The following is a 72,089-nucleotide window of genomic DNA, read 5'->3' as shown; positions in this document are numbered from 1 at the left end:
CTGAGCCGAAGGCAGAGGCTTTAACCCACTGAGCCACCCAGGCGCCCCAGGAGAGAGAATTTAAATAAAATTACTAACAAAAAGGAGGAAATAATAACCAATACCACAGAAAAACAAACAATTGTAACAGAATATTATGAAAACCTATATGCCAACCAATTGAACAGCCTAGAAGAAATGGATAAATTCCTAGAAACTATAACCTCCCAAAACTAAAGCAGGATGAAATAGAAAATTTGAACAAATTGTCAGCAATGTAATTGAGTCAGTAATCAAAAATCTCTCCAAAAACAAAAGTTCAGGACCAGATGGCTGCACAGGTGAGTTCTACCAAACATTAAAGGAAGAGTTAATGCTTATTCTTCTCAAACTGTTCCAAAAACTACAAGAGGAAGGAAAACTTCCAAATATATTCTATGAGGCCAATAGCACCCAGATACCAAAACCAGACAGACACCACAGAAAAAGAGAACTACAGGCCAGTATCTCTCATGAATACAGAGGCAAAAATCCTCAACAAAATACTAGCAAACCAAATTCAACAATAAATTTAAAAAACCACTCACTCTTATCAAATGGGATTTATTTCCAGGTTGCAAAAGTGGTTCAGCAGTCACGAAACCATCAACATGACACATCACACCAATAAGAGACAGGACAAAAACCATATGTTCATTCCAAAAGATGCAGAAAAAGCGTTTGACAAAGTACAAGATTCATGCATGATAAAAATCCTCAACAAGCAGGGATAGAGGGAATTTACCTCCACGTTTTTTTTTTAAAGATTTTATTTATTTATTTGACAGAGAGAGATCACAAGTAGACAGAGAGGCAGGCAGAGAGAGAGAGAGAGAAGCAGGCTCCCTGCTGAGCAGAGAGCCCGATGCGGGACTCGATCCCAGGACCCTGAGATCATGACCTGAGCCAAAGGCAGCGGCTTAACCCACTGAGCCACCCAGGCGCCCTTACCTCCGCATTTTAAAGGCCATCTATGAAAAACCCACAGGCAACGTCATAGTCAGTGGTGGAAAACCGAGAGCTTTCCCCCTAAGGTCAGGAACAAGACAAGGATGTCAACTCACCACTGCTATTCAACATAGTCCCGGAAGTCCTAGCCCCAGCAGTCAGACAACACGAAGAAGCGGAAGGCATCGAGACTGTCAGGAAGGAGTACGACCTTCCCTGTCTGCGGATGACATGACACTACATGCAGAAAACACTGAAGACTCCACCAAAACCTCCTAGAGCTGATAAACAAACGCCACAAAATGCAGGATACAAAATCAGCGCACAGAAATCTGCTGCATTTCTATACACCAATCATGAAACGGCAGAAAGTGAAATGAGGAAAACAATCCCGTTCATAACTGCACTGCAAATAATAACAAAATACCCAGGAATAAACTTAACCGAAGAGGTGGATGAACTGTACTCCGAAAACTATAAAATTCTGATGAAAGAAATTCAGGACAATGCAAAGAAACGGAAAGCCATTCCATGCTCGCTGACTGGAAAACAAATACTGTTAAAATGTCTGCACTACTCAAAGCAAGCTGCAGATTAATACGATCCCTCTCAAAATATCAACAGTGCTTGGGGCTCCTGGGTGGCTCAGTGGGTTAAGCCTCTGCCTTCGACTCAGGTCATGATCTCAGGGTCCTGGGATCGAGCCCCGCATCGGGATTTCTGCTCAGCAGGGAGCCTGCTTCCTTGTCTCTCTCTGCCTGCCTCTCTGCCTACTTGTGACCTCTCTCTGTGAAATGAATAGATAAAATCTTTTTAAAAAATATATCAACAGTGCTATTCACAGAGCTACAGCAAACAATCCTAAAATTTTATGGAGCCACAAAGGACCCCAGGTAGCCAAAGCAGTCTTGAAAAAGAAAAGCAAAACAGGAGGCACCACAACTGCAGATTTCAAGTTATATTACAAAGTGGAAGTAATTGAAACAGTATGGCACTGACATAAGAACGGACACATAGATCAATGGAACAGAATAGAAACCCTGAGATAAACTCACAATGACACATAGGTCTATTTATGACAATGGAGGCAAGAATACGCAATGGGAGAAAGGCAGGCTCTTCCACAAAAGGCACTGGGAGAGCTGGACAGCGATGTGCATAAGAATGAGACTGGACCAGTTTCTTCCCCGTACACACAAAACTGCCTCAAAGTGTAAGACCTAAATGTGAGACCTGAAACCATAAAAATCCTTGAAGAGAGCACAGACACTAACTTCTCTGATGTTGGCTGTAGCAACATTTTTCTAGACATGTCTCCTGAGGCAAAGCAAATAAAAGCAAAAATAAACTATTGGGACAACATCAAAATAAAAATCTTCTGCACAATGAGGGAAACAATCAAAACTAAAAGACAACCACTGAATGGGAGAAGGAATCAGCAAATGACAGTTCCAAAGGAGGGTGCGTATCCAAAATATATAAGAACTGAACAACTCAACACCCAAAACCCAAATAATCCAGTTAAATAATGGGCAGGAGCCATGAAGAGACATTTCTCCAGAGAAGACATCCAGATGGCAACAGACACATGAAAAGACACTCGTCGTCACTCATCGTCAGGGAGACGCCAATCAAAACTACCATGAGATACACCTCACACCTGTCGGAATGGCTAAACTAAAACCCACAAGAAAGAACAGGTGTTGGCAAGGTTGCGGAGAAAGGGGAGCCTCCTGCACCGTTGGTGGGAATGCAACTGCTCTGGAGAACAGCAGGGAAGATCCTCTAGAGGAAGGACCATAACGTAGCATCTGACTATAGTGAGGCCCATATGGGCTGAGACCTCCGCTGTACCTAGTACACGTGCAGCTCCTCCACCCCATGACAAGTTAGCTCCTGGCTGAGGCAGAGCTTACAGGACTGAATTTTAAGGCTCCCTTTACATCCCTTTTTGGACATTCTGACTTGTGTAGATTAGACACGGAGATTAATCTCGTCATGTGACAGCTCCCAGATGGAGTAAATCAATATTCCTAAGTGTAAACTCTTGTATTACTTAAGTGGAAAATAAAAAAGCAGCACTCAAAATGACCCAAACATAGAACATACTATCATGACGGATAAGGCTCTGGAAAGGCTTGCATGTGGACTAAAATGGAACATAATATTAATGGGACTCTTGACCGGTAAAATGTATGAATATATATTAAAAAAATGAACTGCTAATTACTTTCAGATTAAGATCACATTAAGCCTGTAAGAGAATGACACATATTTTCCACCCTAGAAAATATTACTAATTATCAAAATTCAGGAAATAGCAGAGGACTGTGTACATGATTTCAGCAAACAGAAGATTATTTCCTTAAGGTAAACATAAATTCTGATCAGTGGCCTCATTTCACGTTATTCCCAGAAAACCTGCCCAAGCCAAGACGGCCCCTCACTTATGACAAAACCCAAAGTGACTCAAGAGCTCAAGCTAATGATCAACAAGACAGAATTTACAGTGATTTAAAATTCTTAGTCTTCTGAGGGAAATAGAACTAACCTTATAAAATATCAGAAATCATAATTATTCAGGGGAGTTCCCGTGTGGGTCTTTACCAATCACCCAGATTGCAATAAACCCTCTGGAAGGAAAGGCCTTTCCATCTGAGGACCACTGACCCACTCACCTGTCTACACAAATCGAACAAACTAATGTGTTGGTTGCAGGGATTTTAGTTTAGGTCGAGAGAATCCGCTTTTTTTTTTTTTTTTAATAAGATTTTGGGACACAACATTTTATTCAACACACTTATAAATATACTTTTATTCAACTTTGTTCCAAAGAAGGGAGGAATCCAGGTAGGGAAAGAGAGGGATACGGATCGGGGAACTAACTGTAAGAGAAGCCTACTTTGAAGAACGCATTTAAGGAAAACTGTTCAACTTGAAAAGACCGACTGGAAAGAGTAAGGAGCAGAAATGGGGAAGCACAAGGGGAGGGAGGGGTGGATGAGAGAGTACTATATACCTCCCACAGGTGCACTAGTAATTAAGGAGGAGATCACGAAGCCGAAGTGGGGGAAAGTAAGTAAGCAGAAGCTACGTGAACACTTGGAGGAGATACGCGTTACCCACAAATAAATACGGAGGAGTGCACTAAACTCTAGTTGTATCAACGGATCTACCTTCTTCCTATAACAGGCTTATTCCGTCTTTAGACAAAGGAACTATTTCCATTGATTTAGGATATACCTGATAAAGCAAAAAAAGAAAATGTAATTTGGATGTTGGCCAAGTAAGACGGGTCCAATGTCGGATAACCACAGCCAAGGAAGTGACTAAGCAGCTCTCCACTAAGCAATCTGTTCACTCTCTGGTGACAGACTCTCACGAAGCAAACACTATCTACCAGCCACGACACGACCTGAGGGCCCCTATGGGGACCAAGCTCACAGTCTATATGGGAGACGCACTACTATCAGAAATAACTAGAAGACTAATCAAGAGTAGCGGGAAACCTTTAAGGACAAGACGCTCACAGGCCATATTTTCTTGGATATTTTTATCAGTAATGTAGTAACAACAGAAAGGACTTGTTTATCATTTTTGCTGATATCATAAGACCTCTAGAGATAGCTACTCATTGGTAGGTAAAAAGAAGAGGTCAAAAACACTGCAGGGACTGACATGACAGGCAAAAACCACGATGAATTAAGTCAACTATAAATAAGCACAGTGCTCTACATTTCGGTTAAAAACCACCACAACCTCACGATCACAGGCCCGGGAAGACAGAGCAGGATGGTAGCTAGGACCTGACCCCTCACAACACACAATCTGAACCTAGCTTGGCTCCTAGCTTGGCTCCTGCTGTCACAGATGTAAATTCGGGGGCAGCCCAAGGCTGCCTTATCCCAGCAGGTGCACCCAGGCCCAGGGCCGCCATGACACTGATCGTGTGCTGGGATGGCAGAGCGACCCCGCAGCGTGGGGGCCAGTCCTGGGCACACGTCTCGGAAACATCTGATGTACCAGAGAGGATCCAGCAGGGTCCTTGTCCAGGAGGCAGCCAGGACGAGTTTTTACATGAAAACCATCACTTTCATATTTTTAAAGGTACGTAAGGAAGCAGAGCTCTTTAGTGTAAAGAAAACGAGATGTAATGAGGCGCACCCCTGTTTTCTTTAACGATGAGTAGAATTGTTCTGTGAAGTCCAGGAGTGGAGGAGGAACAACCAACCTTTCTGTTTGGATTTATTCCTAGTAAAGGAAGAATAAATCACCGCTGAGTGATTTTGGTTCTCGTAATGCCCCTGTGGGTTAGGTAATGCAGACGTCTTCACACCTATTACCAATTACGGAAGATCTACAGGTGAGGAGGCAGGTTCAGCGAGGTTGGGACATGCCTCGTGTGAAAACATTGGAGGCCAGATTCCTATGTTCTGACCCCAGGCCTAAGCTTTCCCCACAACTCCATGCCATCCTTCCACCTGGAAGCAGATTTTATCTCAGTATAAGGAGAGCCTTTCTCCCATCCAAGTACTAACCAGGCCCGACCCCGCTTAGCTTCCGAGATCAGACGAGATCCGGCGCATTCAGGGTGGTATGGCTGTAGACAAGGAGAGCCTTTCTAATAGTAAACGCCACACAGGAATGAAACAGACCACCTCACCAATTAACGAACGACCCAGCTTCCCCAGAAGACCAATAGCGGCTGGCCAACTTTGTGACAAAGATAGTTTGGAGGTGACTTCTAGTCACAGAGGAACTTGAGTCAGGGGATCCCCAAATCCACTTGAATCAAAGTTCGCCATGGGAAGAGAGGGAAAGCAAGCGAGCGAGAATTCTGAGACAGATTCAAGACAATACTCATGAGTCGTTCACAGAATTCCCTCGTTCATTAGGCAATTTTGTATGACTATTTCATATGTGACACTAGATCCCGCAACAACGATGAGCATAGCAGACTTGAAAAGAGAAATTACCAAATCAGTTACCAACCATGCACCTCTTTGAGGATGGAATTTTCCACATGGTCACTGTGAATGGTAAAATCCACCTCGAGAATTGTTAGGATTGGATGAAAGAACATCTTTAAAGGACTAAGCACATGGCAGGAACTCAACACACATGAGGTCACTTCTCCTCTTCGATTACGGGAGGTGCCAGGAAGTTCCGGGGGGAAGTTCGTACGGATTGACTGTGATGAGCCAGGATCTGGCTGTGGGGAAAAGGGGAGTGCAACAGAACGTCTCTTGGCATTCACATCATTCGGCAGGTCTCAGACTGAACTTCGTAAGAACAGGACAGCATGTTAATTCACAAGCCTGGGGTAGAACATGCTCTAAAATGTTATTTGGACTTGAATTCTCAATCTAAGATCTTTTCCTTGATTCTTGCCCCCTGTTGAGCAAATTATATGAGTTTTCTCCTCGGAACTGGAGAAAAGAAGGTATTTGTCTGTTGGCTGCTCTTACAGATGAAATGCACCCCGGGAGCTTACCTAACAGTGATTTCAAAGCTGAAGCCATATCCATCTAAATATATTTTTGGTCAGAGAAAAAGAAATCATTTGCCTGCAAATAAGGAATGTTCCCCTCTGTAGATCTGCCAGCTGCATAGCTCCACGTTGACAACCGAGCTTTTGGCTGTATCTAGAGTGGCTGAGCACGTAATATTTTAGATAGTTTCGCCAACTGCATGATCTAGCCAGATAGAAGAAAACAGTGGGGACAATGGCTCAACTGGTCGGTACACAAGCCCCATCCAGCTGTGGAAACCAAGCCTGTAAACCAAACTTGGCTCAGCCCTGCTGAGCTGTTCTTCCAGAAATAAGACTGGGCAAAGAGTCATTTGATTTACTTTTTCCTATTTGTCTTCAACATAAAAATTAAATATTTGCTTGGTTCTGACTTAAATTGTTCATGGAAACTGTGAACTCTTACTGAATACAGAACTGGTTTACCCACATTCATCTCTACTATGTGCACAGAAGGGTATCTGTTAGACACCACAGAAATGTAGGTCTGAAGATGTAAGTCTACACTGAGGTGTTTTCCCATGTTGAGAATATATAGATAATACACAGGAAATGATTAAACAGTGATACAAAATGTATCTGATATTTAGAACAAGAAATACATACTCTGTGTCTAACCTCTCAAGTGCCATGCACCCATCCTTGAGTGATGTACAGTCTGAAGGTGGAGGATGTGAGATACAGAAACACCTGTAGTAATGGGATAATGTGAGGAGGGTTTTGTTAGCGTTTAGGACTATGGGACCATCAGGAGGCTGACAGGATAAAGTTGTGTGTCTGTGTACACACATAGAGAGAGAGAGAGAGAGAGAGAGAGAGAGAGAAGGCCCCGCTCTCAGAAATCACTGTCTTACTGAACCAAGCATCATCCTAACTAACTTGAAATTACAGAATGGAAATTTTAAAGGAGCGCAAAACAGGATTTCATTTTCTAGCATATTAAGGGTCAAAACAATAATTCTCACCTCCTAAATATCTAAGAATTACCTGAGAGCACACTAAATGCAGACTCTCAGGTTTACCCCAAGACCTTCAGTTTGGTAGTTCTGGGGTGGGCCCCTGGATACCTCAGTTTAAAAACACCAGGCGGTTGTGATATAGATACTAGGCAGATCTTGTTTTGAATTATTCTACCAAGGGGATAAAAGTTAGGAAGAATGGAATACAGCTTTTTCAAATCACAAATTCCAAAGACTTAAAACGCCTTAAACAAACAAACAAACAAACAAAATATCAATTCCTTAAAAAAAGAACTCTAGGAAAGAAAGAGCTGTTTTTAAAAATCAAAATAATTAACCATAATCATAACCACATTTCCTCCTTTCATTTCATCCAGATGGTAACATCCACCGAAACAGGGTGAATTAGGATCTTCTCCAAGAGAAATCTTCTGACAAAAAGAGTATAATTTGGATGGCAAAAGGAATGATAAAGAAGAGGAGAGAATCTTTTTTCCCTCGTATAACTAGGTAATGACTCCATGACATCAAGCCATTGAGGAACCTAAACTATTGCTTAAAAGAAGATAGACAAGCGCCTGAAGCACACACATACAATACAGTAGGCGTGCGGTTCGGGCAGGAAGCACTGGATTAGTTAGTTCACGTGGTCTGGATTGATCTAGGAAGAAAGCACGGGCAGCCTGGTGGAGAGAGAGCACTGCCGCTGTACCAAACAAGAGGAAAGAGTGCTGCGAAGCACAGCACCCTCCTTCACGCCCCCGGCTGCTAAACACGTGGCAAGGTCGAACTGACCAGTCGTTGTGAGGTCACCGAACCACACCTTTAGCTTTTCAACAATAAAAACCAGTAATAACATGAGGTGACAAGGGTGAGAAGCATGAGACAGACACAAATAAAGGGGAAAAAATTGCAAAGTAGAAAGTGTCATTTCTGCTGGTGGGCAGACGACACGTTTCCTCAGGGAATACTCTTGGGTTGATTTACAAGAACAGTCTGAAGAAGTAGCTAATATTTATGCACACTGATCTGCATCAGACACCGTTCATTTCAAGCACTGACATGATCAATTCCTTTAATATTCCGACAAGCACCGTGAGGCGGGAACTCTTTCCACGGTATCATCGGGGTTCCTAACAGCCCAGGAATCCCAAGGGGGATCTCTAAAACAAGGAGCTTTCAATCCGAGATTAATGTCATTTGGTCATTTTCAATCCTTCCTGTTTTTATGCATCAGAGAAGTTTGCATTAGGAAAATATCCTTTATTTTCCATGAATAGGACATTCAATCCATTGACACATGAGTTTTAAAAGTTGTAATCATAAACGATGAATCTTGGAACACTGAAAAAATAAAATTTTAAAAAATTTAATATAAATATAAGAAAATGAAATAAAAGCTATAATCAGGAAATTCCTATTGATTGTTTTAACATAAACTTTACTTGTGTGTCTTCTGTATACAATGTTTAATTATTTGTGTTGAAGAGAAACAAAGTTATAAACTGATGCATCAGTCTTAGAGCATGGGCGGTCCCTGTGGGACCGAAGAAGCAGAGGACAGTATCCGAAGAAAGCCGTGTTAGGATTTAAGAAGTGAGGCCAAGCAGAGTAACCCCACGGCCTAACTGGAGAACGTATCTTCTGTAATCTTACATTTATGCTCAGAGACCAGTTCTATCTGTAACAAGTCATGGGGGTTTGAGAATTACAGCTTCTACTACTTGAACTTCCCAGCAGTCCAGAAAAATCAATTTTTTATTTTTGCAACGGGGTTTTAGGGTGACTCTTTTGGATAATATTCACAATTCCAAACTTCTCTGATCTTTTCCCAAATTCAATGAGCAAAAATTAATGACTTAAATGCAGATTTCCCCTTGCTTAATGATTGCCGAGTGTCCTTCTGATGTTAACAATCAATTTCCCCACGTATACCAAGCAAGTTGTCTCTTCATTTCTTTTTAAGATTTTGTTTATTTGAGAGAGAGAGAGAGAGAGAGAGAGAGAGACAGAGCACAAGCAGGGGGGATTGGCAGAAAGAGAGGGAGAAGCAGACTCCCAACTGAGCAGGGAGCCCAAAGTGGGACTCGATCCCAGGACCCTGAGATCACGACCTGAGCTGAAGGCAGATATTTAACCAACTGAGCCACCCAGATGCCCTGGTCTCTTTTATTGACTGAATAGGTTCAAACCACTAAGTGTCTTTCAAACTTGGTGAAATGGTCAGTGATGTGTTAATCGTAGTTTTAGTGACATGTTTATTAGTTTCCTAATCATGGACTTCTGTCACAGTTACATGCACTTCACACTGTTAACTGTTGCATACTGACTTATTTATACCATCTGAACTCGCTGAACGGCGCTTTAGAGCCTATAAAGTGCTCTGCCAGGCCTTATCTTATTAGAACCTTATGACGAACCCTGGAAAGGATCCCGGCAAATGGTCTGGCTTCTAATCCAGAGCTCTGTTGACTGGTAATAACTAAGGGTACGAAAGTACAAAGAGAATGGTGAACTCCCAGCTGTTAATGGTCAGATTTTCTAGTTTTCTCCAGCTTAACTTTTAAAAGGATCAGACCAACCCCACAAAGAGGATGTGCAAATTCCCTTGACATATTTATAACACGACAGACCATTCTCCCCTGAAGCACACAGAACTTTATATTTAAAAGAAGTAGTTGCTGATTTAAATAATTGATTTCTTTTTTTTTTTAAGATTTTTATTTAATTATGAGAGAAACAGCAAGAGAGAGAGTGAGCCAGCATGAGGAGGAACAGAGGGAGAAGCACACTCCCCGCTGAGCAAGGAGCCCAATGCAGGGCTCCATCCCAGGATCCTGGGATCGTGACCTGGGCTAAAGGCAGACACTCAGCTGAGTCACCCAAAAGCCCAGAAAATAAGTGATTTCTGCTGATCCCTTTTTACTTTTAGATATTACTGGGATTTTTCTCAATCACTTCTATTTTTTAAGTACTTAAGTAATCTTTTAAATTCACATGTTAAGTAGTTGGAATCTCTGGCAAGGCGAGAATCTGGTTCATGTGATTTTCTTTTCCCCACTTGTCATTCTTTCCACTTAGTTACCCTCTGGAAATTGGATTGTGTCATAAAGTGATATAATACGGATCTGTTTATACTTCTGAAGTACCTCCTTCCTAAAACTGTTTAGTTTTTCTCCTATTCCAATTACATAGATGTATCAGAAGTCCAAACAATTTACTTGTCTTCCACTAGCCCCACTGGTTTCTTTCATGTTTTTCCGATCAAAGCAACAGGACGGACAACTCATGGAACCCACAGCGATAGTTGGTGTCGTTTCCTTTGCTGTTTCCCATCCCTGCCGCACACGCACTGTGCTCTGTGCTCCCACTTCCCTGTGTTATGATCCACCACCACCTGCCTTCACAGAGAAGATGTGGAAAGCCTCCGCATGTTAATACTGGAAGGGAATAAGGAGTTCAGGGCAGACAGCACATTAATGTATATTGGGAACCACATTAAATCACAGCTCTTGTTTCTAAGAAAGCTTGTATCACTTTAACACATAACAGAGGGTTGCTAATCATCACTTTTTTAAGTCTCACATTAACTTTTTTTTTTTTTTAAAAAGATTGATTTATATACTTATTTGACAGAGAGAGAGAGAGAAAGCAAGAGCACAAGCAGGGGGAGTGGGAGAGGGAGAAGCAGACTTCCCGCAGAGCAGGGAGCCCGATGCGGGACTCGACCCCAGGACCCCAGGATCATGATCTGAGCCGAAGGCAGGCAGGCGCTTAACCCACTGAGCCCCCCAGGCGCCTCTGGTTATTGATTTTTTCGTGTTAAAGAAAGGTGTTCATGAGTTTAGCAGGAACTTGAGAAGGAAGTCAGAGAACGGCGGTGCAGCTCATCGCAGCGGAAGGCAGCAGAAAGCACGGGGGTGCAGGACAGAGGCCAGGGCGTCTCAAGAGCTAAGAGCGACCTCACGAGGCGAACGGAGAACGCGGGGGGCGTGGGCGGTTGTGGGCTCCCTCGGCTACACTCAGGGCAGAACAGCAGAGAAAGGCACCAGGGCCAGAGGAAGGACCACGCAGGTGCTCGCCCGAGTTTCCCTCTTCTCCTAGTAATGTGAATGTGAATCTGAAATTAAGTGAAACACAGAGCTGCCCTATGATCCCTCAGTCGCTGCTGGCTATGTACCCAACACAAAACACCCACTCGAAGGGGCACGTGTGCCCCGACGTTTACAGCAGCAACCAAGACAGGGAAGCAGCCCGAGTGTGGACTGATGACTGGGTAAATAGGGTGTGGTCCACACAGACAACCGACTATGACGCGGCCATCAAAAAGAATGAGATCTTGCCATTTGCAGTGACGTGAACAGAGCCAGAGGGCATGATTAAAGTGAAACCAGTCAGAGAAAGACAAACACCACACGATTTCCCTCATGGGTGGAATTTAAGAAACAAAACAAATGAGCAAAGGGGAAAAAAAGAGGTGACTAAGCAGGCCCCTGCACCTATACTGGAGGTGTCACCTCTGGAGTCTTATGGTTCTAGGTTTAATATATAAAGAGGATTCAAAGGATCATGAGACAAGTGTGTATTTGTCTGTTCACCGTGAACTCATTTATTCTTCAATGAACATTTCTTGAGCGCCCACTGTTTACCAGAACCCATAGTACATGCTAGAAAATCATTCATTCATTCATTCATTTGCTTGTGCATGCCCACCATGTCCTGGGCCTTGGGAACAGGTCAGTGAAGGTCCCCTGACACATAGGTATGTAAAAAACTTAAGGTACAACATAAAATTCACTGTAGCAAAGGTTGTGTAAAACATAGTAAAGCAAGAGAGAAGCAGAGAGGATAGAGGACACGATGTGGCTGGATGAAGAAAGGCTCTAGTTGGGTCTTAAAGGACGAGGTTGAATGTATGAAGGGAGAGAGAAAGATGGATCAGGCAGAAGAATGGCATCTTCAGAGTCAAGCAGGTGTGGAGGTATGAATGGGCTGCTCCAGGAATGAAGAACCAGTGGGTCACAGGAGAAGCTGTTAAAGAAACTAGAACTTTCCAACCTGGAGAAGGTGAGACTCATGGCTGGGGTACTACTATTATTTTCAAATTCCTCAAAGTCTGTCACGTGGACAAAGGAGTCCACTCCACAGGACAAAGCAGAAACAACCCCGGAAGCTTCTAAGAAATGCGTAAAGGGTCAGCATCAGGGACGACCTGCAGTGAGTGGGATAAGATCCAACTACAGAAAACATTCACACACAGCCTGAACAAGTGTGAGGGCTGCAGGGGCAAGCCCTCCTCTGGTTTGAGCACTGACGTTCAAAGGCAAGTGCACTGAATTAATTCTTCAGGTCCTCTGAGAGCGAATGTTGGGTCACAGTACTCCAGGAGAGCACACCAGCCTGCAGGAGAATCCTGGAGAAGGAAGGGGCCTTGGCCACCGAACCTAGTGCTCTCATGTTACACTGAGTAGCAGAAGGCTTGGAAAGATGCACGGCCAGCCGAATGTCCCCCAGCAAACCCATGGCTGCACGAGGACTGGAATCACCTCTTCCATGCCCTGGGAGGTGATCATCACACGAGATCAGCAGCTGCTCTAAAGCAAATCCGAATCTGGAGCCTGAGTCTCCGGGGAACACACACACGTGACACCCAAAGCATGGTCTGTGATGTGTCGGGAGCTTGGAACGAGAAGCTGCAGTGCTAGACGACAGGGGAGCGGTACACATTTTCCATGATCGTCCACAGCTACAGAGGGCGGCTTCTCCAAAATGTAGCCCTGTGAGATGGTTCTCTCAACCCAGGAGAAATACACAGCACACCCCTGACCAGTAATGAAGAAGAGGCCGTGATAATAAATCACAAGGAACCGTGCAAACAATTCACTCCAAATTAACCTTTGTCTACCTTCTAACACGGTAAGCAAATAGACGTGTTCATCCTGTCCACCATTTCCTCATCCGATCAACAAGGAGACAGGTGTGTGCAGACCTGCTAGCGGGTCTTACATGGAACTGAGGGCGTCCGGAGAATACAAGGTCACAGCAGCGGTTTTGAGGAGCTCTGAGCAAGACAACACCAAGTGACAAATGCTAGAGGAGCGAGAGGATGCTGGGGAGTGGGTGTGGGTGAGCAGAGCCTTCCCGGAAGACGCAGGATCTTCACTGGTTGAGGGATTTGGAAGGAAGAGAAAGTGCCCGGGTCAGGGCTATGCTGCGGAAGGTAGCGCACAAGGAACGTGTCCGTAGTAAGTTGCCGTAGCGCCATGCCTGGCTGTAAGGACAGTGTCTGGATTTCAGCAAAATCTACTTAATCATCTTTTTGCAGAGTACAGATACACTCAACAGATAGGTTACTGACTGGCTGAACGGCGCCTCTCCACAAGCAAGAAGTTAATACGGAAGGGAGAAAGGTTTTCATTGGCTTTGTCCAGTTGTATTGATGAGTTAAATACAAAGCAAAACTAGCATTTGAGGGACAAATAACTTAGTCATGGCTAATATAGAAATCTCCTAGACACGAAGCTTGAGTTCACTACAAATCCTGTGAGACCAAGGGAAGCCAGTTCAGGCCTCTGAAGATATGAGACAAGAGACACAAGCATCGGGTCCAAGATGTCCTCTTACTTTGCGGGTCCGCCATGGCGCAGATGGGCCTTTTACAAGACAGGAAGCCCAGCTGACCAGAGAGAGGGAGCATTTCCCAGGTCCTGCCTACATGTGCTGTTTATGGTCTATTCAATCTTGGGCCAATCTCTTTGGGATCCATTTCTGACTCCAAAGAGAGAGAGTTTTCCTAAATCATCTTCATTCAGCTCCCGGTAAGTCCGCATTCTGATGGAGGCTGCCAGGCCTACCATGAAGGCCGTGTCATGATGCATCAGGTGCCCAGACACTCTGATGTGTGCCTGGAACCATGTCAATCACACCTCAATGAAAACAAAACCCCCAAACACCGTGAGCCTTCAAGATTTGGACACTTCTTATACCCCAAGTCCTGAGGTCACCGTAGGACGTCAACAACTACTTCCTGAATGAGCGAGTGAGTGAACGAGTGTTACTTCCGGGAGGCCTCCAGAGTGTCCTGTGAGGCCCTGGGCACCAGGTGAGACAGGCGGGGAGCCTGGACCGTTGCTCTGGGTCCAGGTGAACACTGTTTTCAGCTTGTTCCCTCCTCCACTGGGAGGGCGCGTGTCATCAGCAAAGGGGGAAGCACGCTTCTTTATCTCACCTTTATTTATTTTAAATTACACAATTGAAACATACTCATGGTTAGTAGAGAAAATGCAGAGGATGAAGTAAGCATGAAGCTCCGGGAGGTCGCCATTTTCCAGTTCTGGAATGCAGACTTTCAGGCTCTTCCCTGTCTGCTCACACACATGCCGGAGCAGCTGGTGGTGTGTGCCGTTTCCAAACCTGTTCCTCCCACTCCCACGACACAGTGTGGGTTTTTCTCAGCAGAGTACTCCAAAGGAGGATTGTAATTTACATAACCAGTGTTTGTATGGTTAAACATTGAGATGATTTCCTTCCCCTCCCAGCTATAAACTAGGTTATGATAAAAAATCTTTTGCAAATTTCTTATTTATCCTTTAGGATAAATTCGCAGGCACAGAATTGGTGGGTGAAAGGAGATAAGCATTATCAAAGCCTTTGATTATATCTCCCCCTAAATGCTTTCCAGAAAAGGTCCTGCCAGTTCATATTCCCTTCAGCAAATAATATAAAATGTATTTCAGCAAAATTCAAAAATCCTTGTTTCCCTGTACCTTTATCAGCCAGGGGTGTGACTAGTTTTAAAAATCTGTGCCAGTTCCGGAGGCAAAAATGTCCTGTTTTAATGTGCATTCCTCACTTGGATTTACACCTGATGATAACTCTCAAAGGTCCACATTAAAAACAGGGCTGTAATGGAATGCCTACCATACAGTAAGAAAAATACACAGAAGATAATTAAACATCTTACAGAAGCAAAATCGTTTATTTATCTGTTCATCTTCGTTTGCTCCCTGATTGCTTTCCCTGGACTGTGTAGCTGTGAACAGCGGACAAACGAAGGCAAGTACCCCGTCCTGCTCTCAAGGAGATCACAGTCTAGTTAAGAAAACAAACTTGTAAATCCTACGTTACAATACAGTGCTGTCAACACTCGAAAACCAGTACCTACGAAGTGGACAGTGGCTCAAGACGGGCGGGAAGGAAGGGAGGTTTCTCGGGATGAGGGGAAGGAACCCCAGCGGCTGCAGGAGGCAATAGAGAGAGAGAGTGGCTTGTGCGCCGGAGGGACAAGTGACAACAAACCCGATCTTGCGTCACAAAGACCAGGCTTCCTATTACCAAGTCATACATTCCGAGGCAATACTTTCCCTTCTCGGCATGGCCTGCCACCCGTTACGTGTCCACTGTTGGGCAACAGGAGTCCAGTCGGTGTAACCACCTGACGGCCAAAATGTGAGGCAAGTTACCAGCGGAGGAACAAAGATGACAGAGGCCTTAGTAAGCCCAGAGGCGAGCAGTTAGAGCCAACGGAGCATCCACCCCCAGGGGGGTTTTTGTGAAGCTCTTCTGCAGGGTTTCCTCTGGGGTCCGCCTCTCTCAGCGAGGCGCCATCCTTAGGAATCAGGTCGGCATGAAGAGCTCGCGACTGACTCACCCCCACATAACACGGCCGAGTCTCAGCGCGGCTTCCAGCGATCCCCGAAGCCCTTCCTCGGATCGTGAGATCTGGTGGCTTCGCATGTTCACTTTCCTTCCCGCCCGGGGACAGCCTCACTGGCAGATGCCGGAGCCGACGCTCCCGAGCGCCCTCCTTCCCGTCGGCCGGATCACTGGCGTCTGGAGGCCAACGTGTCACGGGAGCTTTCACGACGCGTCTCACCAGCACCTCGGGGCACGGCGTCAGCCTGAGCACGGTCTTCCCTCTGCTTCCGCGACAGGGCCAGGGGAACTACGCTACTCTCGAGGCCATGGGGCTGGGAAGCAGCAGAGCCGGGGGCCCCCCAGATCCTGCCGCTCGGAGCCAGGGCGCTGCCCGCCGCGCCTCCCTGCTCCAGCTGTCTGCGTCACGGTTCCAAACACCCAAGTCGCCGCCTCTCGAAACACACCTCCCTCTAGTCTCACTGGCTCTGAGAACCCCTCTTGAGCACGTTGGTCCATACTACTGTCCCTCCTCTGAGCCCCAGTGGCGTGTCGCTCAGCATGCAAATGGTGCAGGCTCAGACAATGCTTCGTGGGGTACCGCTCTTGGGTCAGAAAATGCGCCGGGGCCGGCTCGTACGGGACGACTCTGGCTCCGCTCAAAGTGAAGCTCGTTCAGGTCTACGAGCACAGCTGACAGCCTCTGGGAGTCAGGCCACCTGTGCCCGAGCGAAGGCACGGTTTTCCCTCGAGCATCTTACTCAAACCGGAATGCACACACGCAAGCGTTCAGGTCCACAGGCACACATTTGCTTGTTTATTCATCCCCTGATGAATTCTGCAGGTAAACTCTTTAAGTTACTGGCCACGTGCTCCCACTGGGCACAAAACGACCAGTGCAACAGGCTCGTCTTCCCAGTGACGTGCAGTTTAGGTGAGAAGACAGACGTAAATGTGTCCGCTCATCTGACACACATCTCTTGAGCCCTTATCACTGAGTGGACATGGGGGTGGGGGGAACGACACATGTGACTTACAGGGTCTCTGCTCTCAGAGCTGCTTCACCACCAAGGGACTGGGGTCCAACAAGGCAGAGACTGGGAACGACGGTCTTGCTTATCCTACGTGGTACGGGGCCATACTGAAGCCTCAGCCCACAGACACTCACTCACTCCTGTTTCTCCTCCAAACCTCTCGTGGCGGCTCTTACAGATCTCGCCTTTCTAGACCAACTCTAGGTCGTGAAACTAAGACAGAACAGTCACAAGACTTATCGCTCTAGTATGAACATTTCCAGTGCTGCTCGAACTCCCTCTCCTCCCATTCTGTGCTAAAACAATGCAGCCACTTCCTGGCTTCTATACAGAGAATGAAACTGAAGTTTCTAAACAGAGTCACATGTTCTGCTCACATGTGACAGGGCAAGGCGCAAACGTGGAAGGAGTGATTTTCACAATACGTTTGTCCAAAAGCAAGGAGGTCCTCTGAGCCTTCTCAGAAGCGGTCTGGTCTTCCACTCCAACCGGAGCATGACATCTTCGTTTTAAATACTGTGCTTCTAAATAAAATTCCGTTTGCAATGCAGTTCTGCTACTTAAAAAAATTTTAAACAACTGGTTTAAGAGAATCAAACAGTCTAATAAGAAATCCCAGTGTTTTGGCTTTATAATTTTTATATTTAAAAAAAGTCCCCGCTATGAGGTCAAATCGATCCACTTTCAAGACAGCCACGGCCGCCTCGTTTCCAGCACTAGCACTGGCTAATGACTACACTCTGCACTGATCATCTCGTTTAGGGCTATTTATCGTCCCTTTGAAAACCCATTTCACTACACAGCCCCACAGTAACAGAATAAAAGTAATTAGTTTATATCATTGACATTAAAGACTAATTTCCTGAGAGATTTGCATTTTTAATCTATCTGATTTAGTGGATCTTTTCCCCCATTTATTTGATTCTATTTTAACACTCACTCAATGACCACAAACCCATCCTACACAGTCCAACTGATGTTTTCCCAGATGGCAATAAAGTGAACACTCGCTGCACCCCGTTTCAGGTCGTCCTTAAAACAATGCTATGAGGTCACTGGAAGATCCTCATTTTACACGTACTGGAGTGAGGAACTAGCACGTACAACTAGTGGCCCTAAGAGAACTGAGGGAGAAGGTCACGTGTGTACAAACTTAGTGGGTGAGGAGTGGGAAAAAGAGAACTGGACCCTTATCCCTGCAAGCTCCTTTCACCTCATACTTCTCCAACAGCCACAAGCCAGACGGGAAGATGTGTCCGTCTTCCGCACTGATCCTTCTCCACTCAGAAGCGATAAAAAGCCCAGCCCTCCTCCGTGGAGAGCAACGGTCACCTCCCCTAGCCGCGCCAGCTCATGGAGGGCGCTGGGCAGTTGGGAAGAGGAGCAGGCGCCCAGCGGGAGTCGGAGTCACCTCTGCCACCACGCCAGCTCCTAACAGGTGAGCCTTCCTGCAGGGGACATTTTTTTGCAAAGGAACCAGTCCCCTCACTGTTCCCCCCTGCCCCTTAGTTCTGTGTCTTTTCATACACTACGAATTCGCCTAAGTGCAGGCCCCGTGCAGGTGCCAGCGATAAGCGAGCCCGGATCTCTAGCACTGTGGGCAACAAGACAGCGGAACCGGGCACGAGACGGTACGTGCTGCGAGGGCTGCGGCACAGCTGCTTTAGGCAGGGGCTCTCGCACTCAGCTCTGCAGCCCCACTTCTCACAGCACAAAGCTGATGGCTCACGACGTTCCCTGAGTAAATCCAATCCAGAACTCCTCCGACCGGCTTCCAACTGTCTGATGGACCGGTGGGGCTGGGGGCTCGGGGCCAGATCCTGCCTGAGTAAAATACACCCATCTCCTGGAACTTCACGTGCAAGTATGTATCAGCCCGCGTCCTGGATGCTCTGCAACCAACCATCAGCCTTATTGGAAGCTTTCCCAGCAACAGAAAACACACAGCATCTACTGAACTTGACCCTCTCCAAGTCCTGGCGTCATGGAGCAGGCCTGAGTCCAGGTGTGGCTCGGCTCAGTGAGGCCCAAAGGCGGCTCTGCAGAAACGAGAAGCAAGCCTGCCCCCTCGTGCCGAAACGCAGGAACTGAAGCAGAAGCGCAACTCCCCGTCCGCAGGAGGAGCGCGGCGGACCCGCCTCAAGGGCAGGGCTGTGCCGCTCCGGGAATTCCACGGAGTTCATCCTCTGAATTTAAGTGCCACGTGCATACATGTGCTTTCAATCCTGACTGTAAGGTCTCAGTGCTTCCATTCCATGCTTCCTGTGCGTAGAAAACAGGAACACTACACGTTTCTTCCTGAAACATCACAAGTCAGCCCTAAACGTCACTCACCAGTGTCTTCACTGAGGCTTTCCTCTCTGCTGCACTCTCTCGGCGAGCTCATCGCGTTCGGACCTAAAAGAGGGCTATCCACCGGTGACTTCCAGGTACGGTCAACCCTCCCAACAACGTGGCCACGAGGGGCAGCACCCCCGTGCCATCAACCACCTGTGGGACATCTGACTCCCCCAAACCTTACCTCTAAGAGCCCGAAAACCGGAACCCCAGTGAGAACACAAATAGCCCATTCACGCACATTCTGTACACACTACCTATTATGGGATGCATCCTTGTGACTTCTGATGTAAATCGTAAGGAAAATGCATTTACCGTAACTTATCAACAAAAAAATCCACATATGGAGTGGACCTGCACAGTTCAAACATGTGCTGTTCCCGGGTCAACCGTGTGTGTGCGTATCCAGCTAAGCCCCCTCCAACCCCAGACTGAAGTACCCCCACTCCCTGGCCTGTCCTACACGCCCCTGGGAACACCTACTAGGTCTGTCTACCAGAACATGTCCCACAGCAACCTCCCCATCCTGCCCCTGGGAGTCTTCCCTCTAGTAGCAAATGGCTGCTTCATTCCTCACAGGTTTCAAGCCAAAAATCCGAGCCTCTCCTGACTCTTCCTTCTCGTACCCCTCATCCAACTCCTCTGCAGAGACTCTCTGCTCTACTCTCAAAATATATTCCAAATCTATTATTGTCATTGCTCTTGGCCTCCTCCGAATGATGCCATTTTTTGTCTGGATTATCGCATTACCCTCCCACCTAAAGCGTCACCTTCCCTCCTTGCTTTGATCAGAACCCCATCTGCTTCTCACCTCCCTCTGTGAAAGCCTGTCCTTAGAAAGGCCACAAGGCCCTCTATGATGACCTGCCATGAGGCATGATGACCACCCCCGATCTCTCTAACCTCAGCTTCCTAGTGCTGGCCACTCTTCTGTTCCTGCTCTGTACCGTCAGAGTGATCTCCTTGCTGTTTTTGTTTTTTTTTTTTTTTAAGATTTTTTTATTTATTTATTTGACAGACAGAGATCACAAGTAGGCAGAGAGGCAGGCAGAGAGAGAGGGGGAAGCAGGCTCCCCGTTGAGCAGGGAGCCTGATGTGGGGCTCGATCCCAGGATCCTGAGATCATGACCTGAGCCGAAGGCAGAGGCTTAACCAACTGAGCCACCCATGTGCCCCACCTTACTGGTTCTTGAAGACACTACACACACTTAGCAGCTCAGGGCCTTAACGTGTACTATTCCTTCTGCCTGGCAAGCTCAATCCCAGATATGCAACCATCAGAATGGTTCACGGCTTCAGATCTCTGCTCAGTGCCACTGTCAGTGCACAGTTTAAATAGCGACCCTATACTCACACACTCCCCAGACTCCTTCCTCAACTTGCTTTCCCTTAATTACCTTGTCATCATATGATAAACTGCGTGCGTGCACACACACACATACACACACACACTCGGGCCTAGATCACTCGCTGGCACATAGCAGATATTTTGGATTTACTGAAATATTTAGTCCCAGAGGAATATGAATAAGCCTAATCTTAAAAACAAATGGGAGACTAAAACAAGAAATCCTGACAGTTTCAGTTTATACAGGACAGAAAACTTTGTTTAGAACAACTACTAAAACGAATCATTCTTTGCTCAAATATCAAGGTGTATTATTCATCTAATGCTTACTGACCAATGCTAGGACAAGGCCCTGCTGGACCCAACAATTCTACAGATGGTGAAGCTGAGGAGAACACAGGTCAAGTGACTGATGTAACAAGTCAGGGCCAAGAGAAAACCCACCCAGGTTTCTCTGGTATTACTTCCACAAACTCTCAATACCCTGTCTTTCAAGGAATGATGTGAATCCGAAGCAAGTTGGGTTTCTGCACTCATCTGCATGACAGTGTAATATAGCTGAAATACTCGAGGCACGCTAACAACACCCACAGAAACTAGTTTTGCTAAGCTTGATGAATTAATGATACTAAGTCCCACACAGCAAGCTGTTCCAGTATTAAAGTCCTTCGTGTTTTGTGGTTCCAATACAACTGGTGGCAACCACACATGAAAGCAAAATCCTCCTTTTACCTTCAGACTTGGAAAGAGCTGCTATGTACAACCTTGTTTCCTACACAGAAAAATAAATTACAGGTAATAGTTCACACACATTAAGTCTGTCTCTGTCTCTCTCTGTCTCACACACATACACATACATACACTGAATTTCGGGTAAATCTGGCTTTCTACATATCCACGTTGCTTCCTGCTGTTAGCTTCTAATATGGTATTTGGTTATTTCACAGTAACCACAATTTTAACTTAATACTTGAAACAATCCATGGAAGGATTTTCATTAATACTTTAAAGCTGAGAAAGCCAAAACTTCTTCAAAATGGCAGAATTTGGGAGGAACGAAGACATTTCTAATGAAACTGTTTTACTCTAACTCTTCCATTTACGGACCACAGACCCATAACATAAATACAAAAAAAGGTCTAATAAAATTGGCACTGCAAGATAAGATTTTATACTCATATTAACATCTAACTTTACTATATATTTTAAAGAGTACTTAAGACATGGTAAACTAGAACTCACGCAAAAATGAGCCATATTACAAAAGGCCCTAACAAATTACAGACAAAGCACACAAAATAAAGACAAAATGGTCAAAACAGTAACAAGTGGTCTAGGGAAGGAGCAAGGGAACCACTACAGGATCCAAAGGATCGTAAGGTGGATATAGCAAACTGAAGATGTTTTATTAAGACTGGTGTTTGGGAAAAGATAAATCATTTGTGCTCATTAAAAGCTCTAAAGATGTGCGCCAAAGAAATAGAATTTCACTAGAAAAACCGCTAGAATTAGTGAATTAGTGACAATTCGCCTAAGCTGTGGGACTGAAGCTCCTCGTCCCACAATCTTTTTTTCTTTTTAAAGATTTTATTTATTTGACAGACAGAGATCACAAGTAGGCAGAGAGGCAGGCAGAAAGAGGGAGAGAAGCAGGCTCCCCGCTGAGCAGAGAGCCCGATGTGTGCTTGATCCCAGGACCCTGAGATCATCACCTGAGCCAAAGGCAGAGGCTTACCCCACTGAGCCACCCAGGCGCCCCCGTCCCACAATCTTTAATCTACATAAATGTATCATACAAGGGAGACAGCTTTTGGGGTTTCCACAGTTCCACTCATAGGTAACTGTGACTGTCAACAAGATAGACTAACCCTTACGCAATCTCTTTTTCTGGTTGTTAGGAAGCATTTACGAAACTAGTAAAACTACATTCATTAAAAAATTACATGATTCAGAAAATTCAGATTAGCATTCCCTATTGAGGAAATCAATGAGATTTTGCTGTTTTTCTTTTCTGAAAGGAAAATGAACTCTTCTGTGAATGTTTCCTTGTAACGATTTCCAGTGTGACTCAAGAAGTACTAGTTCCTTAGGAATTCTTTAAGAATAAGGTTAAGAGATTACTGTGCCTCCTCTCTTAGTTTAACAAAAAAATGCATTTGAATTCTGTTTTAACATATCCCTAATTTATTTGACACTTCAGTTATCTGATAAACATACGAATTATGCCACAAAACTTCAGGCGACAAGAGCTTGCAAAGCCCAAACAAAACTTGACCCAACTAGGAGTTACCACAGTTTTGAAAAGTACACTTCTTCAAGAAAGCAGTAAAACAAATCAGCAATCTTATCATCTGCTTCTCAGGCTGACCAGAGAATATATTCCAGTAAATCCATTCATAAGTTCACATGAGCAGTTAGAAAGGAAGGAACACCTGGTTCAAAGTGCAATGTTTCATCGCAAACACACTGCTTCTGTTTGGAATCTAAGCTACTCCACACATCCTGTATGCCTTGAGATACTGTGCCCTTTCTCCTCCCTCCTGCAAAGTGATGGCATTCAATGTTGTTAAAGATAAATTTTTGGTCTTCTAGATGTAAAGGCATTTGTTGTAAGAGAAATAGTCCTCGGGGTCTCTCTCACATCCCCCAGAAGACTCTCACATCCCAGTGTAGGAAACACTCATCTAGAGGACTTCGAACAGAGTAAAACCCAAATTGACACAACCTCGGCATTATCCATAAAAATACTATCACTGTCAAAAACGTATGTCAAGAATTTTACTGGCAGCATTTAAAAAAGAAATCATTAGACCATAGAAGACACTGTGATGCAGATCAGCCCATGACCAAACATCCCTTTTTATCTCCCATTCAGGTCAAAGTACGGAAGCTGCTGGGAGCCAGCACCGTGTGAGCCGAACCCCTGGCAACCTCCTGCAGAAACCAGGTCTGGTCAAACAGTACTGGCTCCAAGGGGCCAGGGGACAAGCTCTGCCCCCGCTCACAGTTGGGAATACAACACCAGCTCTACTTCCTTCCTGCAGTGTCCCACCGATGTGCGATTCTGGAAGCACGTGGTTCCCAACCATAAAGCACCAGTGAGATTTCATCCAATACAAAGAATGTAATTCAGAAAACTGCACAACAGCACCCCTGGGAAGGCACCCAAAGCTAACCAAAAAGAAGAGCCTCGGCACTTAGGAGAGTTTTTCGATACACTGCAGGCCCCTTACTATTGCCCTATTTGCTTACACCACTCAACATCTTCTACTATTCCCAACAAATTAACTGCTGTTCAAATATAAATTAAGAGATGAAAGATAAGGAACGAGCCCACATCCTGACTGACAGATCAGGGAGTAAATCTGCCTCCCCAGGAAGCAAATGTTAGGATAAGGAGTGAGAGAACCAGCAGAACAACAGAGTAAAGCAAGTATGGCCCAGGCAGGACTGGGCTGTTGACTTTAAGGGAAAAAAGTTTCATTTTAATTTTCAGATTCCAAAAGTCAAAATGTACTTTGGGTAAGTGCAAAGTAAAGAGTGTTCTTTCTTTTACTTAAATAATGAGGACAGCAATGACATTACTATTACTTCACGCTGTAAACTGACAACTTTTAAGATTTCACTTAAATTATAGGTTTTGAAGTTAAACAAAACTGGGTGACATTCTTCAAGTTTAGAAGTTGTGCTTTGCAGAAAGAGTCAATTAAATTATAAAGATTCAAACATCTAAAAAATCTAAATGCTTTACTTATAATAAATTTGATATTAAAACCTCATTCGTGTAATTGAATCGTAGCGTGTCAGTACATGCTCGGTTCTAATAATTCAGTGGTTCTAATACTTAGAAGGAACATTTCAGGAAAATTATCCTTATTGATAAGACATTTAGGAAAAACAGGTTTTTGCACTGTCGTATCAGTGTTTTACAAAGTTGTACAAAATGATTCCATTAAAAAGCAAGTAAAACGTAATCACTTTATCCCAGCACATTAGCCAAATAATAAAAATCTTTAAAACGCTATTTTCCCTTATGCAGTCAATACTGAAAGTCACTCATTCAATAAATTCACCATTCAAAAATCAACCTTTATCTTAAATCCCAACAGAAATGTCCTTATTGTGGAAAAATAACCTATTTACTTCCTTCCACTCATAAACTGAAATTAGCAATGCTGCTGAGGGTTGCAGCTGGACCGTGAATGGGACGTGCGATGGTCTGAAAAGCAATGTCCACACAGCTCCGCTCCTCGTCTGAAGATGCCTTTTGTGTGAATTCGGAAAGGCTTTCCTTTCCTCAAGATACTTTATTACCAACATTTAGAAAATTATGACAATTAACAATACTGTGATTATACCCATATAAACAGCATCCGTGAGTTGTGCACCCTTATACCCAGAGCTCTCTCAAGACTTAATTTAGTATCTTCTCTTTCTGTATGTATCTTAACTGAATTCACAACATCAGAGCTAAGGTTCTCTTTTAAGACAAAAAAAGGTCCCTTAACAAAGCTCTCCGTATCACAAAATGACAGTTAAAGAGATCACATATACGCCACCAGCAATGACAACAGTCATGATCATACAACCTCAATATTGCTCTTGATTCTCTCATCAGCCTACTTTCGAGACCATTAACACAGGAACCTTGCTCTCTCAAACAGAAATGGAGCTCTGTAATTGACACAACGCAGAAACCTGAAAGTCATACTAAGAACATACATGCGATGCTGATGAACGCTTATTGACGACACTATTTAACAGTTAGGAAAGCAAGATACCGGGACAAAATCATTCCAAGTCTCAACTTTTCAGATAAAGCATGTGCATAAGACCATAGCTGGTTTCACAGAAAACCAGAGCTGAGAGCCGGGGAACTCCCAATTCCAGACATGTTTTTATCAGCTGTATCAGAACACCATTATCCCAAAAGCCAAGGCCAATATTCTTCCTAATTGCTCACAGCTGATTCTAATGCGCCGTACCATCAGTGGACTACGTTGCCATATATTAAGACTGTTCAAAATCTTTAAAATTCCAAATTCATGGTGAGAAACGTCCTCTGAAATTCGAGAATTAAAATGTACAAAAATAAATACCACTCTGACACTCAAGGGAGATCTTCACTTTAAGGCCTTTGTCACAAATCTGAATCTTTATTTTTCTGAAATAAGTGTTATAAACATAACTCAAAACAAAAGCTTCAATATTCAGTCTCAGAAGAGGTGTGGCTCAATGCCCATCACATGTAACAAGAAAACTTCCTTTAAAAAAAAGGAAAAAAAAAGTACTATGAGAAGTCTTTCATATGAATGAAAATGCACCCTTTAGATTTTTTCCTCATCTTGTTAGCCTGTGTACACATGGATGCCGAAAGGTTTGCATTTTCTTCACATTAGTTCTTGCTATGATGTTTGACGGATTTTTTGCCACTCAACAAATTCATCGAGAAGAACAGGCCCTAGAAATAAAGAAACAATTCTTGTTAGAATTGAGTGAACTTATCCCTCCAACTATAGGACACCCTGTCCACAAGCCCTGTGCCAGTGTTGAGAATGGACCCTCTGCCGCCGCCGGGGTTCTGCTCCCCATTCCGCTGCTGGACTCCCCAGAGCTTGCTTCCCCAGCCTCTTCTTTCCAGACAGAAGGGACTTCCCACCATGGGTATTTGCTGCAACTTTCTTTGCAAGGTTCCGGTGTTCGAAGAACTCTCCAATAACTAAGTCAAGATTCACCTCTCCCTTTCTCTACGTGTTCATAGCATCCTGCTATTTAGTTACTAAGGAACACTGAAAGTGTTTAACATAGTATTTCCAGGTTCCCTCACTATGAAATGTGTAAGCTTGGTGAAGGGGTGGCCGGTAACAGGCCCCAGTATGATCTAAACATGCAGCAGGTGTCTAATCAACAGCTGGCCTAAGAGCGACTCTACAAAGACATTTGTATAAGGCGGGGCGGGGGGTGGGGTACAAACTCATTTCCTGACAGAAGCCAGGTAGGCAGTTTAAATGACCTCACTGTTATCTCTTTTTTTAAATAGAGGAAAACTCACTGCCAGGAAAAAAAAAAATTGCTAGCTCTATTTTCCTCAAAACACACAACGTTCTGGTGGTCTCTCTTTTTCTGATTTCACAGACACACTTCTCTACTCTAAGACCAGCAGCAGGCAAGCCCGGCTAGATACGGCCGCTGAAAAGCAAGCTGGCCTTTGGCATAAGCTGCGGGCCAGCAAAGCGGGAAGCAAGTGTAACACGGGCTCCCACTCGGCTTCACTCACTAATTCCAGGTACAGTTTTGTCAGATTTTCTGATTTTTCAAACAAATCTGGAAGCTTTGTTTTTATGCAAAAACTCGTAACTTAAAGGTTGCCTCAAACACACACACAATATGCACATCTGCAGGCCACAGATAGTCCTTGGGCCGCCGACTTACTGCTGCCAAGGTACGGTCTCTAAAAAGATTATTGCTACACATTCTGTAGGGAGAGGTCACTACACACACGCACATGCGCGTGTGCGCTGAGAAATAAAGTTGCCCCTTCTCTAAGTAGTCCACATCTCAACTGATGTTTATAGGAATGCATCTCACCACACAACTTCCCAACAGTAACACAACGCGTGCAACCGAACTGGAGGTGGAAACGGAAGACATCTTGCACTGTCACAGAGAACACGGCCTACCTAACTGATCATTACCTCACACATCTGCTAAGGCACTGACAGTTAACAGCTGAGACATGCTGTCCTTTCCACTGAAGAATATTGACAAATAACTTGAATGACTGAAAAATTGCATTTCTTTTTAAGAGACTTTGAGAGAGAGCAAGCATAAGACAGAGCAAGAGCAAGTGGAGGGGGAAGGGTTACGGGAGAGGGAGAGAATCTCAAGCAGACTCCCCACTGAACACGGAGGCCAAGATCATGACCTGAGCTGAAATCAAAGAGTCGGACACTTTGACCGACTGGGCTGCCCAGGCGCCCCTGCTTGTAATACACTGCTCAGTCGAAGCTCTTGGTCTACATTCTACACCTGCCTTCCCCACCCTTTCCGTATGATTAAATAATAAAAGTTACTGCTAGAAAATCTAAATCCTTTATAGCAATGCTACACAAATGTATATTCTCATCTAAGGCTGTAAGAATTTTATTTTTGTAGGAAAACATACTTACAAGCACCATCTTCATCATAGTTACTAAGATCGGCATGGACAGTTCTGCTGAATTCTAATACGTTGTACCACTGATCTTTGTTCATAACACGATACTTTGATTGCTGTAGAAAATGATGTAAATATTTTGAATACAGAACAAGCATTATTTATTAGGAACTGACTTCGATAAATCTAGTTATAACATTTTTTGTGATTTGGTCTTTTTCTTAAAACACTTACTCCTTTTTAAATTATGCGTGCTTCTAAGACAAATCTCAGGGACATTTACATGTTAACATTACCCAAGTGACGTTTTCTTTTATCTTTCCTTCATTCTAGAGAAATAACAGGAGCATCGAGTAAGTGTAAAACTCGAGTCTGCTTAGGAACATACTTTGGAACCACACTGAGCTCAAGATTGACAGCCACTGTGCCCCTCCTGCTGCCTCCCACAACACCCGTCTTCACTGAGGTTCACTGTTCAGCCACATGTTGAAGTTGGCATCTTTGCAGGCAGTGCAAAGAGTACTGGCTTCGGTTCTAACCCCACTTCTCCACTTACTTGGGTGACCCTGGGAGCATTACTTAACGACAGAGCCCACTTATTCATTTGCTGAAGGGGAATAAGACGTAACTCAAAACAGTGTTACAAAGAACTAAAGAAGCACTGCAGGCCGAACACCGTCCGCATAACGAGTACTGAAGATTTTATTTATTTAGTTGTCAGAGAAAGAGAGAGCATAAGCAGGGAAGAAGCAGAGGCAGAGGGAGAGGTAGGCTCCCCACTGTGCAAGGAGCTGGATGTAGGATTCAATCCCAGAACCCTGGGACCATGACATGAGCCAAAGGGAAAAGCTTAACCAACTGAGCCACCCAGACACCCCGTATCATTGCTTCTTATCAGAAGCTTTACACAAAATTATTCTGAGGAATTTGCTATGATAATCAGCTTTATGAAAAATCAAAGCAAAAACAAAAAGCATCTGTACTCAAGAAATGGTGAGCAAGCCATACTAAAAAACCCTAAAGTTGAAGATACAAAAACACGTAGAAAACCAAAGAAAGCAATGGAAAGAAGAAAAGTATTCTCAGAACCACTGCTGGCAATGGGTGCTATGTTAAACCTTCTAAAAGAAAATTTTCTCCATGAACTCAGCGTACATCACTCACTCATCAGTACACTGAAGTACAGGATTACAGCCATTCTCATATTTGTGAACATAAAATATTTTAATTCTAATTATTTGGATTGAACCTAAGTGAAAAATAAAGTCTTATTATTACTACAACCGGTTCCCTTATGTAGATTTCAGCCTAAGATCTTATATTAAAGAAACCTGATGGGATTGCCCGGGTGGCTGAGTTGGTTAAGAATCTGCCTTCCACTCATGTCATGATCCTAGGATCCTGGGATCAAGTCCAGCAGCATCAGGCTCCTTGCTCAGCATGGAGTCTGCTTCTCCCTCAGCCTGCCACTCCCCATGCTTGTGCACTCTATCTCTGACAAATAAATAAATAAAATCTTAAAAAAAAAAAAAAAAAACCGATTTAGAAGCTTGGTATTTGTATACCAGCATCAAATCTCTTCTGCCAAAAGCCCAAGAAACCAATTCTGCAAAAAGCACACTTTTGCTAAAATGTATTTCTTGAAGGTTACTTTTTTTATGAGAGGGATGCAGGGCTGGAATACAAGTATCTCATGTACAGACTGTATTAATGAACATGAACTTGTGTCTAAAAATGACAACGTATATGTACACACTTTAATGGAAACTTTTTACTACTTAAGCAGATTTTTTTAAAAGCATAAGTATTTAAAAATCTGTTTTTCCTCCATCAAAGGTGTATTTTCAATCAGATTAAGCTTTAAAATAAAAATTACAATTTAATATTCATTAGGTTAATATTTTCCAAAAAATAAAGAACATACATACCTCCAGGTACTGGTAAAATACTGAGAACAACGGCCATGTCCTTCCAAGCAGAAGAGCTAGCATAGACTTTGCGGTATCAATATCAAGGCTTCTCTGATCTTTATCCTAAAACATAAGGAAAAACTCTCCTGAGTGTGGTTTTAAGATTAAAAAAATGTTAAAATTACAAAACATGGAAATTCCACCTACCCTTGCAAAATCAAAGGCATATCTGTAGATATTCTTAAACGAAGAAATATCATTCAACTGTGAGCGCAAAAAGTCAAATTTGTTCTGTAACTTTTCTGTGCAGTCACACCTTAAATTAAAAAAGCCAAATACATTACATAATCCAGAAAATTAAATAAAAGTATCTTTAGGGGGTTGGAAGAAATGCATTAAGAGAAAAGTGAGCGCATTTATGAAATTAACCTACGTTTAAAATTCTGATTCACAAATGTAGAATTACTAACAAACTTGTTGCCCTGTATGTGCCAGTGGAATAAAAAAAAACAAAAAGGAAAAAACGAGAAAATGTGACAATCAGTGAAAGTTCAGTTCAATGACTTTCCTTTAAAAAAATACAACTCAAAAACTCCAGTAAAATCACAAGTCTCTCTTAAGAAGAGGTGTATTAGAACGTGCTTTCACCACTTGTGAGGTTCAAAAGATGGCAGAACAAAGGAAATGAATCTGGCCTCTGTCACATTTTTCACTGGAAAGTTCTCACGCACCAGCTTGGTGAAAAGAGATCAGCCATGAGTGGTTTTAAAAGTTTAGGAATATAACACAGAGAAAATTAACACATTATATTAGTGCTTCAGTCATAAATTCAGATTCCTTCATTTTTAGTGACAAAAATCAAAGCAAATAGTGGCAGCACCTGACCTCAAATAAGGTACGTAGGCAGAAGAGTGCAAACAAGTTTCCATGTTATTTCTAAAGATCAGACATGAAACATAAAAAGGCCAACGGAATGTCCAAAGACCTTCACTGGTGTCCTGTCTCACTGGGCTGAGACATGCTCCATGGCTGAGGAAGAAGCAGCGCAGAGGCTGCCTTTCACGGATGGCGCACAGCGCATCTCATCGCTGTGGAGCTCGAGCTCTAGCTCACCGACCCCGCCCAGGTGCTGCAGCTGTGCTCTAACTCACAGTACTGCCTCTACCTGCAAGGTGTTCCCACCAAGTTTCACAAAATACCACTCACCGACACCTAACTCACATTTTGCCGTGGCTGACAGATCGGACTCCCTTCCACTGAATTAGTGTGCCATCTACTGTGCCCCACAGTCTCCCACTCAAAACTGAGTTTTAGTACTCATCATGTAGCGGACACCTAGCATTCTCAGATTTAACAAAGACCTTCACTATTCTAAATTGACAGTGTGACATGTGACTCATAATTTTATTAACGTGTAAATATTTTGGATACATTTCTAATGTTGATTAAACCTTGCATTCCTGGAATAAGCCAAACTGGGTAATTTACCTATTTCATACATTGCTAGATGTTTTGGCTATATTCATAAAACAGACGGGCTTGTCAATTTCACTCTTTCACACTCAACTAATTTTGATAACAAGCTCATAGCAGAAGCCCCAGAAAACCTAAATGACAATTATTACCCCCACCGCCCCCCCTTTTTTTTTTGTTTTCTGAAAAAGTGTACTGAATACTAGACTTAGCATTTATCCAAAATCAGCTGAAAAACCACCTGGGTCTTTTCACTGAAGGAAGGAATTTTTAACAACTCAATCACCGTTTTTAATGATTATAGGATCATTCAGATTTTCTACTTCTTTTTGAATCAACTGATCATTGACAAAGTTTTTTGATAATTTATTTCACATATAATTTTATTTACAGATGACTAAATTTATAACATTTTCTAATATGCATTACTATTTATTTTTGCTTTTTTGTTTTTCTTAATCATCTTGCCAGAACTTCCTAATTTTCTCAGTTGCAGCTTTGCTTTCTTACTAATGTCTGTACATCTTTCATCTCTTTTTCTTCAGGTTGATTCCTTCTCTAACTTCTTAAATTAGATTGGTTCTAGATTGAAGGCTTCTTTCTCTTTTAAAGTACAATTAAGGCTACAGACTTTCCTCTAAGTACAATTGTAGCTTTGGCCACAGTTCTGATGGATACTACTACTTCACCCACTTGTAAATGTGCCTCAACAAGATGGTTCCAGAGGACTGGAAGGGTGGGAGGCTTACCAGGTTTAAGAGAGACTGAGAGGAAGGGGCTGGAGAAAATAAGTAAAGGTGACCCTCAAACAATAGATTTCTGAACCGTGCGGGTCCACTTACACGTGGAATCTGTTTAAGAACACATTCTTTTCTCTACTCCTCTAGTTTACTTTATTGCAAGAATATAGTATATCACACCTTTAACATAAAAAGTATGTGCTATTTGACTGCTTATGTTATGGCTGAGGCTTCCAATCAACTTCCAACAGCCAGAAGGCTATTAGTCAGTGAAGTTTCAGGGAAGTCACAGGATGTGTCTCTGTGCAGGAACTCCCACGCCTGCTAACAGTGATGAGGACTTCCCTCCAAGTTCTGCCAAGGTGGTGTCAGAGGCAACTAGCTAAAACAGAATGTTTATGTAAGATCCAGAGTTTTAGAACATAATACTCAAAATTTCCAGGTTTCAATAAAAATTCTCCCCACCGTTCAAGGGTCAACTGTATAGAAAAATGCTGCCAAAGAACTCGGTTCTAAAAGGGAGCAGAGAAAAGTAACACTTTACTAGTGTGGGATGGAGGGGGACAGATGGTTTGCTTTCTTTTTTTTTTTTTAATTAGACAAATAACTTCTGCTTTCAGGAAGATGAAGTAAATGTAGTTTCTCCCTATGTCTCCTGCTAATTCAACTAAAAGCCCTGGACATTAGCTATACAACTGGAAGCATCTGAGAGACTCTGAGGAACAACACAGTGGTGCGTTTCCTGGGTTTTCTTTTGCCCTACCTATCCCAGACCTGGAGATGAAGGAGTCAGCAAACCAGAATGTCAGTGGAGTAGACAAAAACAAAAAAAACCAACAAAAACCTGCTCTCCTTCCCACAAAAATCAAGCAGCCGAGGAAGAAAGAAAACTTTTAGAAAAACACTCTTCTTTATTTAACCACCACAGAAAAAACTGGCTCCGTGCCCACCCGCATCAGCAGAGCCTGGAGGAGGACCTCAACAGTCCACCGTCACTAGCACGCAGGGGGACCTCTCACCTCCCACACTATCCGTGGAAGCCACAAAAAAGCATGAACTTCCACTCCAGCAAGTAGTAAGGAGCAGTGCCTGGGGGCAGCGTCAGCGGAGGCCTCGTGGGGGCTGCCAACAGCAATGAGGAAGTCCCTCCTCCTTCTGAGGTGGTGCTAGGGAAAGGTAGCTAAAATAGAAGGTTTAAATAAGATCCGGAGTTTCATAACATAATCCTCAGTATTTTCAGGTTCCAGTAAAAAAAGCACTTGTCATACCAACAACCAAGATGTCAAGCAGAATGTAAAAAGAGAGCCAATATGTGCAAATACTGAAATGGCAAGAAATGTTTAAAATGATCTGATGCAGATTTTTAAAGGAGCCATTTTGAAACTGCTTCAAGAAGCAATTATGGACAAAATGAAACAAATGAAAAGATAGAAAGTCTCAGCGAAGAAACAGAAAGTCCAAGAAAAGAAATCTAACATAAAAAAGAACCAAATGGAAATTTCTGAACTGCAAAATACAGGCAGACTTAAAGCTTAAGGTATCAAAAATTTTATCAAATGTAAGTGGTCTACATATATCAATCAGAAGACAGAGGTTGAAAAGAGTGGATCAAAAAGACCTACAAAACCAAAATGACCCAAGGATATGCTATCCAGAAGAAAAAGATTTCAAATATAATACAGGCAGATTGAAAGTAAAAGAATGAAAAGTGACACATCATAGAAACATTAAGAAAGGAAGGGCAGCTTTATTATTATCAGCTAATGTAGATTTCAGAGCAGAGAAAATGATCAGAACAGAGAGGAACATTACAATAAAGGTCGATCCAGAGGTGCCTGCGTGGCCTAGTGAGTTAAGTATCAGCCTTCGGCTCAGGTCATGATCTAGAGTTCTGGGATTGAGCCCCACCGTAGGGCTCCTTGCTCAGTGGGGAGCCTGCTTCTTCTTCTCCCTCTGCCTGCTGCTCCCCCTGCTTGTGCTGCCTCTCTCTCTGTCAAATAAATAAGTAAAATCTTAAAACAAAGCAAAACAAAAAAAAGTCGATCCACCAAGAAGATGTAACAAATGTGTGTGCACCAAGCAAAAGAACTGCAAAATATGTGAAGCAAAAACTTCTAGAAAAGGAGAAATAAACAAATATACAATTACTGTTAGAAATTTCAACATTCCTCTGTGAACAATGGATAGAACTAGACACAACACTGGCAAACAAAGAACTAGACACAACACTGGCAAACAAAGAATTCAACACCATCAACCAACAAGATCTAATGGACACTATTTGAACATGACACTGAATGACAAAAAAATATGTGTTCTTTTCAAGCGTCCACACAACATAAACCAAGAGGCACCACAGTCTGAGCCATTAAGAAAACCCTGACAAATACAAAAGAACTGAAATCACACAGGGTATGTTCTCTGACTACAATGAAAGCAAACTAGAACCAGCGGAAGATAACTACAAAATCTCCCAACACTTAGACACTAAACAGACTCCTGAATAATCCAGGGGTGAGAGCAAGTCTCGATAGAAACCAAAAACTACACTGAACTGCACGCACACAGGAACACAAGTCAAGTTTCCCGAGACAAACAGCACTACTGAGGGGAAATTCACACAACTAAATGCAATTAGAAAAGAGGAAGCAAATCTCAATCCGTAATCTGAGCTCCTGCCTTCAGAACCTAGAAAACGAAGAGCAAAGTAAACCTAAAGCAAGAAGGAGAAAGTCAATTAAGAGCAGAAACCAGTAAGACTGAAAACAGAAAAGAGAAATATCAATGAAACAAAGAGCGGATTCTTCAGAAAAGAGTCAATGAAAAGGACAAGTCTCTAGCAGGAATGACAAAGGAAAAAAAATACAAAAATCACCACCGTCAGGAATGAAACAAAAGGTGCCATCATAGACCTATAGATATCAAAAGCATATAAATTTGGCCACTTAGACGAAATGGACCAGTTCTGAATGTAACACATTAACAACACAAAATAAATAATCTGATAAAATGATTTGAAATAAATAGTAATTTGAGTGGCCCTTTAACCACTAAAAAACAAATTCAAAATTTCAAAACTTCTAAAAAAGAAATCTGTAGATTCAGGCAGTTTCAATGGAAAATGGTACCAATCTCTGAAGGCCAATTCTATGCTATACCTTCCAAAAAATATAAGGAAAAACTCTCCAATTCCTTTTATAAAGCCAGATTTACCTTGACATCAAAACCAGTTACAGGCAGTATGAAAAAAAAAAAAAAAATCACAAGAAAAAAATTGTAACTATGTATGAAGATGGATGTTAATTAGACTTACTGTGATCATTTCCCAACATACACAAATACTGACTACATTATGTAATACACCCGAAATGAACAATGTTATGTCAATTATACCCCAAGAAATAGATAAGAAAAAGACAATAATAGACCAATATCTCTCATGAATCCTTAACGAAATATTAACAAAAAGAATTCAGCAGTATATAAAAACGGTTATATACCACAACCACATGGGATTCACTCCAGGTATGCAAATGGACTCAATATTCAAAAACCAAAATATTATCACATTAACAGTCTAAAAAAAGAAAAGCTGCATGATTAGATGATTTAATGCACAGAGGGTATTTAAAATATTTCACATGCATTCATGTGAAAACTCACAGGAAGACACGGAGAGGAGAACTCCCTCAGCCTGACTTAGAGCAACAACCGATAGCTGCCACACTTCACAGTAAGGAGACTGAATGCAGGCCCTGGGCTGGTGAGCCAGGAGGGGACGTCCGCTCTCACCAGGCACATTCATCAGCACAGTGGTAGAAGTGCCAGCCAATGCGATATGTCAAGGAAAGGAAATAAAGGACATACAAGACTGGAAAAGAAAGAAAATGGTCTCTGTTTCCCTATTTTATGTTATAATCATATGACATGACAACCCAAGGATGACATACATACACAAAAACTTACAGTGAGTTCGGCAAGGCCACAGGATACAAGACAACCACACAAAAATCAACTGTATTAGTAATGAATATATGGATGCTCAATTAAAAATACAATGCTATTTACAGTGGCTGAAAATAAAAACTGAAACATTTATGTGTAATTCTAACAAAACATACAGAATTTGTATGTATGCTGAAAACTACACACAAATGATGAAAGAAATTAAACACCAAAAAGAGACATATCTATCTTGCATGTATTTGAAGACCCAAAATAGTATAGATGTCAATTCTCCCCATATTCTTTACACAGTTTAACCAAAATCACAGTTAAGATTTTTTTGTAGGTAAAAGGAAGATCATTCTAAAATTTTAGGAAAAGCAAAGAAATTGGAAGAGCTGAAACAATTCTGAAAAAAAGATCAATCATCTCAGGGTCCTGGGATTGAGCCCCTTGTCGAGCTCTGCACTCAGTGCAGAGTCTGATTGAGATTCTCTCTGTCCCTCTCCCTCTGACCTTCCCTCTGCTTGTGCTCTCTCTCTAAACAAATAAATAAAAAATCTTTTTTTTTTAAAGATTCTATTTATTTATTTGAGAGAGAGAGAGAGAGATCACAAGCAGGCAGAGAGAGAGGGGGAAGCAGGCTCCCTGCTGAGGAGAGAGCCTGATGTGGGGCTCGATCCCAGGATCCTGAGATCATGACCTGAGCCGAAGGCAGAGGCTTTAACCCACTGAGCCACCCAGGCGCCCCAAAACAAATAAATAAAACCTTTAAAAAAAAAAAAAAAAAAAAGGAAAGAAACGAAATCAATCAGTTACATGGTTCCAGACTTCATATACAGCAGCTGTCACCTAGACTGTGTGGTGCGGCAGGAGGTTAACACACAGATCCAAAGAACAGAGAACCCAGAGACAGACCCACACACAAGTATGTCCAACTGCTAAAGGACAAAGGTACAAAAGCAATTTAATAGAGGAAAGACCTTTTTCAACAAATGGAAATGTGGAGCAAGTGGAATTCTGTAGGCAAAGAACAAACAAAAACCCATCTCACATCTTTTAAAGAAATGAACTCAAAATTCATCACTAATTTAAAGGTAAAATATAAAAATATAAACACTTCCAGGAAAAAAAAACATAAAATTCTCAGGATGTAGGGAAAGAATTCTTGGACTTGACACCAAAAGCACAATTCACAAAAGGAAAAACTGATCAACTGAAAATCATCGAAATTAAAAACTTTTGCTCTAAGTCCTCATAAGAAGATGAAAAAAATAAGCTACAGAGTGGGAGAAGATATCTGCAGACCATGTACTCAATGAGGACTTCCACCTAAAATGTACAGAAAACTCACAGTGAAAAAATGTTTATCTACTATGGCCCTCAGCCTCTTAACTATTTTCCTCAGATACTCTAGGTCACCAATTCCTATTTCATCTGCATCCACCTCCTTTGTAATTCGCCCACGGAGTTCTAAATCTCGAGTATTTTTCACTTTCAGAGATTTAATTACGCATCCGAAATCTGATCATCTGACACAATTCTTTCTTTCTTTAAATATAATGTATTTTTATTTCATGCTGACATTACAATTCAAAATACTACCGTTTAAGGGTCTAATTCTGAAGTTTAAGATCTGTTTCCCAACATGCTTAGTGATTTTTGATTGTTAGTTAATGAACACTGAACCTTTTTCTGCAGAAATTGAGGCTTCTGCTTAAAATGTCTTCCTATACAGAAGAATGGCTTCCACTATACACAAGACTACTTAGCTGGGACATTTGTAAAGATTTTTGGCCTGTCATACCAATAATGAATTCCAGCTTTCATCTGCCTGACGAAGAATTTTTTTTACAAGAATTCTCTTGGGGATAAGCCCTTCACTGTATGTAGAAGCAAGCCCACGCATTCGTATCTCCATCTACTGGGTAGGTGTGATATCCATGACTTAATTTGAGAATTCTGATCAGATTCTCACCCTACTCAGGCCTTGCAATTTTGTCTCTTACTTGCTAGATGCACCACTGGTTAATGGCCAGACCCTAGGTGACTAGGAATAGGCAGGCAACCTTAAAGTAAATGCCTGCTCCACAGATCCCTATGGCATTACCAGCTCTTGTTATTTCCGGTCTCTAATTATCTTCCTTAATTTATAGTCAAGTCCAGGCATGCTCTTTAAAAGATGCTTTTACATTTTATCCAGCATTTAAGTGTTTTACATGATAAATGATTTCTTCGCACATTTAGTCTACCATATGGCCCGAAAAAGGAATCAAAATCTGGGTAAGTTAACTGTCCAATTTGTCTGGGGCCTAGTTCCTATATACGAATGAGTATATAATATATTTCATGCAGAAACAAGAAAAGTTTATTCTTACTACTTACTAAAAACATATAACATACAATTTCATTAAGTGGCTTTTATCAGCACAAATATTCTCCATTATATGAAAAATAAAGCTTTAATGGCGTCGAAAATTTAGTTAACTTCTACCAGAGGGATATACAAAAGAAACAAATTCTCTGATTACACACACCTATAATGGTGCTTGGCAATTGGGCCGTCTTTGGCATCCCCGGAATGATCAGCTGATGATGTTCGGGAGTACGACATTTTAGGGAGCTTCTTACGTGTACTACCTTCCTCATACACCTATCTTAAGTAGAGGCCTCATCTTCTCAATCTTTGTAGCTTTCTGAAGAAGTGTTTTTCACATATTTTTAGTAATGTGATTCACATTTTCTCACAAAATCTCATTCAGAATCTTAATATACTTGAGACTCAGGAAGGCAAACATGACAGAGGCTGCTTCCCTATGTTCAGAAGTTCCTTCTCCTACTGCCCCCAGAGTTTGAAATCATTCTTCAGGGCCTGGCATAGGAAAGCATTCCAAAATTATTTGTTAAACAGAAGTATGAATACCAAAAAGAAGCCACAAAGTAAAAAAATTTTAAAGGCACAATGTATGTATTTATTTGATTATAAAAAGTTTCAAAGTCCCTCCCTGGGGAAAGGTTAGAGGAAACTGTAGTTCCAACAAAATCATCAAGTGTAGAAGTGGTGACTTACAAGTTACCAAGGAGACAGGAATCCAAGAAATCACAATCTTTCCCAATACTTTACATCCCGCAGGTACACAGAGCAGCGATATTATTTAGGCTACGATCTCAATAAGCTTAAGACAGAAAGTGAAAAGCTAAGCTTCCAGTCAAACCGAGAGACCAGGTGCAATTCCAACCTCTCCCTCGGCAGAAGTTGTGGTTTCCCTGCGGCTTCGGGCACGTCACTGACCCCTCGTTTTAACGGGATAGGAACAGGAACAGACAGCCGTGCGGTAAGGAATACACAGGCCCCGTGATCACGACAGTTCTCCGCGAGAGACGCCCCTTCTCAGGCCCGTGGCTCACAATCACCTGCACCCTGCCGCTCTGCGCGAACTACCTCACACCACTCCCACCGCCTACCTCAGTCTTGAGCAAAGAAAGAATCTCACAGAACACAAACAACTGATGTTTTCTTCTTGAAGAGTGAAAGAAACAAGAGAGCAAACTTTCGTGGTCAGTACTCACAGCACAGAAACTGAAGGCCTGGCAAAGCCGGGAGCGTACCCAAGCGGTCACGGACCCTTTACAACTCTCACAGTTAACCTAGCCCAAGAGAGACTCGGAGATTAGCATGTCCATACCTCGTACCTCGGAAAGATTAGAAAGAACGTTTCCCTTGAAGTAAAAAGAAACGCACACTTCACTAGTACATCACAGAAAGCAAGAGAGTTTCTAAATAACAACTAAACAAAACCCCACGGATTTTAGGGACACTGGCACCAAAGGATGCCATTCCCCAAGGCGACTGGTTAGAATGAGTAGAAACGAGTTTAAATCTCAACATTAGGACTTAGACATTAATTTCCTGAGTATTGCTAAATATTTGATTAATGGGAGGCTTTTAAATTTCTGCTTCTAATTTAAAGACCTCCAAAATGAGAAGAAATCACCATTTACATATTAGATCCACGTGAGAGTCTCTTCTTTAGAGAAGTCCCAAATAAGCATGCTGTGACACTGATACACAACAGAAAAATTTTACTCACGAAGTTCTATATCTAGAACTTTCTCTGAATGAGGTCTACTGACCAAAACGGTACATCCGTGGGGGTATTTGGAAATGTGGAGGGGGCCTTTAAAACTGTCATGGAGAGCACAGCAGAAGAATGCTAATGGCAATTAGTAGTTGGGCCCCAAATGCTACATAAATGACCGTCACACACAACACACACCACAGCACCCTGTCCACCTCACTCTTCCATCCTCACCAAAAAGTCAGATAAATGCTCCCCATTCCTTTCTTACCTAAATCCAGTCGAGCCAGATCCTGCCTTGGATCTCCACAGTCCGCAGCTCACTACAGAGACTAGAGGGCGGACAACCAGTCACGCAGCACAGGCAGCGTAGTTGCTGCCACTCCGGGCAGGTGCCTACCTCCCGCCGCATCTGCTCATGATCGTGATCAAGGACAGTCCTTTCAGGGTTCTACACTGTCTTCTCTACCAACATGGTGTCTCACCCTTGTTCCAACCCCTCTCTCAGCTAGCAGATGTGAGAAAAGCTCTCTGCTCTGGCCAGTGAGCACCCTTGGACTCCAGCAGGCACGGATGCAAGGAAGAGCCGCGCTGTGTATAGCAGCACAGGTGCGTCGTCATGGGGACGGGGCCAGATTTCATAAAGCTCTCGCAAGAGTCTGTGACCATCAGACATGAAAACAACGGCTCTGTTGCAAACTATCTGCTCTCTGATGACTTCCCACGGTCTGTAACATAGGGCTGAAGCTCTGTCCACATTATTCCCGCCATCTGGAATTCAAACCTATTCTGTCGATTTTCTTTACGTACCTTTGGATTAGAACCAACCAGACTACTTCTTCACACACACACACATACACACACACACACATGTTCCTTTCCTAAGGCTCTGCTCATGACTTCTCTTCAGCAGTAACATTTCCTATATCCTTCACCATCAAAATCCTACCCATGCTTCAAGGCCCAGTTCATCAAAGGATCCCTGCGTACAGCCTCTCCCATCTCACGCAGCCTCAGTTAATCTCATCAGCGGCTGTGCTTCCACACTCTAGCGCCTGTCTTGTTCCCCTGGACGTGGGGTGGCAGCATCCCAGGGCCCTCCCTGCCCTCTCAGCGTGCTCAGCAGAGGGCAGAACCAGCCTTCTGTGTCACTGTGGTAACAGGTAAGCGGCAAAGCACCCGACAGAGCACAGGAGTGCAGCGTACGGGTCTACAGATCAAATCCCATCTGAGGGGCAATGTGGCAGTTACCGAACAACGATGGCAACTAGAGAGTAACGTCCCTGCGAAGGAAGTGGCAACTCTGTCCTCCCATACCGAGGAAATGGCTACTGGAGGCTACTTCTACACAAACTCACACCCACAAATTCTTCCACACGAAACAGAAAGGCAATTTACATACACAAAGTCGGTATGAATTAACAGCCTGAAAATAAATGAAGGTACAGAAGTATTCTACACAATGACAGATTTTAATCAATCGCAGTTGTTACAGTCTACAATCCTCGAGCACATCTAGGTTTTAGCTACCAGGCTGTTTCTATTCCTCAACAGAGCCCTATTAAAGTTTTCTAAGGGTTAAAATAATTAATTTGAAACAACTGAAAACTACATTAAGCCAATTTAGGGACCAACACATAACTATGCCCAAGTTAAAGCAAATCCTACGACTATGAAAAATCTACAAAGGAAATCAAGTCTGTGAAGTTTTACACTTTATGACTATACGTATTAAATAAAACCAAGTACACTAGGAAACTACAAAATCAAAAATTAAGACTTCTACAGATTCTTTTGTTTCTTCTGCTTTCAATTTTATACTACTATAGTCTTTGCAAGTTTTTTTTACAAGAAAATTCAGGGAGTAACAAGACTTGGCTAACTGACAAGAGATGCTCTGTACTTCACATAGCAATCTAGATTGTGGGTAAAAAAAAAACAACTATTTTCCCAGTCAACAACACTTGCCAAATTTGAGCAGCCACAAGGCTTCACAGCATGGAGTAAAGCAGAGGGGCAGGGGATAATAAATGAGTGAAACATTTATTGACCTCAGGGTCAATTTTAAATGTTCAATAACTACCTTTATGTTGTGTAGCTTGTGAACTTCCTACAGAAAAGATGTGTGAATAAAAAATAATATGTTCAAGGGTTAAGTCAATTTCTATTCTTGTAATGAAAGCCATATGCTAATTATTCTAATTATTAGAAATGATTTGTGTTTCCACATTTCTGTCATACAAAGACTCTTTATATTACATCAAGTTATGCAAAAACAAATAATAAGAACGTTTTGGTTTAAAAGTACATGAACACTTGTTAGCTGGGATGTTCAAAAAAGCAATATACAAAAAAATTCAGTGGGAGTAGTACAAAAAGCAATTATAGTGCCAAATAAAATGTCTTACAATCAATAAGCAATGTCACAACTGATACAAGTTCCAATAAAACAGACAAAAACTATATGAAAACTAGTTATATTCTTTGCATACTTGTCTGTATATTTTATCTTTTCTAAAAAGCTAACTCAAGGTTAGATATTTCCAAAGAATTTCAGAATCAACATCATTTGAATTTGGTATGTTATGACACCTTAGATGAATGAGAGGATTCAAGCCTGGTTGTAAATACTGTGATTCAAAAACATTCAAAACACATATACAGAAAGATAATGCAACAGGAAGTACAGTATGCTAGACTGGTAATCTGGAAATTTAAATTCTAGGTCCTAGCTGGGCCACTAAACAGCTACATAAACCTTGGCAAACATTTTGTTCACCTCTCCAAGTCTGACTCCTTATGTCACGTATAAATAATTAAAATGACAGGGTTGATTTTATGTTCTATTTTAGAAGCTATAATTTGGCTCATATAAGCAAAGGTTTTTACATAAATATATAAGAAATATCTACATGTTAATACTGGTTAAAAAGGACAATTACAAAGCATGTAATGCTTAACATTCAAATATAAAAATTCAGTTCCATTTGAACAGATACACTTAAAAAAATAACTGAGGTATTCTGAAATTTAAGGACACGCAAATAAGTAATAATGAATAAATTGTTAATAAAAGCATAACCACAACAGGAAACCACATGGCTAATTAACCCCCAACTTTTGGTTCAAAAGTATTGTAAATTAATGCTTCCTCTATTTTAGAATGTTGGTAATTAGTAACATCCTGCATGAATATTAGGAACATGACATAATTTAAAAATAACCCATAATTACTAACTGATTTTGAAACTAAGCACACTTTAGTCTGGAAGGTTGAAATCACATGATTTTTATACAGAAGCAATTCTGAAACCTCAAGAAAGAGTTCGAAGGCAGCATTTGAAAGTGTGTAACTGGAACGTGGCTGGGGCTACAGGGAAGCCTCACAACTTTTCACTTATCTTTTTGTCAGATTAATTTAGCAGAAAGAAATAATACAAGTGCCACATAACTCTATCTTCAAGTATTTTTTCAAAATCAGGCATAAAACTGCAGAGGAGAAGAGGCCCCAGAGCTTAGGACCGCCCCAAGAACAGACTCCTGACCAGCAGAACTCTGTATTCAGAGAAGGAAATCCCTGACTGCTCAAACAATCTGTGCGTAAATAACTTTGATCACAAACCTCTAATTCACCCACCAAGAGTTAATGATTTTAATAAGACTGTACTGAGGTTCTCAGAGAGTATGAAAAATGGGGTAACGGTTCATTTTGTTAAGACCACAATATAAAATTTTGTCAATCCCTAACTGATTGTTACACATTAAACCAATTTGATTCCTTTAAGGTGAAACCTTACTTCTAAAAGTTATGAAGCACAAAATATCAATTAAGATCTTCAAATAGGCCATCAAATTTGTTTTTTAAAAAAATGTCTTACTGTAATGAAGTCATCCCCTTTAACCATTCTTCCTTGGTAAAAAATCCCATGCTTTCAGCCTCCAATTTCCACGCTAAAACTAACATAATAATCTGGAAAGAACAGAACATAAAGGATAGGGGAAAAGTCAGCACAGAGATAATCATGTCTATATTTATCATGGAGAGCATTTTTATACAACTATTTCCATCCTTCAACTATTAAAGAGTATGAACTCTGGAATTATTAACTCCAAAGAAACTTAGATGGGCCAATTTCTTAAAAGTACAAAGTTCTAACAGTTTCTCAAGGTAGAATCTCTATTACAAATGACATTTCTTATCACAGAAGAGAACATGTGCCCAACTTGAATTGATTAAAAATACTAAAAATGACAATCTACAGCATTAAACATGAAGAAACAAAATCTTGATATAAAATTAAAGTGTCCCAAATTTTAGAAATTTACAAATATTCTATACCCCACTTGTATTCCATTCTACTTAGAAATAAAACATACATTTTCAGGTTCAACACCAATGTCTTCACAAAATTTTTCCATTCCTTCTGGCCCTACAACTTCATCAGGACCTTCAAAGACAAAAATAATTTATATATTTTATTGTTATAATTTCATATCAACATAAAACATAAGCCATTGTACTAAAGGCATCTACGAATACATATAACTTTTTTTGTAAATAACAAAATTTGAATTTTGACAGATCTTTGATAAAGTATAAATATTTGCTATACAATTTAAAATGTAGAATTTTTGAAATAGTCTTTAAACTTTTTTAAACTTTCATTACAAAATGAAATTTAGGGGGAAAATGAAGTAGTATTACTATCGGTCATTTATTTGTATAGTAACTTGAACCTATCCATTAAAAAAAAAAAAAATTACTGAAAGCCTTCTCTGAAGAAAAATTTTGACAATGCGTAAGTCTAAAGAACCATAAGAAATTTTACTAGAATGTGCAGGACCAGCCCACAATTCAAGACAGTTAAAAGAGAATACCTGTTTTCTTAACTAAAACATAAGGTCATTTATTACCTTTTGAAATACAATCAAATAAAATTTAATACTATAAAAACATACACACATTTTGAAAATAATTACTTAGGAAAATACTACTTTCCTTATCATCTTGGATCTAAATACACAGCAAAGCAATAACTATGCCACCTTAATAGAGAAAAAAAAGTTTAATCCCTCAATTAGCTTATGTCTATCACTTGTCCAAAAATTAATGATACTTCGCTTGGATCTTAATTTTCTCCCTTAGCAGCACCAGATATAAATCAGTACACCAACTCTCCTATTTCTTTATGTTACCAGATTCCAAAAAGATCATGATTACATGGTCTTTCGTAGCTTGCTAAGATTACAACAAATCTGTGACAACATGAACGGACCCAGAGAGCATTGTGCTAAGGGAAACAAGTCGGAGAGGGGCAGATAACATATGATGTAACTTGTATGTGAAATCTACAAACAAACAAGGAAAAAAACCCAAACACATAAATATAGAGCACAGATTAGTGGTTGCCAGAGGCAGGGATGGGGGGGTGGGAAAAATGGGTGAAGGTACTCAAAAGGTACAAACCTCTAGTTCTAAAATGGGGGGGGTGGGAAAAATGGGTGAAGGTACTCAAAAGGTACAAACCTCTAGTTCTAAAATGGATCAATCCTGGGATGTAATGTACAGCCTGAGGACTAACTACAGTTAATATACTGCAAGTTGCTCAGAGTAGATGTTAAAAGTTCTCATCACCAAGAAAAAAAATTTGCAACTACGTATGGGGATAGATGTTAACTAGACTTATGGTGATCATTCTGCAACGTATACACATGTTGAATTACGATGTTGTACATCGGAAACTAATGTCGTATATGAATTAAGATGGAAACAGTTAATTAAAATAATTATGAAATGATAGAAATATGTTATCACATTTGATTTTTGAAAACATAGTCTTGAAATATTAAAGTGGCCCCAAAGACCCCTGTCTTCCTTTCTTAAGGACTTAGAGAAATCCTGCAGCTTTACTCTTCATGGACTAGACCACGGCTACTCGTTGATGGCGCTGTCCACCACCCTCATTAGTTCACAACATGGAGCTAGCACCATGGTTTTGTCTTCACAGAAGAGTAGAGCCATCCAGTATGTGGGCCAATACATTCCTGCTGTTTCAGGTGAGATCCAGGCTGACTAGATGATGTTACAACATGGTCTGAAACCAAAACCCTTAATTTTCTGGTTTAAATAAGAACTGCGGTTATTCATGCAGTGAGGTGTTAAAAGGTGACATGGATGGTAATTACAGGACACCTTCACTTCCTAATATGTATTTGGAGGATTTTTTTATGAGAATGTGTTAATTATGTAATTTTAAAAACATACATATACAATAAAGCTATTAAAAACATAATATGCATCCTTACATATGGTTTGGTGGAAGTAAAAATTAGATAAAAAATTTAACATGACAAAAACATATTATAAATTTTTACTATGAAAAAGAAAACTGACCTGCCCTCAAAGTTGCCACCATTAGTAATCAGAAGAAAAAGCTCAAGAGTTGCGTCAAGAAGTATCAGTTAACTACTGTAAAAGACAGCCTCCCTAGAAACTGCAGGGCTAGTTGGTGGTGAACAGTGGATGAGAATCAAATTAAATTTTGTTACAGGGAGATAGATAAGACATACACAAGACCCTTCTGTAAATGTTAAGTGACTTTTCCAAACCAATGCAAATAACTACAAATCTAACGCTAAAACAAGGCCAGTACCAATGTTCTTTTCCTGGACTGCCCCGTGTTAGTTGTACTCACTGAAATACATCTTCCAATGAATCTACTCTGCAGCTGAATTTAACTCTTTCAGGCAAAAAAGAAGTTCCAAAGCTACAGGAATGATTTAGTTCACTCTACCAGCAGGTAGAACTTTATTAGAAGTTAGCAATTCTATCCTGCATTTGGGGTTCTTTGTAAGGTTTTAAAAGTGCCTTTTCACTTTCCATGCTTTTGTTCAGTAATAGGACCCCTGTACGCTAATGTTTGCTAATGTAATTATTACTCGAGATGAGAGGTCTTTTGAAAGAGCAAAACCATCAGGCTTAACATCACCTATGATATCATACTAACAAAATTAATGTAAAATATTTTTTAAAGTAAAAAAAAATCAATTTTCTTTTTTTTTATAACCATAAAATGTTGCCAGCGATATCTGCACAGTCTAAAACCACGCCAGCCATAGCAGACGCTCAGGAAAAAAAAAACTGTGCTCCATGGATGACACAGCACCTTCCGCATGAGCTACACAGGAGCTATCCTGCTAATCCTGGGACAGAACTGTCAGAATCTACAACCCATAAATCTAATGCTGTAATGCTATTACTGTGTTAGTAAGAGCTTCTGACTACTTCCAGGTACTGCACAGAGTGCTGTACAGGTATTATTTCCAGTAGGCACAACGGCCATCTCTATTTTAATAAGGGAGAACCCCATTTAAGACAACGGTGACTGTTTATTTGGTAAAAGACTGGTTCTTCCTTGTCAGTTAGGTCTCTGTCCAAAGTAATGTCCAGAGATGCCTTCCCTAATCACCCTCCTTGAAAGTTATCCAAACTTTCTACTTTCTATCCCTACACCTGCCATATTTTTAGCTTTACAATGCTCCAAGAACTAGAACTGCTTTGCCTACTTAGCTATTTACTGTCTTTCCCACTAGAAAGCAAGTCCTTGAGGGCAGGGATCTTGTCTAACTTGTTCACTACGACATCCCTGGCACTTAACAGTGCCTGACGCACAGCGAATGCTCAATAAATATTTACTAAATCATTCAATAAATGACATAATATAAATTACCCTCAAGTGCATTTACTAATATTTTTTTGTATAAGGAAAATTAGTTGCCATGTACATATTTTAAAAAGGAAATTATAAGATTGTAATTAAAAGCACAGGCTCTCTAATCAGAATGACCAAGCTCTGAATCCTGGCTTTTGTCACTGTATGACCTTGGGCAAATTACTCAATCTAAACCTTGGTTTTCTCATCTATAAGAAGAAATAACAACACTTACCTAACAGAATGATCGTAAGGAAACATTATATAATTAGGCACGATTTTTGAAATAAAGACAGCAACTATTATGCTGACTACTACAAAAATGCTAGAATCGCAAATAAATGTTGAGCTAATTAGAATATTATGCTACCCAGGAAAGTCACAAGGAGAGGAAATACAAATAAGTGTGAAAGGAAAAAAAAAAAGGCACTAAATTGTGGTATCTCTTTATAAGTGAAATAAGATGAGTGGCCTTTTGATTCTGTATCGTGAATTTCAGTAAAACTGGCATTTTGAATAATGGGTCAACATTTAAATGGAGGTCAGTAAGAAATGAATTCCTTTCATTTAATTTGGGTTAGACATTGTCTTGGGAGGCCAGTAATAGCAGTTTTTCTGGACTAGAAAAAGTTCTGTTACTAAACAATTTTTAAATTATACTTTGGGGATCCCTCAGTTGGTTCAACAGTGAAGCTGCTGTCCCCTATCAATAGTCTTACTTTCCACAGTTAGCCTAAACTTACACCGAAAGTTCACAGGCCTCCCCAGCACAAGAGATGAGCATACATATAATACACTGTTTTAATAATACATTGTTTTATGTTAAATGCTGAGAATGATAGCAATAAAAGGAGGACGAAGCGATAAAACCATTAACTCCCTAAGACCAAAACTATTCTGAGAAAAAAATGTTTTCACACATGCTTATACAAAAATTAGTAATACGTGGGAAACAAGTTGCTTCTTCATGCCCGTGGTTAACTGGGACGTCTCCTCCGGGGCTATTTCACCCCAGGCTACAGCTCCACCCCAGGCCCGAGCTGCCAGCACTGAGAGGATTTCGCTTCAGTTGGCTCCTTCCAGAAGCCCTTCCCTGATACTCCCAAGGCTGGGTGACATGTTCCTCTGAACTACTGCAGGACATCTTCCCAATACAGCATTTATCACACTGTATTAGTATCAGTCTGTTTACTTTCTGATGTATTACCACATTTCTAGAAGCACTGAAGGGGGCTCACCAGCAATGGTTAAGGGGCAAATGTGTTGTGTAATGACAGATCTGAATCTTAAATTATACTATGGCTCCCCCAAAGTTTCAGAAAATGTCAGTTTGGGTTCAGAAAATTTTGAATATGGAAAAGAAAAGAACTATATAAAGCATAAAATGTTTTATTACATACTTTGTTTCCAGAATATTAAGTCTACTTTAGCTAGCGAACATAAACCAAAAAATATGTCTCTTTACAAACTGTATCAAGAGTAAGTGAGTTTCACTCCTCCCACTAAATATATACTGAATCACATAACTAAAGAAAATCATCCTGACGTGACAGCAAATTCTTAGTCTACCCATCGTCCTCAGTCGTGACCCGCATCCCAGGACATCGCACTAACACAAAGCAGGCCTGCAATAAATGATCTGTTAAATAAATGAACCAAAAAAAATTGTTAAAGCATGTGACTGATATCTTCTTACATTAATTTCATTACCTGCATACTCATAAAACCAAGCCAGGCACTTCTTGCTTGAAAAATGTTCCTCTCCACTTATTAGTCTAGCAGGGGGTTGGGATCTGCAATAGCTTAGAAAACACACAAATGCCTAAGAATTTTATCAAATCTCAACTTTCAGTGAAAAGCTAAGTTCAATATGAACTACTTCAATGCAAAGTAAACAAAGCACTTTTTTTTACAGCTGGTGTTATAGGAAAAAATCGGGAGTTTTTTAGTATTTGCAATTTGAAACAGTAGAGTATACGTAAAATTTTCTTGCTAACAAAACCCAAATGCTACTTTGCTCACTATCAAAATCCAGAATATCAGCTAAAGTCATTTCCCCAGATTTCAAATGACCACGTGGAAGCTCAACCTAATGGTGTCCAGGCAAGACTGGTAGTTGGGAAAGTATTAATCTTTATAGCAGTTCTCCTGCTGACTTGTATGGAAATTCAATTCGTGTATGATACACGTAACTAGAAAGCAAAATCTTATAAAGTATATTTTGATACTTAATGCATCAATATTTTAAGAAAAATCATATACTAACAGTTGTTTATTTATCATCTGTTAAATAGATATTTAAAGACAGAAGATGATTTAGGACCCAAAAGTATATTAAATTCCACAGATTAAAAACAAAGGTAACTGTAAATATGAAAACAATTGTAAAAATAGTTGGGCCAAAGCCATTTAATTCCAAAGCCTTTCTCTTCCCCCAAATCATTAAAGGTTGGCAAGTTCATAAATGGCCTTTAGGATTTAATGAACTTTAAGGAGCTCAGAGAGTTACACCACCACAGGGACCTAGAAAGGCTACAACCCCCACTACTGAGGAATGTCATAAATAAGGCTATGCCGTGTTTAACGTCTTAAATTGGCAGAGCAAAGTATTACCCGACTTTTAACACTGACTGCTCGGCTACTGTAATGCGCGTCATTTAAGTAACTGTTCTGTTATGCACTTAAGATGGCTACAGTTAGAATAGTAAGAAACTCATGTGTTCGATAACACCATGAGCTGCTGGAGTGGCGGCGACACGTTCTAGTGTGAGTTACCTAGATGTGCAAGAAAACCTCATCGTGTCACACTGACAGCTCCCGAATATCCTCGGCGGTTCCGCCAGGCAGGAAGGTAAGGCGCGACGAAGGGAGCCGGCTCCCTCACGCTGACGCCGCTCTCTGGAAGCAGAGCTGTCAGGACCTGTCCTCGCCGCTGACTACAGTCCTGCCTTAATGGCAGCATCTGGAGTTGTTACATCAAGTGCCAACCAGAGACCCAGTCAAACACCCAGTGAGGTTCAGAAAGAGCCACTTCTCACACCTAAACTGCAATGACTTTGCGCAGCACACAACGTTGCCGTGATGCCTCGTGACACGCTACAGTGGGATCAGAGAGCTCTAATTACAGCTCTGCTCCGTCTTCTGTCCTCTCCAAGAGGACACTGAGCAAACGAAGCCCCGGTTTATTAATATTGATGCCGAGAGCGAACAGCATTTCGACTGCTAGAAACCAAAACCGCAAGCGCGGCCCTTCCAGCTCTGCACGGAGGGACTGCGCGCAGGTGGAGGCACTATCCTTCCAGAAAGGGGCTTCCTTCCCGCTGGGATTTCCCGGCTTAGACCCCTCCAGAGGCTCCATTTCGGGGCCACTTACAGCACAGCGAGCTTTCCTTCCCACCCCGGCAGCTGTCAGGTGGACCTTCCCCAAGCTCCGCTCCCTTCCTCGCACGCTAGATTCTAGAAGTGACCCTTCCGCGGACCTGGACTCACTTGCAGGTCTGGACGAAGTCGGGGCGGGGACGCAGGGAGCAGGGGGCGAGGGCGCCGCTGCCGCGCGCAGTCCCGTCTCCCCACCCTCCCGGGCACGCAGAGCCAAAGGTGAGGCGGCTCCCGCGGCGCCTCCCCGGGCGCACACGCCGAGCACGAGGTGCAGTCGGGCACCGAGCCTCGAGGGGTCCTGCGCCCAGCAGCCGGCTCTCTCGGCAGGGGCTCGCCTCCGCAGCCCGAGCCCCGGAGCCCCGGCCCGCCTGCTGCTCCTCTCGCCGCCCCGCGAAGGAGGGAAGAAGGAAGGGGGGAGGCGATACCTGGAGATTTTACACTTCTTGAGGCCTCCGTCTTCCGCCACTGCCGCTGCCACCCCAGGGGATTTTCTCTTCTTCTTCACCGGCATCTTCCGCCCTCCCCGGCAGGGCGGCCAGGGGAGCCGGGGCAGGGGGTCGCGGTCCGCCGGAGACGCCTCAGTGCTGGTAGCCGGCTCCCAGACACAGCAGCAAGCGGAGGAGCAGAGGCGCCAGCCCGCGGCAGAGCGGCCCAGCCCGGCCGCAGCCCGCGCCCGGGTCTCCGCCCGTCCGCCCTGCTCGCGGTCGGGGGCACTCCTCGCCGGTGGACACTGCGGCTGGCTCGCACCGGGAAGAGAGAACGCGGACAGCGCGGCACCACCACCACTCACACACTCCGGGAGCGAGAGGCTCGCTCTGACCCGGATGTGGACCGCCCCTGGCCGGAAGTGACGCCAGCGCGGCGACGGCCGCCGGCAGGGGCGTGGCCGCGCGGGGCAGCGCGCGGCCGGGGTGGTGCCGCGGGGAGCCCGGGCGTGGTGGTGTGGCCGTGCACGGCTCTCGGCCTCTGTGGGTCGCCCGCGGGCCCCGGCCTTTGTCGCGGGGCCACTCCCTGTCCCTCGTGCTGGGGGACCCCTGTCCTCTGCGGCCCGGAGCGAGCCGGTGGAGCAGGCCGCGGGGCACCCGCTGCGGGGCCGCCTGGAGCCCCAGCTGTGGCTCTCCCGGCGCCCGCCCAGCTCGCCGTCCAGGTGAGGGGCACGCGGCGGCGGCCGGCCGGGCGAGGAGGGCCCCTCCCAGACCCTCCAGAGCCCTGCGGCGGAGCGGAGCCGGTGGGCCGGCCTGCGTGCGTCCGAGCTGCAGGTGCGCGCGGCTGCCGCCGGGCCGCGGACAAATAGCGACCGACGTTTCCCCCGGGGGCTCCGGCTCCGGACACGCCGCCTCCGCCCGCTCGCTCGCGACGCCCCGTGCTCAGTGCGGCGTGGACCGACCCGGCACCGAGGCGTGCTGGGGTCCCCCAGAGCAGTGTGATCCCACAGTAGCGGGGTCCGTCTGCCTTCCTGGGAGCCCTGTCTTCCGGGTCCGCCCGTGTCGTCCCCAGTGTAGCATTTCTCTCTCTCTCTCTGCGGGGATCTCACAGCACTTCGTCCGCTCAGGTGCTCACGGGCCTTCAGGTCGTTCCAGGTCTCGGCCCTGGGGCGAGGAGAGCTTTCCGGGTTGACGTTTCCGTTACCTTTGACCCTAGAACAGCCCAGGTTGGCGTCGCGGAGCCTCTCAGAGGCGGATGTCTGCTTCGGTGCTGTAAGAGTGCTTCCCTTGGGGTTTTCTTCCCAACCTTTTTTCTCTGGCTGATCCAGTGTCAGTGCAGCGGGTAGTACCTGCGACCCAGGGAGTCTGTGCTCATCCGCTGCTCGTGGGGCGGGTGAAGGTCCTGAGTGGGCTGCTGGCGGTAACGTGTCTGGGAGTCAAAACTTATAAACAGATTTTCAACTAAGCGCGGGAGTGTTGGTGCTTCTGACGCCCATGTCATACAAGGGGCGCCTGTACTCCTGCAAGGGGAGTTGCTGGGTCACATGATAGTTCTCGTTTTGTTTTTGGAGGATCTTCTATACTCTTTCCCAGAGCAGCTGCACCAGTTTGCACTCCCACCAACAGTGCAGGACGGTTCTTTTTCCTCCATCCATGCCAGAACTTGCGGTCTCATCTTTCTGACAAAGGCCATTCTAACATGGACGGGAGGTCATAATTCACTGTGATTTTAATATGCATGTCCCTAATGACTAGTGCTATAAAACATCTTTTCATGTACGTGTTGGCCTTTCATATATATTCTTTGCAGAAATGTCTGTGTAGTCCTTTGCCCATTTTTTAATTGGGTTATTGGTTTCGTGGCTGTTTGTTGAGTTGTATGAGTTCTTTATATGTTTTGGATATTAACACCTTATCAGGCATATGGTTTGCAGTTGTTATCCCCATTCCGTAGATTGTCCTTTCACTTTATTTTGCTGTGCACAAACTTTTTAGTGTGATATACTCCCACTTACGTTTTATTTTGTTGTTTATGCTTTCAGTGTCACAGCCAAAAGTTGTCAGGAAGACCATGTCAGGGAGTTTTATTCCTGTTTTCCGCTGTGAGTTTCATGACTTCAGGTCTTACAGTTAAGTCGTTAATTAACTTGAGTTAATTTTTCTTTTAAGATTTTATTTATTTATTTGTCAGAGAGAGAGAGAGATAGCACACAAGCAGCCAGAGTGGCAGGCAGAGGCTGAGAGAGAAGCAGGCTCCCCGTTGAGCAGAGACCCCGATGCAGGACTTGATCCCAGGACCCTGGGATCGTGACCTGAGCCAAAGGCAGCGGCTTCACTGACAGAGCCACTCAGTTGCCCCATCTTGAGTTAATTTTTGTGAGTGGTGTATGAGCACGGTCCAGTTTCATTCTTTTCCATGTGAACATTCAGTTGTCCCAGCACCATTTATTGAAGAGACTCTTTTCTCCATTGAGTATTCTTTAACGAGGAACTCCTCACAGAACAGCTACAGCTGCTGCTTCTAGACCGAGAAGGAGAAGAGCCCACCGCACCTGGCCTTTAGGCTGGATAGGATCTCACTTGCATCTGTGGAATTCTCTGGGGGAAAAAAATGAAAGCACGAGTCTATGGATGTTATTCACTCATTAAGTTTATTACTCACACAAAACTTAATGATCACTTAAACCAGGAACTGCGCTGGGTTTAGGGATATAAAGACAGGCGTGACTCCTGTATTCGTGAATCTTACAGTCAGCTGGGGGGGATGACATGGGTGCATTTGCGTTTAAGAGAATTTTAGGAACAAAGAATAGGGCCAATAGTTTACAGTCATCAGTGGTATTAAAGAGATGATGATTTCCAGAGTGATGGAGTCGGTCTTCTTCACTGTCTTTTGGTCTGTACCTGCTGCCGCCGCCGTACCTCTTTGGTCAACATGGGCCATTCCAGTTACTCACGGAAGGGGCGTCACTGCCCCTGAGCAGTACGTACGCACTGAGGTACATGGTTTTTATCTTTTCTGTTGCTAACACATGGAAAATACATTCGTTTCCATCAAGAAGCCACCTACTGTGGAGAAGCAAAGTATGACACAGTACTGTGGTTCTTTTTGTGTAGAATTTTTTTAATGGAGATAATGAGAGGGAAGGAGAGGCATGAAGCATTTACCTTAAGCAGAAACTCACATGTTCTCGTTTCAAATCCAAAGATGCTCAGTGACTTCAGGTAAGATGTAAACCCTTTATCCTTCATCTTATCCTACTGTAACATAGAAGGATAGAGAAAAACACAATTAAATATCCATCTAGCACAGCAGTGGACACGGATTCATGCCAAACGGCAGTAAGCAGAAGGACACAGCCACAGCTCAGCCATCTACTCAGCACCCTAATTACACGCACATCCCTCAGCTTTTGAAGGTTATAGAAGGAAATGATGAAAAAGGTATTTTAGAAGAGTTGCATCTGAGCTGAGGCAGCCAAAAATGGGCCCCTAAAAGGTGTTAATTTATATATTCTGTACACAGTTTATTTTTTCTTAACACCTCTTTAAAATAGGGCATTGGCACTTGCCAGAAAAAGAAGCAACACAAAAAAATAAATAGATTTCTGGGATGCCACACGGAATTTTGGTCCTGGATCCGCATCAATACTCCTTTCCATACATTATTCTCAAAACAACCTTGCAGGCCAACATTTTATAAACTATTTCCACGCACATAAAACAGAAAAGTTGGAGGAGAACAGTAGAAATGAGATGCTAGAACATCTTTCACACAAGCCCACAATGACTCCTACTGCTCGAGAGAGGCCCAGTAGTGCATAACTACGGAACACATGCCAGGCATCCTCCATGCTCTAAAGCAGGGTGCTAAGCACATCACCTGCAGCCCGACTGTGGCTGTGGTTCTCTCTGGGACCCCACACGGAGAAGCCACCATCTGGGGCCACTGCCTTCCGTCATGGCGGAGGGGACAGAAAACATGATGAATCCCACGCTGGCTGTTGAACATCCTGCTCTAAGTGACCACTTCTGTTTCAGTCCTGTGTCTACTCCGGAGTCCATCAAGACCTGAATGTATCATCCTGCAGAGAGAGGCTCCAAATGAAAAGAAGTATAGTCTACAATAATAAGGGGTTGGAATGAAATTGTATTTAGGATCCAGGGAAGAATGAGTTGACAGGTTTTTGTTTTTTTTTTTTTTAAGATTTTATTTATTTATTTGACAGAGATCACAAGTAGGCAGAGAGGCAGGTAGAGAGAGAGGAGGAAGCAGGTTCCCCGCTGAGCGGAGAGCCTGATGCGGGGCTTGATCCCAGGACCCTGGGATCATGACCTGAGCTGAAGGCAGAGGCTTTAACCCACTGAGCCACCCAGGCACCCCATGAGTTGGCAGTTTTGAAGGGACACTATGAAAAAGCAAACCTCCGGCCTCACAGAGACCCCCTCTGAGTCTGAGCCTTATGCAGCTAGCCAAGATGAGCTTCAACTGTTACATATTTTTAAAGTAAAAAACCCAAACCAAGTGTTCTTTTCATTTTGATCTTATAGTCCTAATTCTTGAGGTAATAAGAATGACACTTATCCTGTATATTGGTCACGAGCAAGAATGTGCAGAGAAGAAAAGCACGCAAACATTTTTTCAAAAAAACCCTCTCTCGAGCAGTAGGAGTCAGTGTGGGTTTGTGTGAAAGATGTTCTAGCATCTCATTTCTGCTGTTTCCTCCACAGGCTAAAAAACGCAGGCAGTTCTCAGACAACCTTCAGCGAGTTGTCGCACAGTCTATCTGCAACCCTGTCTTCCATCCACACAGGTTCTGGGTAGAACCCACATGCAGGCCCAGCTGCACATCTGTGGGGCCCAGAGCAACAGGAATACACAGTCCCTTGTTCAGACCTGACTGGATGCTCTGCCCTGTGAGAGCCGGCCACTGAACCCTCCCGAGCACCAGGCTGTGCGCGACAACAAAGGGAGCTCAGATGAGAATTGGTTGGTGTTCTGGAGGGGGTAGAGGGTACTAAGGAATTCTACAGATCAAGGCCCTTTTAACGTTAGAAAAGCTGACTGCTCCTAGACCCTAGGTCTAGGTAATAACTTCCTAAAAGCTTTAAGTGACAAAAAGGCACTAAAAGCTCTCTCAGTTCAAAACCGAGAAAAAAAAAAGGCGACACAATCTTTCTGCAAAGATCAGATGAAAGGTTCTGACCTTGCCATGAAACTTGGTGTTTTGGAGAGCCTTCAGATAGCCTCGTTTGTTGAGAGAAAGGGGCACGTATATGAGGAAGCAGAGATGAATCGTTATGGAGACTTCTGTATGGAAAGAGCTGTGGGATTTATAATACGGGAACCAGAAGCACATTTATCAGAAAGCCAAGTTTTTGAGGTAATCGTATTGGTAAAGAAACCATACGCCCTGATTAAATAAACACTTTGAGCCTTAAAACAAACAAGCTCTCGGAGTGTCCCCAGCAGGATGCCCCGATGAGCGATCTTTCTGGCTTGCATTTTGCTGGCCCACGAGGAGCCACACTTGAACCTGCATCACATGGAGATTTCGATCCCTCTCCTTTCTCCAGTAAAGGACTGCCCCATATAAGCATGCGTTGGCTTCACAGCCCCATCCCTGGCAAGAACAGGAGACACGTGACGGAAGAATCTTCCATTAGTTTCAGAGACTAAGGTCCTCAGTGGTGTAAAGTTTCATATTTTATACTTGTTAGAGACCTGTGGGGACTAAAGGTGCCAAGGTGATATTTGAAAACTTGGGTCTCTTTTCCTTTAAATCTGTCCTGAGTTACCCTCTTGAGTAATTGATGCTACCAATCTTTTGGTGCTCTATTCTCATAGCAACAGGCTGTGATGTCACAGGGTTATTTTATCACAGAAGTTATCCCAAAAAAGATGCTGAGCTGCGAAGCAGAAAGCTGTGGCTGAATTGCCTGTTCCTCAGCTATCCCTTCATGTAAATAAAAATGGAAATAGAAAATAAAAGACTCCTACTAACAGTTCATGTGAGCATTTTTATTAGGAGTTGCCATGGTACGAAGCTTTCCTTTTAGCACTTTGTATCAGTGGTTACGTATTTTTTTTTAAATCGTATTACAAGATGTTCTGTTAGAAGTCTCAGCAGGACTATCTCCTGCAAATAAAGGTAGGCTAGGTCAGGCACAGGGTCAAGAAAGCTGCATTAAAGCATTTAAAATCAGCATCATTACAGAGGAAAATATTACCTATTACTATCTTGGGAGTTTTTTTATAGTAAGAACCTTAAAGCAGTACTTTCACTAGCATACTTGATCACACTGAAAGGCAAAATTACAGGCACTGGCTCTGTTTATCAGACAAACGATTATCACTTGACGTGGCTGGTGTAGGGAAGACAGCATTCCATAAAGCCACCCCAAACTTGCTTGGTCACGTAAATTCGTGGAGTGTCCTTGGTGTGAGACAGGGTAGGTACGTCTGCAGGGGCTCCATTAGGCCACAGTGACAAAGAAGGCAAGAGCTCAGTTGTTGAAGACATGGGTTTGCTTGCTGGCATTCCACCTTGGTCCAGGGTCAGCTGGGGGCTCTGTTCTTTGTCATTCGAACAGCCATTATCTAGAACTGTGTTCATGACTCTGGCAGAAGAAAGAAAGAGGGGAGGTTATTCTGTGTGGCCCAAGCAGTATTTTTTCTCTTAACTAGAGAGATGTCTGGAAGGTGTGGTCGTCATCTGGACGGCTCTCAAACTTCTGCTCTCTCTCCTTTCGTGCACAAGGCCCAGCTGCCCCTACCTGGCCCCTGATGGTAGATGTGACCCTGCGACTTGCTTGGCTAATACAACGTGAATAGAATTGACGGGCAGAAGTTTCCAGAGCCCATGAGTGCTCTGCCACATGGTTTCTCCCTCAATACCAAGAAGATATTTGTCAGTTAAGCCTGCATATAAGCAAATATAAACCAAAGCTCAATAAATGTAGACAATGTTTACCAAGAAGTATAAAAACATCACAAAACTACACTTTAAAAAATTCTCCCCTGGCGCCTGGTTGGCTCAGTAGGTTAAGCCTCTGCCTTCAGCTCAGCTTGTGATCCCAGGGTCCTGGGATCGAGTCCCACACTGGGCTCCTTGCTCAGCTGGGGAGTCTGTGTCTGTCTGTCTCTGTGTCCCCCACCTCCTGTTCATGTACACGTACTCTCTCTCTCAAATAAATAAATAAAATCTTAAAAAAAAAATTCTGCCATTACCAGTGTTTATTTCATCTTAAAATAAGTGCGGGGTAGGGGTGCCTGGGTGGCTCAGTGGGTTAAGCCTCTGCCTTCGGCTCAGGTCATGATCCCAGGGGTCTGGGATCGAGTCCCACATCGGGCTCTCTGCTCAGTGGGGAGCCTGCTTCTCCTCATCTCTCTCTGTCTGTCTCTCTGCCTACTTGTGATCTCTCTCTCTGTCAAATAAATAAATAAAATCTTTAAAAAAAAATAAGTGTGGGGTACTGCGTCTGCCATACCTCCCATACTTCTTGCCATTAATGTTTAAAATGAAAAACACCAGCACTCAAATAAATAGTATTTAAAATTTGACAGAAGATTCAAAATATTTAAATTATTTAATCATAATGTCTTTATTTTTTAAATAATAAAACACAAGTATTACCTGCAAGGAACTCCACAATTTTTGCTCTCCTCTAATGTCTGTTTCTGGTTCTCTTTGTGAGTGGAGACTGGGGAAAATCATACCCAATCATCACATTTCTGGCTTCTTCCCTGCCTCCTGTACTCTGCCCAGGATTCCTGGGGGGCAGGAGGAGCACAGAAGTGCAGACCAAAGAATTAACTTCGGCTGTGTGTTACAAACAGACAAACACTAACTCCCTCGCTTACACAGCTCCTTCCTCTCTCCCCATAATTTTCAGTGCAATTGACTATGGAGGAAAGGGCTTCCTGTGTCCCAGCAGGAATGGTTGGCGACCACTCACTGACTTATTAACAGTCAGAAGAAATAGAGTTCCTTTGGTCTTAGGGCGTAAATATATGTAAGTATTAAATGTCTCATTAGCATGTATCTTTCATTATGCTGGTGACTGTAATCCCCAAGTGCCACGCCCTAGGTAAATCGCAGCTTTGGTGAGCCTGAAGAAGGGGTTCTGAAAACACCCATCATGCATGGCCCCCCACTGTCTAAGAAGAGTTAACTAGAGGGTTACTGCTGTACTATGAACAGTTCTACAACAGTCCTGTGGCATGTTTTTCCTTAAACTGAGTCAGTGTAAGGAGCATATTTAATAAGGGGAACAATTTTTATAACTAGCATCGTAATGTAGTTGGCTCAGTCTTTGTCAAACATAATGGATCAAACAGAAAAACATTTTTTCCTCTCATAGAACAGATGGGGATCTGTTAGAGATCAACTGAAACAATGGAGCCCTGCAGACATGGAAGACCTTTTTGGGGGTTGGGAGGTCCCAGTGTCTTCACAACCTAAGACATTTTCACTGATAGTGCAAGAGCACTGGTGTGTGTGGTAGTTAGAATTCTCAGCTGGCGTGAGGCTTTGCATACCATGTGACCCTCTAACTTTGAGCTGGGGGTGACACCTGTGAAAGGGATGGGTGATCACTCCCATGCTGAATTTACTACTCAGCTGACTTTGACTTAATAAAGGAGGTTATCCACTGGGTCTGGTCGAATCAGGTGAACCCTGAGAGGGAATAAGGCCTTTCCTGTTGTAAGAGGTTGGAGACACAAGGTCGAGCTGGTGTGTGGGCGCTGCAGAGAGAGGTGAGGAACGTGGGGGCCTTGACCTACTCACGAGCTGGTGTGTGGGCGCTGCAGAGAGAGGTGAGGAACGTGGGGGCCTTGACCTACTCACGGTCACTGCAGTTGACTTCCAGCAAAGAAACGGGGACTGCAGTCTTATACCTGCAAGGAATTTAATTCCGCCTCCACGATGGGAGCTGGGAAGAGGAGCCTAAGCTGACAATGACTCAGTCTGGGCAGCACCTTGATCTAAGTCCATGAGACCCTCAGCAGACAACCAGGCATGTGGTTTCCCATGACGGATGGAGAGGGTGTCCAGCTGATGGTTCCACGTTTGTAGCACTCTGTGAGGAACAATAGCACAGATCCAGGCCAGGACGCAACACTGTTCCAGTAGTCACCTGTTCTTCACCTCCATGAGCCACAAGAGAGTGTCCTTCCTAAAGGAGTAGAGACTATCGACTTCCCCAATCCCAGAGCTGGAGAGCAAGTCATCGCACCGCTCTGAGAGATGCAATTCAAGGCACACAGGGCATGTGGGCCGCATGCAGAGGCACAGTGGCTGCCTTCCGGGAAAGACCTGCCACTGGAGTCGTGGTCTGCACCAGCAGCTTGTGTCATGCAAGACCACGCTTACCCCAAGAGTGACAAAAACTACGATTATGCAGATGGGATATATGGCAGACGTTTTTCCCAGAAATGAATGAAATAAGGCTATCATTTCGGGGAAAAGAACTGACACCATTTGTTGCCAATCTTGCATGCAAGAAATAGAATTTTGGAAATTTAAGTTCTCTGATGTAAGCTTGACAAACTCTTCAGACATAAAAACTTTTAAGATCAGTGGTATACCGACGGATGTGATTTTTAAAATATTGCATAATGAAATGTATTCACACTTGGAAGATCCTCATAGCTCAGTCAACCAGTATTTTTCAAAGGACCAATGCGTGATGTTACAAAACTGCGTGGGTCAAAGATCCATTCAGCATGCATGATAATCAATGGTTTTTAATGTAGCTGAGTGTGAAATGTTGAATCACTGATATGGTTCCAGATTTCCAAACCGCAACTAGCCTTAAGAAACTACCACTTGTGGAATGTTAGTAACAATGAGCAACATTCACAATGATCTGAAAAGGCTGTTAACGTTCTTTCCCATTTTCGAACTACACGTCTATGTGAGGCCAGGTGTCTGCAGGTACTTCACGGGTCAGCTTTTTGTAAGAGATAGCATGAAGAGGCGGAGAGCGGGTCTAGTTGTCTCCAACTAAGGCATAAAGAGATTAAAAAAAAATGTTAAACAATGTCAGTCTTTTGACCAAGTTTATGTTTGTGTGGGGAATTCTATTTTTAAAAATATTTATTTAGAGAGGGAATGAAAGCATAAGGCGGGGGAGGGGCAGAGGGGAAGGGAGAGGGACAATAGGACTGTTTGCTGAGATGGAACCAGACATGGGGCTCGATCTCATGACCCCAAGATCAAGACCTGAGCAGAAACCAAGAGTTGACACTTAACTGACTGAGCCACCCAGGAGCCTACAAATAATTAATTATCTTTATAAAAGCATGTCACTTATGTTACTAAGTCATGGACTTCTTATTTTTAAATAGATGAATAAATATGTTTAAGGAAGTCTCGGTTTTCATGACTGTTACAGTAACTATTGATAGAAATAATGCACAAAAAATCTTTTTGGTATCTGCAGTAATTTTTTAAAGTATAAAGACCTGACATTAAAATGTTTGAGATATGCCAATATTGATCAAAATCAGGAAAGCTTGGCTCAGAAAGGCTTTGTCCCTTGTTCTTCAGCTTACATTTCCTGTTTTCATGCCACCTGCTAGCCCACTACTAAACCAACGACGTACATTCAATTAAGATACAAAACAAACAGCACCCTACTGCTGATATAAATTGCTCTGTTGGTGGCTTAATTTACTATAAAAAGCAGACCATATACATACGCACAAAATGGTCCAAACACATAAAGGTTATTTCTTGTTTGTTTAACAGCTGCTGGTCCTGCTCCTTACTGAGCAAGGAGCCCTGCGACCTACACATTTATGGTTTTGTCATCTCTTGTTTTATATCCAGCTGGCAAAAGATGAAGGTGCACTCACTTCTTTCAAACCCTGGCTTGTAAGTGGCACACATTACTTCTGCTCACATCCTATGGGTGAGAATGAGTTAATGGCCACAACTGGAGAGTAGCCACTTCTTAGCCATGGAAGGAGAGAAGGGATATTGGCGGGAGGCTGGCTGGCCTCCACTGTGATGTAGAGCCTGGAGATCTATTTGGGCAGCGGTCTTCGTTCTACAACTAATCATCTGCGTATAAGTTAGTTATATCTGAGATTCCTTCTGATTTATTGAAGCTTCATGAGTACAGAGACCTAATTGGTCTTTGGTCCACTCTATGGCTAATTTTAGGTACACAGCAGTGACAAAATTCCTACCCTCATTGGGCTTACGTTGTCAAGTGGAGTTTCTAGGATTCTTGATGTCTGGGTTACACTATATCTGAACAGTCAAATGCTGTATCTTGTGGAAGTCCAAAGCCCAACAAAGATTCCTACAAATTCCTGGGAGGATGACATTCACTACATCCCATCTGCTTCCCAGACTCATGTTCCTACCTGCCTTCATACCTACCACATTGCCATGGATGCTGAATGCAACCATTTCACACATTTCCACCAGAATGGCTCACCTAGACCAAGCATTTGTCAGTACAGGCGCTTTCCTGAAGACCACGTGAAGGGTCATAATGTCCGCTGCAGAGCAAAAATCTCTGTGTCCATATTTAGCCATCTTTGCTTCCAAAATCCGTCTTAGCTACCTAGTCATCTCGGGCTCCTGTTTGGATTTTTTCCCATCCAGTGGCCAGCAACCCAATTCATGGACTCCTCTCTCCCACTTTGAGGATTATTTCTTGAGAATTTGAATTCCTTTCCCTTTATAATTCACAGCGTCCCACTTTCTTTAGTTCCCATTCCCAAATCCCACTTAAGATGATCAGAAGATAAAAAGACCCTCTTTCCAATTATAAAAGAATAGAGTTTTACGAGGAAGTTGTGAAAATTGAATGCAAATTAATTTGCATTAATTAATTAGAGTTCCTCAGGATGAAGGCTCTAACCGGAGGCTAGATGATGCCCGACCAGACCACGAAGTCCTTCAAGGGCAGGGCGCACGTCCAGGGCCTAGCCCAGGGCCGGCACACAGCAGCACGCAGCCAAGTCGGGCGGTTTTGAGCTCCGATGCGCGACTGCTGAGCGCGGTTCCGCGGTCTGCAGGGCGCCGCGCGGAGACCACGGCACGGCCCCGCCGCTGCTGCGTTCGTACGGAGAGCGGGCGCAGCCGGCGTCGGTTGCCGAGCGAGCGAGCGGGCAGCAGCTGGCTTCGGGCATCCCGCACAGGCTGCTGTCCGGGCAACAGCCGAGACGGAAGACCGGTGGTCGTGGTTTTTCGGGAACCGGCAGCGGAGCACCAGGGCGCAGGTGCGGGATGAGGCAGCGCAGCAAGCGGCGCGGGAGGAGGACGCGGGATCACGGCCCCCCCCCCCCCCCCCCCGGCGCTCTCCCTCGGCCTCTTCCCAGGGCGGCCTCCGCCTTCCGCCGCAGCCCGGCCCGCACCGGTCGTCCCCGCAGACCCGGCCTGGCGCCGGCGGCTGCAGGTGCGGCGGGAGCCCCAGGGCCCGGCGCTCCGGGGTCCGGGTCCCGCGGCCTCCGCGCGGCTGCACGGCCTCCGCCGCCCCCCACCGGCCGCCACGAGAAGTCCGCGCGGGGAACACGCGGCGGGAGCCCTCCAAGCCCACCGCCCCCGAGCGCCTCCGCGGACCGTGCGTGCGCGTGCCCGAGCGCTAACGCACACGCCGCGCGCACGGCCGCGCCGACGTCGCGCTCCGTCGCCATAGCGACTGGCCCTGGCAACCGCGAAGCCTGCGGGCTGGCGGGCGGGCTGCGGGGGCCGGCGCCATGGCGGGCGCGAGCAGGGACGTGCGGAAGGTCTTCATCTTCACCACGACGCAGAATTACTTCGGGCTGGTGTCGGAGCCCTGCGGCCAGCCGCTCGTGTGCAGCGGCCCCGAGATCAACAACTTCCTGGACGACGGCAACCAGATGCTCCTGCGGGTGCAGCGCTCGGACGCCGGCGTCTCCTTCTCCAACGCGGTACGGCCCCCCCAGCTGGGCACCCCCCGGAGCGGGCCCCGCCCCCCCCCCCCCGGGGGCCCCCCCCCCCCCCCAGGCTCGGGCTCCCTCCTCCGGGACCCCCGCGGCCTATCCCCCGGAGAGGGCCCTGCTCAGCCCTTATCAGGGACCCCCCACTCAGGCTCCCCTCTGAGCGGGACCCGCTTCAGTCCCACGTCAACCTGCCTCCTGGACACCCCCGTCCCCCCCCGTCCCCCCCCGTCCCCCCCGCCCCTCCCCTCCTTGGGTCTTCTCCTTCGGGGGGGTCCTCCCTCATCTCCCCTAGCCCCCCCACCCGCCGCCAGGTCTCCCCCCACGCTGTGCTTAGCTGCACTCACGCACCTGAGCAGAGCACCTCTGAGCTCTCCTAGTTTTGCTTTGTTCTTAAACACTACACGTGTGTTACAATTAAAAAGAAATCATCTGTCTTACCGGAAAAGTTGTTTTTCTCCTCCCTCTTGAGGTTCTTTGAGGCAAATTGTAATGTATCTTTTTTGGGGTATGCGCTGAGCTTAAATGGACTCGAGGGAAAGGTTGGTTAGGAGTTCAGATCTTTTAGGAAATAGTAGAATACGAAGTTTGAATTCTTTTTTTGAGTGGGCAGTATGTGATTGACTCACTGACCATTGGCGCTGCTGCCTGCACCGGCCGGCCGGCTCAGATAAGGAAACCTGAGGGTGGTACTCTGAAGAATGGTGTCAGGCATTGCAGGGTTCAGTAAAAGCAGCAAAGACCTATTGTAAAACCTCTTCCTCTCCTGTTTGCCCGAATCTGAAGGTCCAGGAGAGTCTTCCCACAGCAAACCTGGAGGGTAGTTTTGTTCCACGATTGAGTCATTCACCAGGAATCTGTAGTCTTGGATGTAATTCGATTCTCTTCAATAAACTTTGATTTTGAACTCTACATATTCAGGGCACTTTGCGGGGCTCCACTGGTCTAGAAGACACTCTTCAGGCACTGCTTTATGGCCTCGATGCGCATGGGCTCATTCAGTGTTCACAGCAACACTTTAAAGCGGGTTTGTCTTCATTTCCATTTTATGGCAGAAGAGGGAAATGAGGCACAAATGTTCCATCCCAAGTAGTAACCACTCCACTGCTCTAACTGGTCGTAGAATTCAGAGTGGGAGTCTCTGCCTCTGCCTTCCAGAGCCTCCCTCCAGGGGCCTGAGGTGACCTGCACCACTCAACAACTTCAGGGTACACTGTTGGAAGTGCCACTGAAAGTTTAAGGAGAGTGTGGTCCAGGGAAAACACCAGGAGGAAGGGTTTGGATTGCTGAAAATGTATCTTGGGTTGGGTACTGAAAATTGAAGTGATAACTTTTTTTTTTTAAGATTTATTTATTTATTAAAGAACGAGAGCCCAAGAATGGGGTGAAGGCCAGAGGGAGAAGCAGACTCCACGCTGAGCAAGGAGCTTGTTGTGGGGCTCGATCCCAGGACTCCGGCATCGAGACCTGGACCCGGGCAGATGCTTAACCGATATTTCAGGTGCCCTGAAGCGTTAATGCTGTCGAGGCTAGAGTCCAGCAATATATTTTACATTTAGTCATACAGCACACTACAGACTTGCAGTTATGTTTGAAATGTCTTGCTGTGTCTTATGTTGTAGATGTCTGGCAGTCAGCGGGATCTGATAAGTTAATAAATATTGAGTACTTAGGATGGGCCTGGTACTGTACAGGATGCTTGGAATAAAGCCTTGAAAACGGCAGAATTTGTCTTCAAGGAGCAGCATTGTAGTGCACAAAGGCAGGGTAAACATGTACACACAGATACATAAATGTAACATAATTTTGGGCATGGATAAGTGCGGTTAAGATCAAAATAGAAGGGCGCCTGGATGGCTCAGTCAGTTAAGTGTCTGCCTTCGGGTCAGGTCATGATCCACGGGTCCTAGTCCTCTGTTGGGCTCCCTGCTCCATGGGGAGTCTGCTTCTCCCTCTCCCTTTGCTGCTCCCCCTGCTTGTGTGCTGTCTCTCGCTCGCTTAAATAAAAATCTTAAAAAAAAAAGATCAAAATAGAGTAATGTTGAAGTACTGATGAGGGAGGGATGGAGGGGGAAGGGCTCCCTGTCAGGATTAGTGAGCTTTGAAGTGAGATTTCCATGATAAGCTGTAGGCAGACAGAAGATTTAGAGGAAGCATGTTCTAAGCAAAAGATACGCACCAGAGCCCTCTTCATTTTTTAAAAAACCTGTTTTTGCTTTAGGGCTGCGCAAACACAGGCAGCAGGCCATGGTCGGCTGGTGCCTGATGGATCCCAGTAGGTGAGAGAATTATTTTGCAACCTCAAAACAGAAAATTTTTTGTGCTTTGAATGAAGAGCTATCCGAATTTCCTCAGTTAAGGGAAAATCACAGTTGCCACTGGTCAGGAAACTGGCAGGAAAGGCAGCGAGGAGTGCTGGTTCTGTTTTCCTCTTCTTGGGAATGAGGAGCAGCTGCAGCCCACTGCTGCTTGCTAGGACAAAGCTCGTCATCTATCGTGGCAGGGGTGGGGGGGGGGGGGGACTCGGCCAGTGACTGTGGGTAATGTTTTCCAAGTTTGATGACAAAATACATATTCTCTGAATTTTCTTTCTTTAGATAGGTGGGAGAAAGAGAGTACCGGGGTATGTACAGTTTAACCACTAAAGAGTGAATTTTTCAAATCTATCTATCTGTAGTTTATTGTTTTTGCTTGTAATTGGAATAAAATGATCATACTGCAATAGAATTTTAATGTGTGCAAATGGCATTTTGAGAAATGCGGCAATACTACGTAAATGCCAGTTCCTTTTTTGTGCCTAGAAAATATAATGATTAGGGTAAAAGAAAAGTAGCATGAAATCTCACTCATCTATAAGGAGTTTTCATGCACAGCAGTGAACTTGTTTCAAAGCTTTTTAATACATATACTTCTCTTTCTGGAAAAAGAAATGAGAGCAACTGTGAAAATGCATATATAAAGCAAAAACTTATTTTGGGTAAGACACTTTTCAGCCAATGGACTAATTACTGTGAACTGACCTATTTTAAACATGGTTGCTTTAGTGAATTCCAATTTAGCTCCTCCAATACCGACTTTAATCTAGTTATACAACTTAAATGAAAAAGTTTGATGCACAAATACTTTAAGGAAACGTTTTTGATTCAGATAGAGATAAACATAGGAGATAGACACGTCTGTTTTGGTAGTTTTGAGTTTGTGACTTAAAAAGCACATTTAAAATGCTAGTTTCAGGTGAGAGGGTAATAAACATCCTTGGTTTAGACTTTTTGGAATAGAGTGGAAACATACACTACTAATCAGTGTGTGCCTGGGGTGCACAACTTTGGTCTGTAGTATTACTGAATCTGGTTAGAGTGGAGTAGTTAGCAGTATATGCCCACAATATTTATATAGTCCTCTCTCTGTTTGCAAACCACTTGTCACCGTGGCTTTAGGATATAGTCACACATAAGTGGGGATGCATTTTAAAACCCAGATACTCTTAAGGAACAGGGATGGATTGGTTGTAATATACTGTAATTATTTTAAAGTAACTAATTTTTTCCCAAGGGATAACAAATACAGTAATAGAACAGTTTTAGGGAAACATTTCTTTCAAATACTTTCCTGAAAGTAACATTAAAAATCTTTTGTTTATCACTTAGATTGATTTTGCTGACACAAAAGATAAAGTGCTGGTGTTTTTCAAGCTGCGACCTGAAGTAATTACTGATCAGAATCTACATAATAACATTCTGGTTTCGTCTATGTTAGAATCACCTATAAATTCTCTTTACCAAGCGGTACGGCAGGTATTTGCCCCGGTGTTGTTAAAGGTGAGTGAGCCAAAGGAGCTGGGTGGTCACTCTTTTAAAGCTAGGTATTTGTATAAATATCTTTATAAACCAAGATACATATTTTATTTGCTGTTAATATCATTATTTTAGTGTTTTAAATGTTATAAAAATTATAAAAAAATTTAAAGTCAACTTTGTTGACAGAGAAATGGGAGAAAGAGATAAATGTAATCCATATCAGCTTTTATGTTGTAATATAGTAAATGATTTTATAAAGTTTTACCTGTTGAAAGGCTTTTTTTCCCTCCTTCATGAGATGGAGGGCAGTGGCAGGCTTTGAGTGAAACAGGTGTATTTGGACTTATTTCTCTCAACAGTATTTTAAAGAAGCCAGTTTGATCGGAAAACTTTTGATCAATGTTTGCTCTTGTCTATTTTTCTTCAGGACCAGGAATGGAACAGAAACTTTGATCCCAAACTTCAGAATCTTTTGAGTGAATTAGAAACTGGGTTGGGTATAGTTCTACGAAGATCAGACATTAACTCATCAAAATTGAAATTTAAGGAAGATGACACACGAGGTATAGAACCGTAGCTTAATGAAAGAAAGTCAAAACCGTTTACTTATCAGTACTAGTATTAGTAAAGTAATACGTTTTTTCACAGATTTATTTCCATACTTTTGGATCTTCTTTGAGCTTCAGCTTCTTTTAAATGAATAGATTTACATGGATTTTGAGAGGAGGAAAATGTAATCTTTAACAATGTGCAGTTCATGGACATAGAAAATATAGTTGCCTCTCATTATTTGCAGTAGGTCTGTTCTGTAAATTCACTGTGAATATTGAATTAGTAAATACTGAACTCTTGGTCCTAGGAAGAAAACGAAGTTAGGTTCCTATGAGCCTCTGGTCATAACATTTTTATTGACTTCTCACCATGTAACCTTATTTATGTATGTTCCAGTTTTTAATATAATATTTTATATGTGTTTCTGTTTTAATATAATTAACACTTTTTAAATATAGATTGTTGATTTTTAAATATAGATTGCTGATTGATTAACATAGGCCTCAAGTGTAGCAGCTCTGTAACTCATGCCTGAAGGAACGTTCCCTAACACAAGTGTTCTCTCTGCAGTTCACACCATAGGGTTCTTGTTTTTGGCAACATTGGACCCCACTCTAGCACTATGCTTGAGAGCCATGTTAAAGAGAGAAATGACCAATAAAAAGCACAACAAATGAGAAAAGATCCAACTGAATAATAGCTAACAGAAAGGGTACTTGTTTATAGTAGGAGATAGGAAACAGGAAGGCAGTGTTGCCTTGTTCATCCTTAGCTGGGAACACGTGTGGGGGGCAGCCCCAATTTTTCATTGCTCTGGGTACATCTGTGGATGACCATAAAAGCGTTGCAAGCATTGATGGTAGATTACAAATAAATGTTAGGAATGGATGAATTCATAAATCCAGCATCCACGAGTAATGAGGATGGACCCTAATTGTCTACTTTGCAAAGACAATTGAACTTTATTTTAAAAATATGTTTTATCAGAAGCTAATTACAATTTTACTATGGCTATGAATGTTACTTGTATGAACAATTACTATGAAATGAATGACCTGTACTAATCATTATTTTAAAATGTTGGATACAGTTTTATATTTTTCTTGAACAGTAAATCAGGTGCTTTTTGAATGCCATAGACCCAGAAAGAATAGTGCACTTTGCAGCATGAGATTAAGCAACTAGAAATTGTCCAGTTCATTGGGAAATATAAAAGCCAATTGGAAAGTGAAATTATTTTAATTTGCGTATATTTTGAAACTAAATTGCGGGCATTGATTGTAATCATTTCTAATTTGGATGGTATTCCCTAACATGAATGGTGATGGAAAGCCTTGTGTTGGAGAAGCAACCTTCCAGGTAGAAGGTGTAGACAGACGGTACAGAGACAGGTGGTTTACACAAGCATAGGGAGCATACTGAGTAACAAACCGGTGAAGTGTGTGCACATTAGGTGCTGCTGGCTGTTCTTAGTGGATTTATGGAAGAACTTTCTGTCGGTAGGAAGTTATGATGCAGATTTTCCATACGTCCTCAAGAGCACAGGAAATAGGCAAAATCAGCAAATGAACCAGAAAATTTTCTGTTTTTTCGTTTTGAACTGATATTTCTTTTTTTCCTTCTCACCTTTTCAGGTATTCTTACACCAAGTGATGAGTTCCAGTTTTGGGTAGAACAAGCTCATCGTGGGAATAAACAGATTAGTAAAGAAAGAGCCAGTTATTTTAAAGAATTATTTGAAACAATTGCAAGAGTATGTGACTCCTCTATGGTTATATATAAGACTTTTGATGAAAGTACTTTAGGATTCAGTTTCCACTAGCTTTATCTTTGTTTTGACATTATTACTTGATGCTCATAAACAACATATATCCTTAGTATGTAGCAGGGTTTCCTTGAAGTGTGCCCTTAATTTGCATACAACTTAAAAACTGGAACTTTTAAGAAAATTAGATTCTCATTTCTAGTAAATGTTTTTCTCAAAAACATCATTGCTTTTCTGCAGGTACATAGGGAAAAGCAAAAGCGTAATGTACTAACAGGTTTATCTACGTGGAGGTAATATGTTCTTCTGAGGGAGTGTTCAGTTTATTCAAATTAGCATTTTGGAGTAATCTGAAATATGAAGTCTTTTTTTTTTAGTATATGTGCTGCCGAAGCGAGCACTGAAATATGAAGTCTTAGTTTTATACTTGATTGATTATTCTTTGAAATAGTCCTACAAGTTAAATAAGTGACCACTTTAAGTATGGTTACAAAAGTCTGTTCTTTTCAAAATGAATAAATAGTAATTTTTAATTTGTTCCCAGTATTATTGCAATAGTATCATTTTAACGATGTGTTTGAAATGGTTTTGAAATTTTTTGTCATAACGATGGAATGTGAAATCACAACCCTTGACTGTGATTGCGTAATCGGTAACAAGTGGTGCGGTCCGTGAGTGCTGACGCATGGGAACTGCAGTGAGGAACGTTGTCTGGTGCGAGGACCGCCTCCTTTCAGGGGCTGCAAGAAATGAAAACAGACTTTAAGAAAATTAGGTCAAGGGCAAAATAAATGAATGGACTTTGCAATTCTTATTTTTTCTTCTGGCTTTCCCGAAAACTTGTAGGGTATTTGCATAAAGAAGTAACACAGTGGCAGTAAAAGGAGGAGGGAATGATGCGGCAGGGGTTAGAATTGTGGCTATTGAAAGGTCGGGGGACATGTTGACTATATTGATGAAGCTACAGTTATAATTATTTTTAAAAATGAATGCCTTTTGGTTTTAGGAATTTTATAACTTGGACAGTCTATCCTTATTGGAAGCGGTTGACTTGGTGGAGACCACTCGGGATGTCGTAGATGATGTGTGGAGACAAACAGAGCATGACCACTACCCTGAGTCGCGAATGTTACATCTCTTAGACATCATAGGTACTGTTGAAGAAGTAAATTTTTGAAACTTTGGAAGGCTGTCTTACTTTGTTTTCTAGTTTTTCCTCCAAGCCCTTACTGAAAATGCTCCTTAATGTAATAAATGTTGCTTAGAGTAATGCTTAGAGCAGATCATACAGGATTAACCAGAAATTTGTCTATAGTTGGTTAATTTAAATCATATGTGGCAAATTCTTTGACCATTAATGCAAGTAAATTTACATAGATTTTTAGTCTCTATGCATGTATTAGCTTAAACTTTATTTTGTAATG

The 72,089-nt window shown here is 43.1% G+C and overlaps 2 protein-coding genes across 4 annotated transcripts in view; one reads left to right on the top strand and one right to left on the bottom strand.

Annotated features, from left to right (window-relative positions):
* Positions 1 to 25,930: 25,930 nt before the first annotated feature.
* On the bottom strand, positions 25,931 to 52,033 carry LOC111153951 (defective in cullin neddylation 1 domain containing 5). Of its 3 annotated transcripts, XM_022513298.1 has the most exons (8): positions 51,627 to 52,033; positions 49,534 to 49,625; positions 44,489 to 44,559; positions 43,990 to 44,081; positions 30,082 to 30,190; positions 29,893 to 29,997; positions 27,978 to 28,080; positions 25,931 to 26,269 (listed from the first exon to the last, which is right to left on the bottom strand). In XM_022513298.1, the coding sequence occupies exons 1-8, from the start codon at positions 51,710 to 51,712 to the stop codon at positions 26,214 to 26,216; spliced, it is 714 nt and encodes a 237-aa protein (XP_022369006.1). In that variant the 5' UTR covers positions 51,713 to 52,033; the 3' UTR covers positions 25,931 to 26,213. The 3 variants fall into 3 exon arrangements, with proteins under 3 accessions (XP_022369006.1, XP_022369007.1, XP_022369008.1); XM_022513299.1 differs by lacking the exon at positions 49,534 to 49,625 and having other exon boundaries at positions 51,627 to 51,678; XM_022513300.1 differs by lacking the exons at positions 43,990 to 44,081; positions 51,627 to 52,033 and having other exon boundaries at positions 49,534 to 49,769.
* A 12,314-nt stretch (positions 52,034 to 64,347) lies between these two features.
* The window catches only part of LOC111153786 (dynein cytoplasmic 2 heavy chain 1), a 309,334-nt gene continuing 301,592 nt past the window's right edge, over positions 64,348 to 72,089 (top strand). Inside the window, 5 exon segments of the mRNA XM_022513025.1 lie at positions 64,348 to 64,542; positions 68,199 to 68,369; positions 68,776 to 68,911; positions 70,535 to 70,653; positions 71,672 to 71,816. Coding sequence (XP_022368733.1) covers positions 64,348 to 64,542; positions 68,199 to 68,369; positions 68,776 to 68,911; positions 70,535 to 70,653; positions 71,672 to 71,816 — 766 coding nt within the window.

Source organism: Enhydra lutris, unplaced genomic scaffold (genome assembly GCF_002288905.1).
Source record: "Enhydra lutris kenyoni isolate GAN:26980312 unplaced genomic scaffold, ASM228890v2 scaffoldscaffold34, whole genome shotgun sequence".
Taxonomy (NCBI): domain Eukaryota; kingdom Metazoa; phylum Chordata; class Mammalia; order Carnivora; family Mustelidae; genus Enhydra; species Enhydra lutris.
This window is presented reverse-complemented; position numbering and strand designations above follow the sequence as displayed.

What these genes read in the sequence shown, in the direction of transcription:
- LOC111153951 (XM_022513298.1), bottom strand. Translation starts at nt 51,712, where the DNA reads ATGCCGGTGAAGAAGAAGAGAAAATCCCCTGGGGTGGCAGCGGCAGTG. An exon ending in AAGAAGTGTAAAATCTCCAG is followed by an intron (nt 49,626 to 51,626) that starts GTATCGCCTCCC and finishes GTGTTTTCTAAG; the next exon opens with CTATTGCAGATCCCAACCCC. An exon ending in TATTTTACCAGTACCTGGAG is followed by an intron (nt 28,081 to 29,892) that starts GTATGTATGTTC and finishes CATTTTCTACAG; the next exon opens with CAATCAAAGTATCGTGTTAT.